The sequence below is a fragment of the Nuphar pumila genome, chromosome 2 (assembly GCF_984573655.1).
Source record: "Nuphar pumila chromosome 2, dmNupPumi1.hap1.1, whole genome shotgun sequence".
NCBI lineage: Eukaryota > Viridiplantae > Streptophyta > Magnoliopsida > Nymphaeales > Nymphaeaceae > Nuphar > Nuphar pumila.
Genome location: NC_143250.1, coordinates 101,746,077 through 101,818,165, shown reverse-complemented (window position 1 = coordinate 101,818,165; position 72,089 = coordinate 101,746,077). Strand labels below are relative to the sequence as shown.

Below are 72,089 nucleotides of genomic sequence, written 5' to 3'. Positions count from 1 at the left end.
ATGACCTTCTTGAGGCTTTAAAACAGGCTAGTTTAACAAAATTAAGTTTACAGCCAAACAAGAGGTATTAAAGATATTTCTTGTACAGGAAACATAGGAAAACATTGCACTTCCTTATCAAGCAAAAAACCTGGCCAGATGTATCTAAAAATGTATAGATACCTTTTTGAGAATGCACTCTCAGAGGTGACACTGATCTTATTCTTCTCGCGGGTGATGGTGATAGTGTCCCCAAGAACACCAGTTTTACCCCCAACCTTGATCCTGTCCTGTAGAAACTTCTCAAAGGATGTTATGTCCATGATCTTGTCTTCTACAGGCTTCGAACAGTCGATAGTGAAGGTAGATGCCTTCTTCTTGCCCTTGGGGGCAGCACCTCCACGACTCATATTTTCTTCTCTACCTCTTGTATAAGTTGTGTGTGACCTTCTCTGCAGACGAAGGACCAAGTGCATGTCAAATCAACCTTACAATCATCACAGGCATCTTCATTTCTTTTGTTCTCAGTGGAAATCAATTTAGGGTATGTTTGGGTTGGCTGGGGTTTTGATTCCAGAAAAAGCAGCCCAGTTTATAAATTTGGTGTTTGGATTGGTGCCACATCTGCCTTAACAAATACAAGAACGCCCAAATTCCAGGTTTAAAGCTGCAGGACTAATAGGTCAAGGTTCGAACTTGTGATTTTTGTCGTAAAACACCTACACGCCTATGTGAAAAACAAATTGAATCCAACGCCACTGAACCTATGTGTAGTTATCAAAGCGCACCCTTAATACTGTCGGACAATTGTATGATACTTCCCATAATTTATCTTCGAAAAAAACAACAGATGAACACTTAGATGCGTTCAAAACAGAACTTCACAGTGTGTTTTCCTCATGAATAAAATCAAATTACTCTGCAAAGATTACGCACGTATGAATATTGAATACCATCAACCACTACGATTACCAGTTTCGTGCCACCAAAATAGGGAAAACCATTCACAAAAAAAAGCAGCGAACTTGCCAATCTCCATCAACACTAGGAAAGACGACAATATCAACCACGAGAGAAAACACGTACCAACTAATTGCCATCAACACTCAAGAAAGCCGAAAGCATGGACTACAAGAGCGAACTCATAACAATAACCAATGCATGCAGACGCACAGCGTCATGAATCTATAACACAAGATAATCCCGCAAAAATATGTTCACCGCAGCGAAATTCATCGCGAAACGTAGACATCGAAAACGGCATGCCACAAAAAGGAGAGATTTTTAAGTACGCAAACATGAAACCCAAAATATTCAAATATATAGTGGAAACCCCATGATGCTAGACATAGACGAACATGAAAAAAAACAACAAAAAAACGAAACAATCTGTCGATCGATTACCCAAAACCCTAGTTTCTGATTCAGATCTGCTCGAAGCTACTTGACCGAAACTGATTGACCGAAAAACCCTAGTTTCCGGCTTAGAGCAAGTGAAGATTGAACGGATAAATTGACAAACCCCTTCCTAATCGAAAAAAATTACTCGCAAAAGCTCCGCTAAACATGCACTAAGCCAGCAAAAACTAATCAGAAAATCGATCAAAAGAGAGAAGATTGAGAGATTCTTCACTTACGATTGTGGATCCCAAAATGGCGCGGAGAGACAGAGAGGCGTAGGCAGCGAAGAATAAGAATGGGAGAAGAGGATTGGGGGTTTTGTAGGTGTGGGCAGTGGGAGGAGGGTTTTTACAGCCCTAGGGCTACATTCAAAATGACATTGGAACATGTGAATATTAACGGAAATGTCACACGTCTGTCTAATAGCTTATCTCCCAAAGACACGTGGACACGAGGACGCGTGACAAAGGTTCGATTCGCAAGTTCGAAAATTAATTTGGAAAGCAGGACACGAGGAATGTGTGCGTGTGTAGATGTCTTATTTACTAGATGTACACCATATAAAACTAACCCAATCTGGATCCCCCGCTTGATTGTCCTTCTGAGTAGCTTTTACGATGCCATTTACATATTTAGATCTGCTCCCTATAGATCCTAGGTCCTTCTTAAGTGGACTATGACTTGGACTGGTCCAGTCCAAGCCCATGTGATAGAGCTTCATAGCAACATCAAAGCGATAATGATAGCATTCAAAATAAAATAAAAAAGGCTGAAAACCCCATCAAGCATGTTTATCAATGTTTATCAAACACCTACTCACTACTATATATATATACACCTTCCCCCACTTTCTCCAGTTTCAAAAGAGACTGTCATGCCAATCAATAACCTTGAACACCATTCCTAGAATATTGCAAAAAATGTAAAAGCTTATCAAGACCTCGATACATGAAGCCATACCCTCATGAGCAGTGGCGTAGCTAGGATGGGGGGGGGGCAGATAAAATAAAAAATGGCTACAATTATTAATAAAAATCTATTTCATATGGACAAATCAAACTATTTGCTGCAGTCGGGGCTGGGCTAAAAAATGGATAAAAATCTATTTCATATGGAATCAGGGCTGGGCTAGGACTGGGCTTTTAAAAAAAAAAAAAATTAACTGTTTCGGGAGGCGTAGCTAAGGGAGGCCTCCCCAAACAGTTAATTTTTTTTTTAAAAGCCCAATCCTAGCCCAGCCCTGATTCCATATGAAATAGATTTTTATCCATTTTTTAGCCCAGCCCTGACTGCAGCAAATAGTTTGATTTGTCCATATGAAATAGATTTTTATTAATAATTGTAGCCATTTTTTATTTTATCTCAAAAAAAAAATTTTTCCGGGGGCACTGCCCCCGAACCCCCAACTATCACACAAATTTTTTTCTACACCCTTGTTTGCCCCCCCCCCTCGCATGAATCCTAGCTACGCCCCTGTTTTTTAACCTTATAAAAAACCACTCACATGTTAGAATCGAACACTTCAAGCATTGATCCCTATAAAATCAAGTACATCATGACATCTGTATGGTCAAACTTTAAAAATAAAATGAAAAAGGCTGAAAAGCCCATCAAGCATGTTTATCAAACACTTAATTTTCAAACACCTACTCACTACTATATATATATACACCTTCCCCACTTTCTCCAGTTTCATATAAACTAATGGCTACAATTATTAATAAAAATCTATTTCATATGGACAAATCAAACTATTTGTTGTAGTCAGGGCTGGGCTAGGACTGGATTGGGCTATTGGGCTAGGACTGGACTAGGCTAAAAAAATAGATAAAAATCTATTTCATATGGAATCAGGGTTGGGCTAGGACTGGGCTTTTAAAAAAATATAAAAAAATTTAACTGTTTCGGGAGGCAGGACCGGGCTACAGCCCAATCCTGCCCCCCTCCCCAGCTCTGCCTCTGCTCATGAGATATGCAATGTGTGTTAAAAGCATAGGTAAAATGATTGTTTGCCTAAATGATTGGTTGTAAAGCAAATAAAGTATGTTCGAGCATATTGATTCAGTTTATCTGTATTAGTATTCACTACTAGGCTTTCACGAGTCTGACTCATTTTATGGGTTTTCAGGTGAAGTACGATGTATAGTTATGGAGCGGATGATGTTATTTTAAATTTATGAGATTGAATTAAATTATTTATGTAATTAATAAATTCAATTTAATTCGATGTACGGTTTGATAAATCCGTAACCCGCCCAATCTCTTTAACCGATCTTTTTAGCAAATGATTTCTGCTGTTAATTTTAAAAGTATTCAAAAAAAATTTCTCATAAATTTTTGAGTTAAAACTTTTGGGTGTTATACCACCCACCCAATCTCTCTCTCTCTCTCTCTCTCTCTCTCTCTCTCTCTCTCTCTCTCTCTCTCTCTCTCTATCTATCTATCTATCTATCTATCTATATATATATATATATATATGTGTGTGTGTGTGTGTGTGTGTGTTTAACTAAGAATCCACACCTAGATCATGATGAAAAGAAATGAAGTTTGGAGGCTTGAAAATTTATAAATATTTTGAATTGTTATTTTTCCAACCTTATAAAAACCCACCCACGTGTCAGAATCAAACACTTCAAGCACAGATCCCTATAAAATCAAGTACATACATGACATCTGTATGGTCAAAATTTAAAAATAAAATGAAAAAGGCTGAAAAGCCCATCCAGCATGTTTATCAAACACTTAATGTTCAAACACCTACTCACTACTATATATATACACCTTCCCCACTTTCTCCAGTTTCAAAAGAGACTTTCATGCCAATCAATAACCTTGAACACCATTCCTAGAATATTGCAAAATATGTAAAAGCTTATCAACTATGAAATCAATACGTTATGAGACCTGGATACATGAAACACATCCTCATGAGATTGACTTAGTACCCTTTTTTCCCTAAAAACAACTCGTCAACCAATTTCAATAACACCCTAATGCTTAGCTTGCAACCTTGCCTGCTGGTTGAGCTCTCACTGCTATGCCGACGAGCGTAAGTTCATCACTGGTTTCAGCCTCTTCTTTTGCTCATGCATTTCTGCCAATGGAAAGGAACGCCATTCAAACTCTAGGCTTGTACTCTTTGAGTCAAGGAATGCCATAACGCTATACTTAAAATGCTTTCTTGATTGATTTGATTCCATCTCGAAAGCATTGCTCTCTCTCTCTCATTATATATATATATATATATATATATATATATATATATATATATATATATATATTACGTGTGCACACACACATTTGTGCCCACCCTAATTTGGATTTTTTTCTCTGCCTCTAGTCATGGGCCTTATCATGTGTATCCTGACCATTGATATCAAAGCCAGATTTTGGCATGTGTCCATTCCAATATTGGTAGGGATGCAAATGGATCCTATACGGTCAGATATTTCATGGAAATCTCATATATTATTTCCTGATTCTGATCCTTCAAGTAAGATACGAATGTGCATTTGGATTGAACTCGGATTCACATAAATGAATTGTTCTTGAATTCAAAACAGTATTTCAGGTAAGATCTAATTCAAATCAGGACAAAAATTGGATATATCTGGTTGCATTTTTTATGCATAAGGATGTGTTTTTAGCAGATCCAATAATACCAATATAGTTTGGCATCGTCAGATTTTGTTTTGAATTCGGATCAAGTGCAGCAAATTTGCTTTTAGATTCAGATCAGGCAGGATTTAGCGGGTATCCGAACCATTGCAACCATTGGTGTCTAGGTTTTGAAGGCTCGATGTTTGTATCAACGGTTAGGATTTAGGAATATGATGGAGACTCCTTAGCTGATATTGCTGGCACAAAACTATTAAATACAAATCATCTTTTTATTTTATTATTTATTTGTGTGCTTTTTAGATAAGACCTTATGATTGTGATCTACAAGATTTGTTTAATAGAAAATGAGTTTTAAATAATGTGATTGTGACATGTAAACAAGTTTTTCAATAGGGCGGCATGAAAATGAAAATGGTATGCTAGTGACCTACTGCATCACATTTTTGAGGTAGGACTGTCAATTCCGTGGGCCACGGTATCCTAAACCAACCATGCCAACTTTATGCACCCAACATGTGCAGTTTCCATGCGAGATCAGGGCTTTAAATGCCCAAGATCTAAAACCATGTTCTCTGAATGACACGAAAACTTCATTTTATAGTAAGTAATCAGTTCTCTCCTCCGCACCAGCCACTATTAGGACCACTTAATGAAAAGTATGATATACACCTATCTTGGAGCTGCATGCTATACTTCGAATGAAAGTACAAATGCAAACCAAATTGCCATTTTGGCAGTGGACCGGGGCGAATGCAAGAGACAAGGTCTCCACCCTCGCCTCGTCTCAAAATTTTACTCTCCATCCTCGTCTTCATCCTTACACGGGTTTTAGTTACTTTACTAACAAGGATTTGGGGGGGGGGGGGGGGGGGGGAGACGCGTAAGTCTATCCCCACCTCATGTCCTCCATCCCCTGTCCAAACAGGGTGAGGTGGGGTGGGGTCCTGAAGGTTTTGTGTTGTGTTCAGTGCAAACACACTTTGGTTTTACCAGTATATGTTAATACATTTTTTTTGACAGAAAAAGTTAGGGTCAGACAGATCTCTATCAGTTTTTTTTTTTCGACAGAGAATGTTGGGGTTTGGCAGACCCTACCAGTTATATAACCATACCGTTGGGATTCAAACTTGCAATGTCCCAACAAAAGGTGGCGTGAGCCAGACAAGCGAAGGCCCTTGTTGGTATCTTGGATGCAACCCATTTGCATCCTTACAAGAAGTTCACCTAGCTTTGGCCTATGGTACCCCAACTTTTATTCCCTATCTAAAACCCCATACCCTCCCCAGTCTGGTACTCTAACCCTAAACTCTTCCTCCATATCTAAGACGAGCAAGACGGTTTTGGATCAGGTAACATTGAAAATCATAATTCAGGATGTGTTTGGAAGGAGGCATTTGGTGGGATTAGAAGGTTAGGGAAAATACAAATATTGTAATTCATGGGAAGTGATTTGGAAACTAGATATAGATTTCCATGATTGTTTGGAGGTGCTAGTAATTCCCTTAAGGATTCGGGTTTACAACTCCACTCAATTACTTATCTTTTGTTTGAAGAACATTTTACATGAAATGTGGATTACAGTTGGATTGAATCTCATGCACACAAAAAATAGGTTTAATTTTACATATGCTAAGTTTTACCCATTGTTGTGAAAAGCGTTGAGACGTAGCGAGGCGCTCCACCAAAAACCGAGGTGAGGTGTAAGCCTCGAGGCGCAAAGCGTAAGCCACAAAAAGTTTTTTTTTAAACTTTAAAAAAATTATAAAAAAATATCTAAAAATATAAATAAATAAAGAAATGCTTTATTGATGAAATAACAACCAATAAAAAATAAAAAATCTCAAATAAGTACTAAAAAATATGAGATTAACATATAAAAGTAACTAAAAACTGATTATATAACTGAAAAATATATGAGATTAACCAAAAAAAGTTAAAATATATGAGATTATTCTAAAAAAATATTAGATTAACATATAAAAGTAACTAAAAAAATGATTACATAACTAGAAAATATAAGAGATTAACCAATAAAATAAAAAATATACTAAGAAACCATTTACATAACTGAAAAATATATGAGATTAACCAACAAAAGTTAAAATATACTAAAAAACTGATTACATAACTGAAATAACTGGAACATATATGAGATTAACCTACAAAACTTAAAATATATGAGATTATTCTAAAAAATATGAGATTAACATATAAAAGTAACTAAAAACTGATGAAATAACTGAAAAATATATGAGGTTTGATGAGTTGTACAGCCTGATTAAGAGTTTTTGCTCTGACGGGGTCCGGGAGCTCCCCCAAAAGATTTTTTTTTCTTGGGCTTAAGTTTGAGACCTGGTTTCATATGGATCAGACCTGACTTGTTTAGGTTTAGGGTTGTCGCCCTTGCCTTGTATAAATTTTTTCTTTTCTTTCTCTCTTGTAACTGTCGAAAAAGAGCAATAAAGTTTTTTCTCTGGGCGGCCGTATTTTTTTACTCTCTCTCTTGAATTTGAGGGAAGGTTTTTCCACGTAAATCTGTGTCCTTGTTGCGTTTGGTTTGATCATTTTTGTTTATTGTTTTCTTCGGTTGTTTCTTCCTCGCGGTTTTTATAACAAGATTAACCAACAAAAGTTAAAATATACTAAGAAACTTATTACATAACTGAAATAACTGAAAAATATATGAGATTAACCTACAAAAGTTAAAATATATGAGATTATTCTTAAAAAATATGAGATTAACATATAAAAGTAACTAAAAAATTGATTACATAACTGGAAAATATATGAGATTAATCAACAAAAGTTAAAATATATTAAGAAACTAATTACATGACTGAAATAACTGAAAAATATACGAGATTAACCAACAAAAATTAAAATATAGTAATATACTAAGAAACTAATTACATAACTGAAAAATATATGAGATTAACCTACAAGAATATTTTTGATTATGTCTCAGAAGTCTTGTTGTAAAAAAAAAAAAATTTGCGCCTTGAGGTCCAAAGGGCCGCGCTTCAAGGAGAGGCGCGCCTTTTGCATCTCAAGGCGAGTTTTTGATAACACTGGTTCCATGTATTCCTTCTCTCAAACACTCTTCCGCCAAAATATTATTGAACTGCCATAACTGTCTCCAACACCCTCCCATTTCCACAGGCAACAACCTCCCAAACGCAGCCTGTTTTGCACTGTGCACCAAATCCCCCAAAAATCTTTGGAATGAAGAATTTGGCACCCAGTCCTTGATCCACCAGGATGGGCGATGGAATCACCAATTTTCATTATCACCTGATCCTATCTCATGTAAAATGCCACAGGAGGATAGGGATGCTTATGAAAAAAAAAAATTGGCTCCTTAATAGATGAGAGCATTTCCCTTTAGGGAAAAGATTAATGTGTATTAAATAGGTACCGGTGGGAAAGAGAAAAAAGTGCATCATTACAAGAGATGGGAGCTTCTGACATGTTCAGCGTCCACATGAATCGCTAAGAGAGAGAGAGAGAGAGAGAGAGAGAGAGAGAGAGGCACTGAAACTAACAATCAAGAATAGAAAGAAGATTGCTTCACTGTCTTCCCCTCCATCCCACTGCTTTTATGAGCATGGACACCCTCACTTTCTTCATCTAAAAGAAAAAAAAAACTAAAGGAAAATACAGGGATGATGGTAACACTAATGGGCCTTTTCCCTAATTTATTTATGATTTATTTGTCTATTATTTGAGAGTTTTTTTTTTTTCTCAAACAAAACTGGGGCTTCATACAGGAGACCCCTAAGGGTAGGGATGCACAACGAGCCGAACTAGTTCGGGCTCGACCCATTTAAGCTCAGCTCAAGCTTGACCTGTTTAAGCTCGGCTCGAACTCGAGCCGTTTAAGCTCAGCTTGAGCTCGTTCCAAAAATAAAAGAGCTGAGCTTAAACAAACGTGTAGGCTCGGTACACATAAACGAGTCGAGCTGGAACAGGTAGTCCAGCTCTGTTAGACTCGATAAACTTGATTAAGCTAGGTTTACATAATTATATAAATTAGATTTTATATATGTATACTATGTTTTTATATATAATTTTACAAAGAGGTGTTAGCTTAGTGGGTAAGTCTTTAGACATTTTTTAAAGTGGCCTGGGTTCAAATCCCACCACCTATTATTCTTTCAAAAGTGCTTTTGACACAAATATTTAAAAAAAAACTCTGAAGTTTTTATAAATGGCTTCGGCTCAAGCCTGAGCTGAGCCATCCCAAGCTCGGCTTGAACCCAGCTTGTGTGCATCTCTACCTAGGTCAAGTGCAATTACATTGAGTGTATCGCGGCACCTAACAGTCCATCTGTTGTTAGGCCTCAATGCTGCTTCTCAAAGATGTGAGGGCTGTCATATGCAGGGGCACGCTCAAAGCTTGGCTCTCATGTGCCCGCACGCTGAAAGCGTGGAATGTGATTGCCCCTGATCCAACCTCTCTGATCAGTGTAACTACCTTTTCCAAACACCAGTATAAATTGATTATAAAGTTTTAAAATTAAAAAAAATGTTTGAAGAAAAGCCATCTGAGATCCCCACTGTCCTTGTTTTAATCCCACAGTCTCTTGTACAATTCGTGGGGCCCATCAAAAAGTTTTTGATGAGGTCATCATTGGCAGTCATACTGGTGACCATTGACCACCATAGTGAACGGCGAGGATGTGAGATCATTTTGTCAAAGTGATTTTACAGATCGCCTGATCTACTCTCCTGTGACTATATTTAAACATTAAAAGGTTGAGCAATGAAATGGGGTTGGGGTCCCAAAACTTGGCAAAGCCTATCTTTGGGATGCATTGTCATCTGTGGAGCCCAACCATAGATGAAGGGCAGTTAGGTGCAGCAGCACACTCATAAGTGTGCAATGTGCATCTGATGTGCCCTCCGCTGATAAAGTTCTAAAATCACTAAATACTCTGCAGGTGGGTAGTGTCTTTGTCGTCCGAAGTAGTAGTCAACACTCGTGAATCAAATACTTTTTATATTTATATTTTAATCAGTAATGCCTTGATTAAGGTTTATGATGACTATTTTCTTCCAAAGATAAAAATTGTCACGGGGCTGGGTATTTTGGGCGTATGTCCATGGTAACACGAGTGGACACGCTGCATGGACTCTGACATGTATAATTCTTATTTTCATATCTTTAATATTTTTTAATTTTTAATATCATTTCAATAAAAATGCTTTCTTTACTGACACAATCTAAACAACTTTTATTGATTGAAAACAATTAAAAATTTCTTGTCCTCGTGTCCTATTGTGCAGAAAAATCTTGAACTTGCGAGTCAAACCCATGTCACATGTCTTTATGTCCATGTATATTTGTGACATAGGGTAATAAAAAAAATAAAGATTTTGATTACAATCTAATTCATGTTTTTTTTTTTTTTGGAAAGGCAAGCTGGGGTTAGGCAGACCCCTACCAGATATTTCTTAAACCCCATGTGGCAGAGGGATTAGAACATGGGCCTTCAGCTTGGCACAGGACCCCACATACCACATGGCATACCACTTCAGTGTTATCTAATTCATGTTTTTGAGTATAATTAAGAGTTCTTAATCAATCTGCTGATATCAGAGGAAGTGAAACCGCATCCTGTTGTGATTAACATACTGACCACAGTTGGAGGAACTGATACCCAAATGCAAAATCGTTCCCATTAAAGATGTCATCGATTCAGCCTTCAAAGATGCAGTTAAAAGAGATGAGGTATTATTATTATTATCATTTGTTATCTTTAGTTTGAGGTGATTATTGTTGTTGTTACTGTTATTGCACTTGACCATTGGGTAGAAAATCGATACTAAACTGACCCGAACCATTTAATTTTCAAATAAATTAGAGAAATCGTTTAAATTTTTTTTAATAATTTCAAATTTTTAAATATTTTAATATTATTTTAATAATTTTCTGAAACATGTTATTCTCTGGTTAAAAGTTAGCCATTCAAATCAATTCAGCTCCGAATCAATATTGCCTGACTCAATGGTTTGGAAGACGATTCATAGCCCAAGACTATTCTTATAACATTGTTTTGATAATAATAATAATAATAACTACTTGCAAGTCAAACTGATCTTTGAAAAAGATTTTGAAAATAACTCACATTCGTTTTAAAATACAGGAAAATTTTGATAAATGAGACTCACCTGTTGGTACGAAGTTCAACCGTTCCTGGTGCCATAACCAGGGGTAATCGAACCAATGATCAATCATGTGCTTTGCTTTGCTCAACTTGTCTAAATCGATATTTTATTCCTAAATGCACAAGAAATCAGACATGTGCTATGAATTTTAGAAAATACAAATTTTGAAAATGTGATGTCTGCTTCTAAGATTGGAAAACACTTGGAAAATGGACACTATGAAAATCATGAATCACACTTGGAAAACATTTCTAAAGAAAAGGAAAATTGATTTTTGGAGAAATCCTGATGTTTTGAAGAAAACCAATTTTGAGAAAAGAGTTAAAGAAAGTGGATTTCTCTGATTTTGACCCTTGAAATTGAGAAGTATTGAAACTTGAAAATTTGATTTTTGAACTTAGAAGAATATTTGAAAAATCTTTGAAAAACAAAGGGATCTTGAGAAAATTGGTTTTTGAGGAAAATCTAACAACTTTGAGAAAAAAATGACTTCTTTGAATTCTGAACTTTGAAAAGTTATTGAAAATTGGAAAATCGATTTTGGGACTTAGAAAATCATTTAAAAGATCCTTCGAAAATTGTTTTTTATGAAAAGGAAACCTTAAGGTTTTGAGAAAAATCAATTTTTGAAGAAATTTCAGGATAACTTTGAGAAATCGATTTTCTTGAAATTGGATTCTTGATTTGATCAAAAGTAGGGCGTGTAACCTTATAAAATCATTTTCATGATGCATTCTAACCTAGATGATGCATGAATGCTATCTTGTGGAAATATTCTTTTTTGAAGAAATTTTGAGAAAATTATTTGAAAAAGAGAATTTAGGTGCCTTATAGAACTTCAATGAAGTAAATTCGCCTTTATCTGTGACTATGGCCACAGATATGGATTGAATATGACCCATTTGATTCTAAAAGAAGAAAAATGTTTAGAAAACTTTAAAATATGCAATAGTTTTTTAAGATAGCCTAAGAATGTAGGTCGATTGTGGCTTAGAAGAAGATGATAAATTTGGGTTTCGTTCGTATTCTGACTATGGATATAAATATAAAATCCATCGAGTTTATCAACTTCTTAGAAGCTAGTGCATATGGTATTCGTGTAGACCATGGTGAATTTGAATATGCATGAATCATCATCCATCACACATTAACATTATTAAAAAATAAACTATATGCAATGCAACCCTATTCTAAGTAGGAAAAGTAAATTCTTATTCCAAAATTCTAATTATAATTTACATAAAAAGGGAAAATAAAATAAAATAAAATATACTCTTGAATGTCCCTGCAAAACTAGAAAACTTGTTAGTGAAAATATGTTAGCTTTTCTGGAATTATCCAATAATATCTAAAAATTACTGGATTTATCCGGATATAAGCCTTTTTTCATATTTTCCTGAGATAAACATAATAAAAGATGATATAAAATTAAAAAAATAATAAAATTAAATAATTTTAAAATTCAGAATTTGGAGAAAAATGACAAAGTACCCTTAAAAACAAGACTATGACCAAGAAATCAGGGTTTTCAGAAAAGATTTTGGTAAAACTTTGGATTTAGGGCTCAAATGGATTCAAATAAACACCAAATCGAGTGTGAAGCACCCTAGCATGAATATAAACATGATCAAACATTAAAAACATGAAACTTTTTATAAAAAAATTAAAATATCACAAAAATAGTGATTTTTGCCAGTGTTTTACTCAAACCAAGACTTCGTGGGCACCCTATTTTTATGATTTAATCAAATAATATATCAAATAAAATAAAAAATCTATAAAAATTAACATGAATAATTATTATAACCCTAAAACTAAACTGCATTCAAAATATATATTTTTGACATTATTTTAGCATAAAAATTGAATAAAACTCTAAAATACGCGATTTTGCCCCCGGGCACGTACCTGTCACAGTGTCAGACTCAAATTGGGTATTAATTTACCATGAAAATTCATAAAATTTTATAGAGAGATACTAGACAAAAAACATAGATTTTCTTTTTTAAAGATTAGAAAAATCATCTCTAGTTAGGGAGATATCGCTCCAGCAATATACGATTGATTCCGGCTAATAAATAACAAGTTGAAATAAATACATCCATTTTCGAGTATAAGAAAATATATCAAACTGTGTTCAAAAATTATAAATTTTTAGCAGATGATAGTATATACACATAAAATTTTTTTCCTTTTAAGGATCATTGATCAGATCTCCAGTTAGGGAGATACAATCTGCACAAGTCGATCTAAGGTTTGAATAAGGTATAACAAGCTTAAAAAAACCGATTATACTTTCTGACAGAGAAAAAAGAGCAGAAAGATACATAAAAATATGAAACATTTACAGTAAATACTAGACATCAATACACAACCACTGCAACTTACGGATCATCGATCGGATCTTTGACGAAGGAGATATTGCCTCAGCAAGTTGTTCCTGAATCCTCATAGCGATTTCACGGTTTAAAAAAATAAGTTTCAGTTCTCTATTTTTTTGACATGGTTCCAGAATCCAAAACAATCCAATTTTTTTGTGGAAAGTCACTGACAAACTCGTGAACCAACCCTAAAAAAATTGTATTTTTTGACAACAACTTAAACATGAAATAACATGATTTCTGCGTGCCTGAGATTTAAATACATAGATTATCGATAAAGCATTAAAAACCCTAATCTAAATATGAAAAATAATAGGAAATCATGCAAATAATATCACGAAATTAGATTTGATGCTTGAATGATCAAAATAAATCTTAATATGATAAGAGAATAAAAAAAATAAGGAATACACGGTTGAGTTTGATTTAGCCTTCTAAAAGAGAGATTCAACCCATTTAACGGGCGAATCTCATCTTTTAATGGGCTTAAATAAAAAATGGTATTTCCAACGATTTGAACGGATTGGAATCATGAAAAACACCCTCAAACAGCGTTAGATTGCTTTATTGAATCAATTTTACAGTTTTTGGATGAAAGTCAAGCTTGAATCCAACACACAAGGGGCGATAATGGTGAAAACAATAGAAAAAAGCAAAAAAAAAATGAATAAAATTAATGAAATAAAGTGAAAGAAATTTACCTTGGGGGATGCAGCTTCAATGGAGGAAGGAGAGGGTGATAAGAGGAGAGAGAGGCAACAAGAAAGGGAGAGAGAAAGCATAGGGGTCGACCCCCCCCCTCCCCCTTTTGCTCTTTTTTATAGCTTTTTGAAAACACTAATTTAGAAAGAATTTTAGGTTAATTAAAACTTTCCTAAAATGACCACATGGGGGGCGATTTTGGTGAAGACTCTTAACCTAAACTAACTCTAGCTAACTATCCTAATTAACCTAATGAAGTTCGAGATGACTTAGGAGACCCCAAATGTGGCGCCACTTGGCTTTTTCAAAACCCTAATTTTTAAAACTTTAAAATCAAGGTTAAAATATAAAGTAAAAATGTAACTTTTAAAATCAAGTTTGGACTCTTTTAGACTCCTAACCTAACTAGAATACTGACTAACCCTAAGCTAACCCCAACTTCTTCAAATGTGGCACCACCCAAAGTGGGCCCCACTTGATTTTTCAAAAACGATTTTAAAATTTGAAAATATAGGTTTTCAAAAATGGGTTTAGAATGAGGTTGATTTTGAAATTGGAGATTTTGAGTCCATCAGAGTTCTAAATGGACCAGGACTCTTTCAGAGGTGGCACCAACTGAGTGGGCTCTACATCAGGGTTTTGAAAAAGTTAAAATAAAGACTGAAATGGTTTCAAAACAGAGTTAAATCATTGAATGAAAATCAGAGGTTTTGAAAATAGACTCGTAAGCAAACTGAAACTCTAGACTAGAGTCCTAAACCAACAAAAAGTCTAAAATTTAAGTTTTTGAAAGCCAAATGAAGAGGTTTTTTAAAAGATTTTCTCAAAATAAGTGAAAATAAGTCAGAAAAAGCAGTCAGGGTTAGAGTTCTAATTCAACCGAAACTCTGAAATAGAGTTCTGAATCAACTAGAACTCTGCGAAATAGACTAATTTTTGAAAAACAATTTAAGAGAATGAAAATGGAAGTAGAAACAAAAATTCAGAATAGAGTCCTGACTGGATTAGGACTCTGGGACGGAGTCCTGATCGGACTAAAACTCTAGATTTTTTGACATTTTAAAAAGATAAATAAAGAAAATTTAAACGATTTTCTCAAAATTTGATAAAATGAGCTGAAAAACGAAGTTAGAGTCAGAGTCCTGATCAAACTGAGACTCTTGAAATAGAGTCCTAAGTTGTCTGAAACTCTACAAATTTTTTTTTTTGAAAAACAGGCAAAACGGTTTTAAAAACAGGTAAAAATGGGGGTTAAAACAGAAGTCAGAACAGAGTCCTGATCCGATCACGACTCTGAAAAAGAGTCCTAATTCGATTAGGACTCTAGAAATTTTGATTTTTCTGAAAACAAATAAGAAGATTTTAAGAGCTTTTCATGAAAACAAGTAAAAACAAGATGAAAACTGAAATCGAAACTAGAGTGTTGATCCAACTGAAACTCTGGGACAAAGTCCTAATTTGACTAAAACTCTCAGAACTTTGAACAAACAAGGAGGTTTTAGAAGCTTTTCCCTAAAAACAGATGAAAACAAGGTGAAAACTAAAATCAGAATTAGAGTCCTGATCCAACTGGGACTCTGGGACAAAGTCCTAATTCGACTAAAACTCTTAAAATTTAAGGTTTTCTAGAAAACAAATGAGAGGATTTTAGAAAACAGGTAAAAAATAGGATAGAAATTGAAGTCAGATTCAGAGTCCTGATCCAACTAGGACTCTGGGGAAGAGTTTTAATTCAACTAGAACTCTGAGAATTTTTGGTTTTCTGAGAAGCAAATGATGATATTTTAAAAAAGGACTTTTGAAGACAAGTGAAAATGAAATAAGAAAATGAAATTAGGATAGAGTCCTTATTCGATTAGGACTCTGGAGCAGAGTCCTAGTCCAACTAGAACTTTAAAATTTTAGCCAAAATGAAAGGTTTTGAAAAGTTTTCTCAAAAAAGGATAAAAATAGAAGTGAAAAGTAGAGTCCTGATCCAACTGAAACTCTGGAAAAGAGTCATAATCTGGCTGAAACTCTGAGACTTTGGCCAAAATGACAGAAATAGACAAGGGATAAGCCTACCTCTGACTTAAAACTAAAATAAAATTTTGAAAAAGGTTTAAAAGGTAAAAAGATAGAGTCCTGATCCGACTATGAATCTAAAAAATTGAGAAATTTGAAGAATGAAGGAATCCAAAAGTGACACCACCTAGATGGGTTTCGTTTGAGAACTGAGATCAGTTAAAAAATGATTTTGAAATGAATCTAAATTATTTTGTAAAGAAAATATTTTAAAATAAAAGAGTATAAAATCCTGGGGGTTAACAAATGACAAAATGTCGATTTAAAACCTAGATATTTGGGATTAATTTTGAAAGAAAAGTTTTAAAATCGAATTTGAATTGAATATTTTGAAAAACGGGAGTATTGGATCTCAAGAATGAGGTGCAATGCAATGAAATTACATGCAATGACATACAATGATGTGAGATGATATGCAATGAGATGCAAAAGGCAAATGCTGGATGAGGGATTTGAAATCCTGGACCCTTGACAGAGATACAGATTTAAATATTTATTTTCGCAAGGTAAGATTTGATGATTGAAATCAAGCCAAAATAGATATTAAATCTTGATTGCAAGATGAAGTATTGAATTTTATTGTAAAATTTGGGCTATGAACAACCTTAGCTCAGATATTCGACCAATTGATTCCCTAAAGGCCGCAGAGAATGGGTCCCAGTGGCAGGAGGAAAGGGTTTATGAGTAAAGGTTGAAAATTGGGGGTGTTTACAGTTAGGTGGATCCCACCAATTATACAACTCGTACCATTGGGTTTTGAACTTGCAACATCCCAAAACAAGGTGACGTGCACTAACTGCTTCTACCAAACAAGCAAAGCCTCCCATTGGTAGAAAAACCATAAATTTTGGTTGCCGTGGGATTGCCTCTTTGAAAATAGTCATTAACATATTATTACCATTTTACCAAAAAGGCGTATATAGTGGCTAGAAACATTTAGCACTCTGGGGAATCGAGACAAATATCACACCGAAATTGAACGAACACCGACAATCTCCTCTCGTGAAAAATAAATACAAAGTCAATGATATTCAATTTCTTTATTGTGACTTGTGAGCTACTTGACACTCAACAATTTGGGGTGCCAACGGGTCAGGGTTACTCAGACCAAATCCTATAGAGTCAGGGTATGGTGACAAATAAAAGACTCGAGTCTGGACCCGAATGTTCGATTAATATATGGACCCGGGTGTAGTTTGTGAAATTTTATATCAGACCTAGGCCCAACCCGAATTCTGATTAAGACCAGTAATCTTTTAATGTAAAAAAAAAAAATATTATTTTATCGGCTATGGTCTGGGTTTGGGTATGGTTTATCTTATAGTGGACCCGATACCATACCCAAAAATTTGGTCAAAGTCTTGTTCCACTATGGTTCGAACCAAATCCGACCCATTGACACTCCTAATCTTCCTTTTATATATATACAAAAATGTGTAGGTGCATGATCACTTTTGAACATGACCAGAACAAACTCGCACGGAGCATCCGTCACACACGTGACAGATGCTCCGTGCGATGTTCTGCCAAATAACATGTTTAGCGGTGACCTTTATTGCTACTAGAGGCCACTGCTGAGACTTTTAGTGGTGACTTTTGTCACAACATGAAAACACTTCCGCTCAGTGTGGATTGCACAACGAAAGTTCGTTTTGGTCACGTTCGAAAGTGAGCATGCACCTATACACCACTCTCTCTCTCTCTCTCTCTCTCTCTATATATATATATATATATATATATATAGAGAGAGAGAGAGAGAGAGAGAGAGAGAGAGAGAGTAATGAAAGAGTTTTTCAATATTTTTTGTTGTATCTTTAAATTTTGACTGTATAGATGTGATCTATGTACTTGATTTTATAGGGATCAACTCTTGAAGTGTTTGATTCTCACACATGGGTGAGTTTTATAAGGTTTGAAAAATCAAAGGTCCAAAATCTTTGTAAATTTTAGAGGCTCCAAATATCATTTTTTCATCAAAAACACATGATTCGTGGATTTTTGGTAAATTGACCATGCCTAACACATTTAGGGGACTCCAAAAAAACATGAAAGACAGAAAAAGCCATTTAGCACGTATCAATTTTGCACCTACCCATTTCTCTTTATGATTAATGGGTAGGTGTGAAATGATAGGTGCTAAATGATATGTACTAAATGAGTTTTTCAGGGTTTTTTCATTTTATTTTTAAATTTTGATTGTCCATGTACTTAATTTTATAGAGATAAGCTATTAAAGTGTTTGATTCCGATGGATAGATGGCTTTTTATAAGATTTAAAAATTCAAGGATCCAGAATCTTTGTAAATTTTTGAGGCTCCAAATATCATTTTTTTTATTGAAAACACATTATCCATGTGTGGATTCCTTTTAAATCTACCATGCCCAACACATTTATGGGGTCGAAAGTGTGAAAAAAAAACACCAAAAGGGTAGAAAAACCTATTTAGCACTTATCATTTAGCATGTGTCAATTTCTCACCTAACCCTTTTCTCTATGAGTAATGGGTAGGTGCAAAATGATAGGTGCTAAATGAGTTTTTTAGGATTGTTTTATTTTATTTTAAATTCAGACCATACAGATGTGATCTATGTACTTGATTTTATAAGGATCAGCTCTTGAAGTTTTAGACTTTGACACTTGGGTGGGGTTTTATAAGGTTCGAAAAATCAACGGTCTAGAGTTTTTGTAAATTTTTGATGCTCCAAATATCATTTTTTTTTATCAAAAACACATGATTTAGGTATGGATTCCTGGTAAATTGACCATTCCTAACACATTTATGGGGTCAAAACTACAAAGAAAAAATCACTTAGCATGTATCAATTTTGCACCTACCCATTTCTCTCTCAGAGTAATGGGTAGGTGCTAAATGAGTTTTTCATGGTCTTTTTATTTTATTTTTAAATTTTGACTGTACAGATCTGATCTATGTACTTGATTTTATAGGTGTCAACTATTGAAGTGTTTGATTCTGACACATGGGTGGGTTTTTATAAGGTTAAAAAATCAACGGTCCAAAATCTTTGTAATTTTTTTAGGCTTCAAATATTAGCTTTTTCATCGTGATCCGGGTGTGGATTCCTCGTAAAGTGCAGATGTGATCTATATACTTGATTATAGGGATCAATTATTGAAGTGTTTGATTCTGACACGTGTGTGTGGGTTTTTATAAGGTTCAAATATTCAACTATCCTAAATCTTTGTAAAATTTTTAGGCTCCAAATATCATTTTTTTTCATTGAAAACACATGAACCAGGTATCAATTGGGTTAGAACTTCGAAAAAGAAGGGCAAAAAAACCCATTTGGCATGTATCATTTAGCACATATCAATTCTGCACCTACCCATCTCTCTATATATATTATATATATTGAGTAATACATATGTGCTAAATGAAACATGCTATTGGATTGCTGGTTTTGTTTTTCAAAATTTTGACTGAACAAATGTTATCAGAATATCTTTTTATAAGGATTAAAAAATCAATGGCTCAAAAATTTTCATATAATTTTTAGGCTATAAATACTACTTTTCATCCAAAATACATGGTCAATTCCATTTCTAGTAAATTAATTTGTATGATCAGAATTTAAAAAAAACACCAAAAATCCCATAAAATGATTGATTTAGCACTGTACCATATTTGACATCCATGTATTAACCCCCCCCCCCCCACACCCACACACACACACACTATATATATATATATATATATATATATATATATATATATATATATATATATATATGAAAACCTACAAAATGGGTATGGTGTTAAATGAATCATGTAAATAGATTTTGTATTTTTTTTTAATTCTAACCCTAGAAATTGACACAAATCATGCATTTTGGATGAAAAAAATAACATTTGGAGTCTCAAAAAATTATGAAAATTATTAGTCATTGACTTTTGAAGCCTTATAAAAACCTATCAATACATGAGAATCAAATGATCCAAGAAGTAATTTCTTTAAAAAGAAGGATATAAATCACATTTGTAAAGTCAGAATTTTGAAAAACACTGGAAATCCACTAACATGTTTCATTTAGCACGGCGCCCTTTCATTTTCACTAAAATATATGAACCGGAGTATGAACTAAGATTTTCATGATTTTTTTATTTTTTTAAATTTTACTGTATGGATGTGTTGTTGAAGGCATGAAACTGTTGAGTATAAATCCTTTTTCATGTCTTTTTAGATTTCTTTTTGTAGATGGGACCTTATGGATGTGATTTACTCTCTAGAAAATGAGTTTTGAATTATGTATGACATGGAAGCAAACTTTTTAAACATATTTGTCCCTATTTTTCGTTCTGCCCTGTTCAGTCCCATAGTTTTGAAGTCTTTTATGATAGATCTGAACTGTTAAATGTGTTTAGCATGCTCGATTTAATGGGAATTGATTCTTGGATCATGTTTTTTCGACAAAAAATATGATTTTATGAATCAAGAAAAAACTGGTACCTTCATAGCCATTGATTTTGGATCACCAGAAAAACCTGTATAGATTTAGTGATTCAAAAAAAGCTTACCACTAAATAAAACCTATAGATCACATCTATGGGTTAGATGTGACAAAAAAAACCCAAAAAGGATTTTTTTTTTGACTGGGCAGAACCAAAGGTGGGCAGGAGGAGCACATTACTCTTTAAATACATAATTTACAACTAACAAATAATAATTTCAGATTAAAATAACACGATTCAAGGTTCGATACTTAGCAAACAGACCTATATACAAAAAAGACTTCATTAAGATTCCTTCGTACTAACATGAATCGTAAAGAAAGAAACTTGACCAAGTACGTCAACTCCAACGCTTTTATAGGCAGACATGAGGGAGTTCACGAACTTGGTCACGTTTCACGTGACTCCCAGAAGAATCCTGATGGTCGGAGTTCATGATCTTGGTGACATCTCATATGATTGTGGAGTCCGGATGAGCTGTCAGTAGTACTTGGTTAGAGATGACCTAGCATAAATGGTTGACATTATCACTGATTATGTTATTTGGAGCATGTCACCAATTAGGCAAAATGTGATATTTTTTTTTAATATTTACATAGAGAAACTGCCCCTAAAATCAGAGACCTAGCCACGCTGACTGGCGAGCAGGTTGTATGTTCCCCCCTGCAAACACGGGGCCGCATGTTCAGGGTCCCGCACTCATTTGGGAGTTAATTATGTACAGAGGAATATCTTGGGATCCGCAATATTCCTTCGTACACACCCAAACTGACGAATGAGTGCCAACGTGGCACTCATTCGGACCCGAACACGCGGCCCCGTGTTCCAGGGGGAACATACACCACCCTCTCCGCTGACTCTGCCTGCATTACTTACGATCACTGCCTTGGCAGCGTAAAACTCGGTGGGCTTACCCCCATGCCCCCAAGTGATACCTGCTAGAACTAAGCAAAAGCTTTGCATAAGAGTAATGGTGGACGCAATCCAGACCCATGCTACTCGTGGCCGGCCTGAATCCTATTGGGTTCAGGTTGGCTCTAGGTGTGTCGAGCTGGGTTCTTTAAGCCCAAGTGGTAAGCGGCCAGGTTGTTCCAGGCTTCGTTAAAATTTTATTTTGGCCCTACACAAGCCTGGCCAGTTTACCAGTCGGGCTTAGTTGGGCCCGATTCTTATCTGGATCGGGCTGCATGCCTGCACATGGCAGCCCAAAACCTGGCCCATTGAGGGTCAGGTACCTGGTTCGTTGCCACCTTACTAAAAGCAGATTCTTTATCTTAAGATCTTTCCCTTAATTGTTATGATAAAGTTTAGGGGGTGCCAATGGGTCTGATTTGGTCCTGACCCGACCTGTACCAAACCCTTTAGTGTTAGGGTTTGGTGATAAAAAAAAGGTCCGATGAAAAACTTGGTCAGGCCTAAGGGATCCGATTAATATATGGAGCCCAGTATGGTTTGTAAAATTTCATACCAGATCTGGCCCGACCCGATTTCCGATTAAGACCTTTAATTTTTCAATATAAAAAAGGTAAAAATAATTATTTTACTGGGTATGAACCGGGTCATGGTTCATGTAATATTGATACGAACCGGGTATGGTTTTTCTTATAGCTGACCCGATAAGACCCGAGTCCAGACCTGGTATCAACACCTCAAAGACAGATACAGGTTTGGACTCACCTGGGTCCTAACCAGATCCCACCTGTTGACACCCCTACTAAAAATGTGGGTATGACCTTTGCCCTTCTTTGTGTTACATGGGGAGGCTGACACAGTGACGGACCCATGGGGTGCGCATAGCTCTCTATGAGACCGCGAGCAGCACAGACAAGACCTTGAAATTGTACCCAGACGTTGACATGGTCTTCTCCGACATCATCGCTTGGCTAGACTCACGCACCATCCTGTACCCGATGCTTGGCACCGCTGCCAATAGTATAGTGAGTCAGGCCAGCAACTGGGCTGGTCAAGGAAGGTTCAAATAATTCATGTGGACACGGGTCTGGTCAAACGTACAGGCATGCTAGCTTCCTCTGTGGATTGAAGGCTCGTGCCGTGTATCATCATCGTCTACCGGACATGTAAGGGCATAGTAGGCCACACTGGGCAATAATCTGGAGCCAAACCTATGATGTGTTTTGGAACTTGGTGAGTCCAATCCATTATGTAGCTGCTTCATTGTTTGGATTGCTTGTTGTGTATATCATTGGTGTAGTTTGTGAATGGAAATGGTGTTTCTAGTGGGGCTTGACATTGATCAGTAACCGTTGGCTCTGTTATTTATAGGGGTGTCAATGGGTCGGGTTTACCTGCACCCGACCCGAACTAAACCCTATAGGATCTGGGTATGGTGATAAATAATAAGACCCGATTAAGACCTGAGTCCAGACCTGAAGGTCCGATCAATACATGGACCGGGGTGTAGTTTGTAAAATTTTATACCAGACCCAGACCCGACTGACCCGACCGACCCGACCTGACCCGAGTTCCGATTAAGAAACTTAATTTTTCAATGTAAAAATGATAACAACATGGTTTTACCAGGTATGGTCCGGGTCTGGTTCATGAAGTTCTTATTTTCGGGTATGGTTTTTCTTATAGTGGACCCGATTGAACCCAGGTTTGGACAGGATACCATACCCAAAAATTGGGTCCATGTCTGGTTCCACCTGGGTCCAAACCGAACCCGACCGGTTGATACCCCTACTTATTTGGTCTAGTTTGTAAATATTCACTAAAAGCAAATATAAGACAATAAAAAATAGTCTATGACTTTGCTTTTGGCTCCATCATATCCATAAATGAACATTGTTATTGAAAGTAACGTTAAAAACACTTAAATATATATTCTTTGGTTTCAATTTAAATATATCCATAAATGAACATTTTTTTTTCTATTTAAATATATTTTTTCCTTGTTATCAACAAAATAAACAAATAATTCTTTATTCCAACCAGAAGCACTAGCTTGAACAAGCAAACTAGAAGATTGAGAGTGGAAGAAGAATTTCCTCTCACTCTTCGTATGAATTTGCTTTCTCTATCTAAATGAGTTAAATATTGTGGGAAAGACACCTTAAAGATGCAATGCTTTCAACATCTGTGTTTCTAAAACATCACGTTTTTAAAGCAAAATAGTGACACATGAATATATTACATTAAAATCTCGATATTTTATAAATACCGGCGATATTAATTACTATAATCTCTACAAAGATCGTCGAACTTGAATTCTTGGTAGCATTTTCCTTGTTCCAATGCAGATATGCCCATATGATATACCAATCTGCCACGTGTACCTTATAAAACGTTTCTTCTCTCTATAAATAGTTTTTTTTTTCTTTTCTTCCATCTGCCGGAAGTACAATAAGCTGACCTGTGCCTTGACCGCAGCGTCCATTGGTATAAGACTTAGGGTGTGTTTGATTGCGTGCACCATGCGGAATGTGCACCACGCCAAACGCTGGATGCAGCCGCCCCCCCCCCCCCCCCCCTAACAGGGGGAACCGAACTGTGGTCACACACTTAAAAAAAAAATAAAAAAAAATGGGGGCGACTATACCCCAACTCCCCCCTCATTCCCCCCCCTCTCTCTCACCCACCCTTGTGCGAGACGGCGACACCCCCCTATGCACTCTCTCTCTCTCTCCATTTTCTTTTCTTATTTCTTCCCCTTCTTTTTCGTTCCTCTCTCTCTCTCATTAAGGTTTGAATTAGGGATTTTCGAATTATGGTTTGAATTAAATATAAAAAATAAGATTTTTTTATTAGAACTTTAAATCAAATTTCTTTAATTAAGGCTTCTTATGTTTAATTCGCCGAGTTTCTTTATTAGAGTTTAATATAATTTTATGATTTATTTGATTTTATTGTTTATTTTTCTTGTAGCTTAGGGTTTTTGGATTATTTGTAGTTTATGATTTATTTTCTTATAGTTTAGGGTTTATTTATGTTTTATTTTCTTGCAGTTTATTTATTTTCAAATAAAAAAATATAATTTCTTATTTAAGTCAAAACAAACATTACACAAAATATGTGTTATGTGTGTTTTGTTCTACCATTCTGTCCAGTCTTAGACAAACAATCACATACACCCTTATAAAGTCCTTCTTGCCCACCAAAGAGTACGTACACTCATATTCGACATTAGCAACAGACATGCACCGCGGCTTTCCAACTTGCTGTGTCCCCTTTTTTTTATTTGTTATTTAAAGAAATAGCATCTGGGGTCGAAGACTTGGCCGCATTGGCTTAACCTGTCATACCTACTAGTAAACGTACCGACTAGTAAACGTCAATAAGGGCACGATATTCTAATGCAGGCTCTGGCCTGCCCTTAACTTGGGGTTCTTGTGTTCCAATGACAATCTCTCAAGAGGGCGTTTGATACGCTGAACAAACTCTGCACCGACAAGCCGGACAGCAGTGTTGGGGGTCCGACTCTTGAGTCCCCTGCCCACCTTAGAACGTGGGCTGCAGGATATGTTATGCCCTGTATGGGGACCGCGGTGTCCTCGCACAGCATTTGTCCCACCAGTCAAACGCAAACGCCCTTTCTTGGGAAGCAATCACCCAGCTCAACAATCAACAAATTAAAAAGTACAGGATGCACAAAATTCCAAACATCATGGACATGCAACCACATCAAAGAATATTCGATTAACTTATTTCAAATCCGGGATACTCTGTCAAGTCGGATTCAGGGATTCTGTTGCTTTATCACTACCAGGGAACGTAAGGCTGGGTGGTCATGTCTCCAGCGCTGAGTTTTAACTTGCAGGGAGGTGAGCGCATTAAGTGATTCGGTTCTTGGTGAGATTTTTCTTTTGTCGTAAAAAAAAACTTATATTTAAGGCACTTTTATAATAGTTTTGTACTACCATAGCTACTATTGTAGATTTACATAAATCTAAGCTTCAAAATCAAAATCTAACCATTGAATCATGTTTAACATATTCTGTTTATTATTTTCATGCGTTAAAATTGATTGAACTATCATGTTTTATACCATTTTTAAACCACCCCTATTTTCATGAATTAGGAGCCATTGATTTTCACTGTCTCAAAAATAAAATTTTATGGTGTATTGAACATGCTAAAACATTCTAATATATTAAATAAATCATGCTAAACACATAAGTACAGTCAGATTCACCTTTTGGTGGCTAGATCTATGCGAACAAGGCCTATCGAAAAAAGAGTGCATAGCTGTCGTATGGTATCATGGTACAATAGCAGCAATTGTGTTCCACACAATTGGGGCATGTGATCAGTGGAAAGACCGACCCCAGATTGGCGTCATCAATTATGAGGTATTTTTTGTAAAACACTGGGATTAGTTCTCGATAAACCAATAGGGGTCCGCCAAACCCCGGCTTGACTATGGAAAAAATAAAAGAAAATAATAAATATTGTCAGAATCTGTTTCTGAACTGAATCAATTTACAGAAAGATTGAGAGAATCGGCTGATTCAGGCTCGAATCAAATCAGTCTGAACAGGCCAATTTAATTTTTAAAATTAAATAAATCATGAAACAAATATTATTACAAAAAGATGAAAAAAGGGCTGATTCAAACACGCTCGAATCAGGACAATTCAGCCTGATTCTGCTGATTCAGGATTGAGACTTTTAAGTTACGATTCACACTGAAGTGAATCAATGTGGAGCTGATTCAATTGGAATCAGCCAATTCAAGAGAATTCGGTTCAATTCTGATAACATTGCTCTGCAGTAAAACAAGAGCACTAACAGCTCACAGAATTAAGGAACCATCTCCAAAACTATGCAGGCCCAAACCACTCTCACCCCATGAGTTCTCTACTACAAAATATCCAAACATTAAATAATGCTCTCTCTCTCTCTCTCTCTCTCTCACACACACACACACACACACACACACACACACACATATTGACCATTAACAGAAACCCCAACTTTGTAGTGCATGCAACCAGATCTTACTGTGAAAGGAGCATATGACTGAAATCCGTAGTTTCCATTAAATGAAACTAGAAGGAATACTTTCAAAAGAAAACTGATGAAAACTATGGATGAAGGTTTTACAGGATAGCCTGCACTGAAGCTTTTATGACAATCAAGCAATTTTGAAAATAATAACTATAATTGCTTGTGGTACAGGATATATCTCGCTAGCTGCGTGCTTGTTTAGTCTTTGTGTGAATGGGCATCCAACTGGCTGAATTGCTTAGCATATCTGTCTGCCTTCGCTCCACTCTGGTGATCATAATACTCAACAACCGCAGCCCCTGACAATGCAGCCAGTGTCAAAAACTGTGCATGAAGCCTGAAAAAGACCACAGGAAAAGCTATAAGGTTGTAGCTGGTTGAAGGTTATAATACATATACCTTCGCCAGTTAAACGGAAACCATGTTATTGGAAAAAAAAATTCTTCATACGAGCAAAGGATCGTCAATTTCAGATCAAGGTATTTTAGCTCAAGGGATCAACCATGGTTACCATGGAACTTGGTTTTCATATCATGGCACACACATTTTCAAGAACATCAGATTTATATATTACTCAATTGTGATTCCTATAATAACAACACCATGGTTGAACTAGTTTAATTAGATTGAAGAACAAAAGTTAAATGGAAACATGTTTTTTATAATTGTTTAAAATGCTTATTAAACTCAAAAGGTATTTTAGATTATTGGCTTAAAACAAGTCAAGGTACAAATATTGAAGGCTTTCTCCTCATTATAAGAACATGTATGCTATTACTTACTCTCTTGTATATAATTTATAAGTGTGCTATGCTAGTTTTCATCTATTATTTGTGGTTTACAAGTTATTATAATATCAAGAAATAATGATTTTTGCTTGGATATGTTGAAACCAGATATTGTTTTGAGGTTTGATCTATGTATAATAAACTAATTTTGTATTAGGTCCAATAAGTATTGTAGTAACACATAATTTATATTTTTAAAAACAAAACATTTAGCTAATAAATCTTAGATGAATTAGTAGTGATCTTAAAAAACTTCTTAAATGCTTCCTTCTTATAAACCCCTTTTTTCTTGCCCTTGTTTTCCACATTGCTTCTTAATTCCACTTTTCTCTTTGGCAACCCTGAGATCAACATGGAACCATCGACTTTTGGGAGTAAGTTTCAAGTACAACAAGTGCAATTACTCAATCAGTAGGGGAATTTGATGGCACAAGCTATGGCCTCATATATCACGACTTACATCCATCGGTAAAAGAGACATCACTCAAGTACCAAACTATGTGGAGATATTGCGCATTCTCCTGCGGTTGGGTAAATATGAAATCCATTTCACTCCATCCCACCCAAAGTTGGGTAGCTTGGAAAGGAAAGGTGTTGGATAGAATCACAAGAAGGTCACTATGGAGTGAAATTCAGAAGGAACATCCATTGGAGCGATGGAGGCAGAACATATGCTGCAAATTTCATGTACCAAGGGTAGCTTGGAGACTATACTTTTGTGTCAAACTAGCTTCTAACCCAGGACCGATTGGAAGAAATCGGCCTGCCTATCATTAATTTGAAAATCTTGAAAACTACTTTAATTTGAAAATTTATTGCTAATAGATGTTATGTAAGCAGGCAGAAGAGATAAACCATGACTTGCTGACATGTCCAGCAGGAGGCCAAGTGTGGCAGTTTGTGCTAACTAAATTTGCACAAAATCAGATCCCTTAGTGATCCCCAGTTCAAGAGCTAAATTGGTAGTTTGGATTTGCACTCCAATGGTCTTGGAAAGAAGTGTTGGATTTTTCATGATGGTACCCGATTATTCTATTTGGAAGTTTGAAAAGCAAGTTTGGTTTGCCTGCAAGGAAAACCTACTGAATTTATATTGGGACAAAAAGACCAAAGTGCTGGCGAGATGCTGGGTGAATTACATTGTTATTCCCACTCCATAGAAGCCCACCTGTAACAAGTGGTGAATATTCAGATTGTTTCAATTTCCCTGTAATCAAGTACCTGAATTGTCTACGCCCTACACAGACCAACAGGCAAATATCTAATGTCTGGGGAGTGCCTTTCGAATCTCTCATGCCAGAAACAGGAGTATTGGAGGATATCTTATCATATTCAGATCATAAAATTCTGCCATCATTGGGTATGATGGATAAGACCTTTTGCCGAAGGAAGATGCCAACTTGATAGAAGGTTTGCAAGACTGCAGTCTGTGCTACATAGATGTTACTTCCTTGTAATCCCGTTCTTTCTGTATGTTCGTCACCAGACTGTATTTTTCATGTTGGGGTGAATATCCCTTGGAAAGATAAGCCTCCTGAATGGCTTGTAACCGCTACTGAATGTAGTTCTTTAATTCAGCAATGAAAAGGAAGAGGGCCTTGATCCCCCAGTCTGCTCATAGAAAGAAAAAGGGCTGAGCACAATTACTAGAGGACTAGGCCAGACGATTTCTATTAATCAAAGAGGGAGATGTGCTCAAAATCTTATCATTCCTTTGGGCACCTTATTGTTTGACAAAATTCACAACAAACTTAAAGCATACAGATTAATAATCTTTCCACATAGCCAGCAGTTTCGAAATTCAACTCAAGATGCAGTTTATAAGATGAGCTGCACATGCTAGAATCTTGATTTCCTAAAACCATCACAAATCAACAATACTTGCCAAAGTATACAAGAACCAAACAAGGTCACTCAATACATAATGTTTTAAAAAGGTTAAACCAACAAAAAATGTCACTGAAATGAGCCAATCACCAGCTTCGTCTCACAACAATTTTCTTGTCAATAATTGCATCCTGATCCTAACACCCCACTTCACAAAGATGGTCTAATAAAATTCCATTTTTGTCCTTCAACAGAAGGATTCACAAAAACGAAGGTCATTTACTTTTCCATGGCTACCAAAAAAAACTCATATATCACCACCCGTCTAAATAAAAAATAATATAAAACATTAAAACTCTAAATTGACTCAACCAATATCTAAGAAATCGTTAAGAAATTAAAAAGAAAAAGATAATCTCAACATTCTACAAAGACTACCCAAATCGAACCAGCAAACCCATGAGTGTCAGGATGTAGTTTGTCCGAATCAATCCCAGATGATTAATAGGGAAAAAAAATCCCAAGAAATTGAGAAAAAGATAAACAGATACATTTCAAACACTTCTCCAGCCAATCCATTGCTAAGATGAAATACAGAAAAAAAAATTCACAATACGATATCGCAAATAACCAAAAGGAAACAAAAGAAATAGAAGAAAGAATCAATCAGGGGAAAATCCGTACCTAGCGTGGATGATCTTAACGCTTGTCTTCATATTGGGCCGAGACCAATTGTATGCGATCGAACCCGCTAGTCCGCTCAACCAAAGCGTCCCTACCACCCAAAGAAATAGCGAAAAAATAACAAAAAAAAATCCCCAAAAAAGTAAAAAAAAGAAAGAAAAGAGTATGAAAAGAAACAAGATGAATAACATAACACCATTCAGTGGAAAAATGAAAAAAAAAGAACAAGTGCGAAAACGAATCAATACCAACGGCTCGAAGCTTGTGCTCGACGACCCATTTCCTCAGAGACTCGAGAGAGCTCGTGCCTTCCTCCGCCATCGTTGCACCCCGCGAGGAATTTCTTGGTTAGCACGGTGCCGGTTGGCTGCTTAACGCTTCTTATTATTACAAAGAGGGAGAAGAGGCGTAAAACGCCTTGTCATTATTTCCCAACTTGGAAACTTGCCCTTCTGCCGCAACTTGCAAGCAGTAGTTGTTTTACTTAATTGAAAACAATGATCGTTTGATTCGTAGACTTGCGTGGACAGGACAGGGCGTGTTGTCGAATACAGTCCATGAGTCCTATTTTTTTTCATGTGTTTGGAGTTATCCCGTCCTATGTTGTATGTTGTTCTCTGGGTGGTGGGGGATGATGTGTTGTTGATGGATTTAAAAATCGTTGAATGATTTTTTAAAGTTTTTTTTAAAATCTTATGTTTCGTGGTTGATTCTTGAAAAATAATCCGTTTTGTGTATTTTGATCCGATCAGTTAGAAAGATAAATTTGCTACTCTCAAATCATAAACTCATAAATCTTAAAAATTTGTGAGGATGTTATATCCATATGAAAGTAGTTTCAGATTAAATCTTAAACTCGGATGAGTTGTGGATTGAGAGATATGTCATCGGCAAGTCAACTAAAAATTATATTATGACAATGAGTCTACAAAGACATAATATTTTATAAAAATCATGTCCCAAAATACTCAAGATTTGTAACCAAAATTTTAAGATGTGTTAGTCTAGATATGGAAGAACACAGTTAAAATTTGAAAGGTCAAATCCTCAAGCTTTAAAAATAAAAATTCACAAAAGATAATACAAAATCTGTAATTTGATGGAACACATTTTATCAAATAATAGAAACAATATGTGTTTTGAGATTTTCAGCTCTATACTGAAATCAAATTAAATTTTAAATTTTTATGAGTTTGATTCTGCCATATCAAGTCACCCATAGTAAAAATCCCAGCATCTAATTCTTTCTTGACGATTTATAATTGATGTTTTTTTTTAAGACAGAATTGGACAAGTTTATTCTATGATAAAAAATAAGTTTGTGTTACAGAAAATTTATTCTTTATTTTGTAATGAGTTAATGTTTGGATTTTTCCTTGCTTACATGTAACATATGTAAGTGCCTTTAGTTAAAATCTCATAACCTAAATCATTCTATACAATTTATGATAGTTTTTTTAACGTAAGGTAAATTTTTGCATTAACAATCTTGAGAGTGAACTGTTTTTTGTTTGAATGCATGTGATTGTTTCAGAAGTGAAACAAATGGATTTTATTATGTGTTGCAGAGTAATGTGTGGGCCTATTGAGGCCGTTTAAATTATGTCATGATGCATATGATGAATGTCATATATTTACATATATTGCCACATGATAGGTACACTATTGTGTCCGAGCAGATAGATCACCCAATGGGATGATGCATGAGATGATATGCATGTTTGAGCATGATGGATCTCATATGACATCAATGCATGCTATGAATATTGCGGATCCAAAACCGTTCTATATGGAAAGAACATGTGAAAATTTAAGATGTAAAAAATACCCAAACAATATGTTAATTTTACTCCTTGGTTGCCTTGTAAAAAGGTGGGATCCTTGAATGACTATTATAGGGGTCAGGGCGGTACTGAACTTTGCAGTATGTTTTTTTTTAAGAGCACGATATTGGGACTTGTTGTCCTCAACTATAGTAATACGAGACTCTTTTCCATCTTGAAACTTAAAAATGATATGGTTTTAGTCTTCAACTGTTAAGCCTTATTGATATACCAAGAAATAGTCTCCTAAGGTGTTGTATCCCAATGTTGCTCATAAGAGCAAGTGCATACTAAGTTAATAAAATAGGATTTTGTGTGTGAGAAATATACCCCTGGGAATTGCCTTGTACTTCAGTTTTTTCCTTTGAACAGTACCCACAATGGGGTTAGGAGAAAACTTAAATTGATTGCAAGTAACATGCTCGTACATTCAAAAGTATGTCAATAACAAAGATAAAAGCTACCTCATGCATTATGCATTGATTTATGTATCTTATGTGATTGTAATCATATTTGAACTATTTTATGTACCTTCACATTTTCTAAGGGTGATGTTTGATAGATTTATGATTTATGCTGTATTGTTAGATTATGTAAAATTTTGTACAAGAACCGTGGTTCTTACCTGTTGTTTTATATTTTTTGGGTAGTGAGACTCATACATAGTTGAGTGGCATGATGACATGACTGGTGTTGGAGAGGGAGAATCTATGGATTATGGGGTGTGTATTTTTTAAGCTAATGAGTTGAATGAAAAAATTGTGAACTTAATTTGAAGTTTATTAAATTTTTATTATGAGTTTGAACTATTTCGCTTCAATATTGGTTTGAAATGAATGGTTTGTTTGATGGTGGAACATGGGTTCTGAATTTGTGATGTGCCTTCAATCCTTGGGATGTATTTATGTTTTTATATAAAGACTTCTTTAAAAAAAATTAAAATGATTTTTAAGGTCATTTCACTCTTACTTTAATCAAAACTCCTAAATAATTAAGACTAATTAATTAACTAAATCAATTAAGAACTCTTAAAAGCAATTAACAAAGACTTAATTAACTTTCAGAAGGGAGATGCCCCCTAGAACTCTTCAGCATGACGTGCCCCCTTAGGTAGACCCCACTCCTTAATTGGCTTGCCTCCAGGCTTGACATGTATCTGGCTCGTACTGCTCTTAACTGGGACTCTGGATCTTTGACTTGTCATCCATTAACAATGACATGTCAGCTGCCACATTACTCTCATGGTCTCACCTAGGCCTAAACGACCCTCAATGACTGCAAGGAAATGTAGTTGAATCCTAGAGCTTGAATTTGCATTGTCTTTCAAAATTTTGTCCATAACAGACCACCATGCTACCACCACTTTGCCTCCAAAATGGGAGACATCATGATCCAACTGATTGACCGCTCTACCAGGATCAAACACAAGGTTTTGATCTATCTCGTACACTATGATAATTTTGTGATTGACAATTCATTGTTTCGTAACTGCTGCCCAAGGTATGAATTATAGAAGGAAGGGGGTGGTGTTGTCCATAAGACACTCCCTAAGCATGTTTTCGATGAGCGTCCTTCAATTTGTGCTCTCCTATCTTGAAATGCTACTAAATTCTTTACGCAGTCAACCATGTTTGGTTGTTGATCGTGCTGAGCCTGGGGTGACTCGGTTTGAGTGCCCTACGACCCCGAGAGTGCATCCATCCTTGTGGGTTGGAGTCGCTAGTCCACTGTTGCACACAAGGGTATTGCTCTATTGTAGTGTCTAATGTTTCCTGTTGATTGAGAGCTCCAATTTAATGTTGCGCACGGGGGCACTTTCTTGTGCAGACACTGTTGTCACTGTGACTATCACATGTTGGTTGAGTTGTTGTGGCATTAGTGATGGATACATTGGTGGAGGAATCATGGCAAATGGTAATTTTGCTGGTGGGGTATTTAACTCCATAGATCTGTTGTGCAAGGGTTGGGACCTCTAAAGGCCTCTGCCGTAGGTGGTCGGTGATTGTACCGTGCTTACAGGGGTTGTTTACGGGTAGGGTGTCTACTCTTTTTTTGTACTTGTATTGAGCATGAACTCACTCTCATTCTTGAAAGCTTCTCAAAGTTCTATACTCTGGTCATACTGTGGACTCATTTCCTTCCGCAAGGATGCACACTCATACTATAGTTCTTTTAGTCCCATCAAAATCTAATTGTGAGTCTCATGGTCCATGGTTGGTGATCAGATCTTTGCTCTAATAGGAGATGATCTTGCTCTGATACCACTTGTTGTATTTCAAGTGAGCCTAGGTTAGGTTTGGGGGCTTAGGTGGGCTCGGATAGAGCTAAACTGTGAAAATAAGGCAAAACGACTAAATGAGATAGGTGGGGTTTGGACTCGATCAATGTTTTATAGTTTCAATCCAGATCTGAAAGGTTGTAATCCAATGATTCTAGAAACACTTAGGGATGTGTGTAAGGGTTTGAGATATGACCCAAACACAAGAGAAGGTTGCTAGTAATTATAGGTTATCGATTTAGTGATTTTGGGTGTTTCAGGCACCCGACATGGCATAACAAACACCCCATTGGATTGGTTGAATCAGAATTAGGAACCTTGAGTGTGTATCCTTCAGGATGAGAAAAGAGAAACAAAAGATTAAGAAATGAAACACCAACATTACTATAGTCTGTACACGACTATATGGTTTAATATGAATTATCTATTTACTTTTAAAATTATGCACAATAGGATAATTGTCATGAATATTGACTGTAAGCATAATTGATTGTGAATATGCAAATTGGGCTTATATAGAAATGATGTGTTGCATGTTTTAGTTGTTTGTCTGAAGATGTACCAATGCTTATCTCTTGTGTTTGAGTTATATTTATATTTTTCTTTGTTAGTATATCCTACCGAGGCTATAGATTAATGCCCCCATACTTTAACATTTTCAGATAATGCATGAGTTGGTGTAATGGCGGGTTACTCAACAACATTAGACGAATCATCATCGTTCTCTTTTTCGAGGCATCCGACTTCATTTTTAATATTTTTTATATTAAGTTAGATTTTTGTTAAGAAATGGAAACTCTGAATTTATTCGAGTATTGGCTTAAATTAATTACTTTAATTAAGTTCTTTAAACCCAATGGTGTGTGTAGTTGTGTTATTGTAACCCGCCCAAAGTTTGAATCGGTTTCAAGTCTGCTATTCCGCAGTCTTTGCAATTAGAAAAAAAAATCTTAAAAAATTCTGATAAAATCTTAGGATGGTACACATAATGACCATAACTTGGTGTTTACTTCAAATTATATACATGTTTGATCTTTATATGAAAGTTTTTGTGATGGATATGACAATATACATTATATTGCCATAAGACATTTTTATCATGTTATATAAATGTTTAAAGATACATGTGTTGAACAAGGTAGATTATGTTTCATTGTGCATGTCTTTTGTCATTAAAAATTTGGGAAGTGACATATTTTTTTACTATGTTAGTCATTAGAGCATGATAATTGTTAAATATGACCATGAAGTCATACTCTCACTGATATACATGTAAAAATATGTTATGTGTATAGTCCTATGTCAAATAGCGTCAACATGGTGTGATTGAATAAGTAGATGTTGATGTAATGAATCCAAAATAAAGACTAGAATCTATGTTTGTTTCTAAAATTTAATGAAACATATATTAAAAAAAAACATGATTCATTGATTTAAGAGTTATATCAAGTTAAGACTTAAACGATTCATTTTCTTGTTGTTTAAGACCAAACATGATTATCTTGATTTTTTCTTCTGTGAATCTTGATTATCCCATCTAGATTTAAATATGATATGATCTACAATGTATGAGTTCAAATTAGACTAAACATTAAGGCTTTAAAATAAAATCACATAAATGTGTGTTGAGCTGATAGTCTTATTTTATTTGACACATTATGAATATAAAATGCCTTGGTTTTATGCTTGAAAGTGCATAACATGATTGAATTCTAAAATGCTCTCACGAATCATATCAACTATCATAAAAGTAGTCATAACATGATTTTCACTTAGAATGCTTCTAAAATGAGCTAATTGATTGAGAACATGATTGCATGATTTTAATATATTTGAATATCGTACAACATGCACTCAATTGGTTAGATAAAAACACTGTATTTTGATATATAGATCCAAGGTTGACATGTATATGTAGTGAATCACTTTATAAAATTAGAGCACGACTCTGAAATATGCATATCTAAAAAGAAATATTTTAAAATTTTCATGATATACATAGAAAGTGAGTAAAATTATGATTATATGCTCCCTGAATGAATAAGTTGAATGAGAATATGATTGAATATTTCTGACATATTTTGAATGCTTAATGCATGACTTTTATTTATGGTTTTGGATAACAAAACATAATAATTGGATCTGAATACATAGATCCAAAGTTGATATGATTACATAGTGATTAGGGTGTGATTCACTTTAAGAAGTAAGAGTAAATAACTTTGATTGTATGTTTAATAAATAACATACTTACGCTTTTCATAATGCATATGAAAAGTGAGAGCATTTGACATATTTTAAGAATTGATTAAATAAGCTTGATTTGATATATTTAAAGCTTATGGATGTAAATTGCATGCAATATGATTGAATTTTTTAATTTGAATCCAAATAAGGGTCCACTATTATTGATTTAAGCATGAATATGCTTGAAAATTACTATCAATATAGTGTTGACATGAATATCTTGCATCAATGGGTTGATGAACAATTTAACAATGAATCAACTCTTGGAGTTGAATTAATTAGCAGTATGACAAAAAACCTACTATTAGTGAATAATATGAGCAATTGGCATTGAACTAATTGTTAGATAATCAACCCATGGATGATCATAAAATGACCACACATTCCTCCTAAGATAGAGATGTTGGGAGGGTTCGTGGTCATGATGGCCTTACCTAAAACTAATGTGGTTAGTGAAGGCTGGCCACATTTACTTGCCATGTAATGAAATATTTTTAATGCACAAGATGCAAGAAAAATGTGACATTGCAATACAAAAAGTGAGTCTAAATTATGACTTACACATGTATGTAAAAATTTATCATGGACACTTGTTTGAATGCATGAATGAATGTTTTGTTTTTATGCTTTAGATGCTTTATGCATGAAATGCAACATGATCATGTTAATGTTTGTAATAATATTTATGACTATTTAGATATGAATATATTGATCCAAAATGATCAGGTTGCATGTAATGATGATGTACATGAATAATGAAAATATTGTCCATGGTAAAATCTTAAAAAATGGGAGCATTAATCATGTTTGGCAAATCAATTTTTATGAATCTATAAATGTTAAATTTTTTTTTAATCTATTAGATGTTAAACTTGTATGAATCTATGGGATGATAAAAATTCATAATACTCCACTAGTGTGCATGAGAATTTTGTGCAAGATTATTAGGACAAGATGATGTCCTATGATATGGTCATAGAAGAGTAATAAGAACTTCATGACTATCTAATATAGTGAAACCCTCATTATGATATATGTGCAAAATAATTCACAATGGTAATACTTATTTGATTGATTTGAAACTATAGATCGCATAGTTAAGGATGCAGTGAAAGTAAAAACTAAAATATATTTTGCATATATTTTTGCACAATAAGGGTTATTATTGATTTTTTTTGACATGATTTGAAATCCATATAGTTATATGAAATGAGTGCATGAAAGGATCATGATGAAAAATCAACTGAATTTGTGAATATCTTCATAATAGAGATATATCATGAAAAGAAAGTACAACTAGTGTATGTAAAACCTCATGATGTTATGACTAAACTCTTACTATATGTGAAAAAGAATAGTGATTCATATGATGATAAAAAAACCATATGTCTATGTGAAAAAATAACTGATAGCATTTGAGAAAAACATCATACTTAGATATTGATATAACCCTTGAAATTGTGCAAGGTCACTTAGTACATGTTTTACGATATATAATACATAATGTATCAATTGTGATATAAGATGTTAGTTTGTTCTTATGGCCAAGTAGAAGATGTTGGATCTAAGTGTTAGATCTAAATTATAGATTCATGTTTTGAATCCAAACTAATGGCCATTGGTTCTCACAAGAATGCAATGAACTACTATAATAAGTGGGCCCATGGAATGCAGTTATGGGTGGTGATTATTGGGTAGTGGGACGTGGTTAGAAGGCAACACCAGGAGCAAATTTGTTGTGTGCAATGTTCACAGTCCTCCTGATGCAAGCCATTTACATCCCAAAAAATCAGTTTGCCAATCTTGTGCCATCACACTATTCTTTGTTGATGACGAGTTACTGTTTAGTAGTGATTCAGTTGCTTCGATCCAATAAATTGGTGTCATCTTGAAGGATTTCCAATAACGGTATAAAAATCAATGATTTTAAATTTATATTGATCCCCTTCAACATTTCAATGAGTAAGGCGGAGGAGCTTAGCAGGATTTTGGGATGACAGGTGGGAAGCCTGCCTATTAAACATCTTGGGTTTCCACTTTTTATGAGCAAGCTGTAATCGTGCCTTTGTCAGAATCTTATCCAAAGGGTTACTCAACGACTTATTGGAATTCTCGCTTCTTGTTATATACAGGTAGGCTTTGCATCATTAGGTATATTCTTAGAAGCATTCATGTATATTAGATGTGTTTCAGGATTCCTAGGCATGATTTTGAGTTTAGAGAGCAGCTTCTCAAAATTTCTCTGAGTACAATGAATATCAACCATACCTTCTAAAATGGAGCAAGCTATGCAAACCAATTTCGAAAGGTGGAGTGAGAGTTAGAAGGTTGGAGGACATCAATAGGGCCAACTTAGTTTTTCTAGGTTTGCTTGTGCTGACAAGAGATTCAACTTGGCAGATATTTGTGCAAGCCAAATATGTTAGTAGATGCAGTTTAAAGTACCCCCATCCTTGGTTGAAGAGTTTGTGGAGTTTGAGAGAGATATTGTGGGCATGGAAATCAATGATGGATAGCTGCTCTTGGAGGCTTGAGAATGGTAAAAAAAGTCAGATTTTGGTGTGAACCTTGGAATCAAGAAATTCTGATTCACTAGGTAAGTATAGATAACTACGACATTGTTGTGAGGCATCTTAATTGGACTGTTGAGCGTGTAGTGTAGTGTTATCAGACAAACCAACAACTCTCTAGAATTCTTAATGGATGAGTGGATTTGTACCAGATTTGTCTGTCCTCTGAATCTAACTACCTATTATGGAAGGGTGTTCTGGGAGCTATGTGTTAGATATTTCATGTGGGCCTACATACGTAATTGATCACACATTATAAACTATCAAAGGTAAAGGCCCATACAAAGTGATCTTATATGATTGGGCCATATGACATCTTGTAAAGTATGGTTATAATAATGTGTAGATATGTTGTGTCAATTTCTGATTTTATGATGAGCTAAAATAGGGTGGTTACAATTAGGTTATGGTCCTCAAAACCATATATAGTGGTTGTTCTCTTTTTGCTTTTCTATCAAGAAAGAAAATTGTCCCTCTCTTATTAGGTTTAGAGAAGAAGGAAAAGCCACCTATAGAGGTTTTAGAAGATCTAACCCATCAAGATCTACCGATGCAACATTGAATTCAGGTATGCTTTCACTTTATGTTTTATTTGTTTATTTCTAATCTTTTCAATGATTTAGCATGAACAAATTTAGGGATCAAGAAATATAATTTCCCTAATCAGGAATCCAGTAATTGGTATCAGAGCCTCTTGTTCTTATTAAATCATTGAAATATTTTTTTTGTTTGGTCATCGGAATCCCATCGAATTCGGTTTTCTCCTTTGATCGCCGACATTAGGGGTCATTAATATATATATATATATATATTTTGCCACAACCAGCGGTGTAGTTTGGGGTTTTGCTGAGACCGGCAATCAATCACGGGGGTGGCACGCTCCTTCGATGGCCGCAGGCCACTAGACGATGTCGGGCGGCTTGCCGAACGTCGTCCAGTCTTTAGCGCAGGCACCGTCAGGTGTCTGCATAGGAAACGAGGAGGAAGGGAGGACCGAACGGTCCTCCCCAGTCTCTCATCAGTTTTAGTGAGGGTCGGATGCCTCCTCTTTTGTGTTCGGCATTAGGGCGCAGGTGGAGGATGGGCGAACGACCCTTCTTGCACTGTTTGGTTGCACCCTGACGGAGGTAGGGTTGATCCGACCCTCCCCCAATGCTTTCGGTCGATCAGGGGGGGAAGGGGGGTGTTGTCGGATGGAGGAGGGGTCGATCGGCCCTTCCTCTGTTGGATTTGGTTGATCGAAGGGGGTTACCAGACGAAGGAGGGACCGATCAGCCCTTCCACTTTGGATTTGGGGGGGGGGGGTGCCGGTTGGCTCTCGGCTAGTCACCCTCGTTGGATGTCGACCAACATCCAGCGATGGTGGTCTAGGGCCTTCGATTCGCCCCAGCCACCGTTGGGTGACCAAGGTGTGACGACCGACCTAGTTCGGTCCCCATTTGGTTTGCGGGGACCAACCCGGATCGGGTGTGGTCGGACCCGCATCGGGTCAGGTCTGACCTGACCCGCAGGTCGGGTCGGGTTCGACCCGATCCGATGGGCCAGACCCCTTTGCATGTGCTATGGACTCATAAAAAATAATTAAGAGTTTTTATTTTATTTTATTGGGTCCAAGTCATTAAGTATGCATTTCGAGTCCCTTTAGAGGGTTGACTTCAGATATATTTTTTACCCTATTTGGATTATGGATTTATTTTTTTTATTCATTTGCATGTAACCACATATTATATTTGAACTATGATATTCTTTTCGGAATAAGAGTCTAATATTCTAAAATGAGTTGATTGAAATAACATGTTACCAAAGTAATCTCTCTTGTGAAGATTGACTTGTTTAGAATATTAAGATGTTTGTATATTTGAGATTCATGCGAATAGTGATTGGTCCAAATAAAGATTACTATTTGCCCGAGCTTAAATATACTTTCAGTAATAAATATGGAATGATTATCAAGCTTTTTATGTGAACAATGAGTCGGTCCAAAGAAAGACTTGTTTGATAGGATTAATTGTCTATGTTTGATTACTTTAATAAGAGTACCACTTACAAGTTAACATTTTTGTCTAAAGACTAAATGTTAATGTTGTATTGGGTATCTTGTTATGGGGTTCACCACAATTTAAATATGTTAATTAATATCAACGTATGTGAATATGTATATTAATTATGAGCTTGTTGTGGTTTATTTTTTTCTTGATTCAGTAAATTCTTCTGTTTCTATAATATCTGCAAATATCAATTCAATCTCTGTTTTGAATGACTCAATCTTCAAAAACTCGAAAGCGAACATTATGATTGTTCTCGGGTGTATGAATTTTTATCTTGCACTTCGAGATAATCAACCCACAGCTCTCACAGATAAAAGATCCACTGATGATAAAAGAAACTATGAGAAGTGAGATCGATCCAATCGCATGAGTCTTATGTCCATGAAACATGCAATTCCAAAAACCTTCCAGGGCACTATGTTTGAAGATGTTAATGATAAGAAGTTTCTTGAGGAAATTAAAAAATATTTTGCTAAAAACAAAAAGGCTGAGACAAGCACTCTCTTTTTTAGTCTTGTTTCAATAAGGTATAAAGGTAAAGAGAACATAAAGGAGTATATTATGAAAATGTCTCATCGTGCTTCAAAACTAAATGCTACTAAGGTTAGAGTTGTCTGAGAACTTACTCGTACATTTAGTTCTGATATCTCTTCCTATACAATATAGTCAATTTACGGTCAGTTATAATTGTCAAAATGATAAATTAACTCTAAATGAGCTTATTTCACATTGTGTGCAAGAAGAGGAAATGATGAAACAAGAAAAGACATAAAGTGCTCACTTGGCAGTTACCTCTAAAGACAAATTTAAACAAAAGAAAAAGGATAAGGAAGCTGCAGTGGACTCTCCATCGCAGAAAAAAATAGAAGAAACATTAGGATCTAAAGTTCAATTATTTCTTTTGCAAAAGCGAGGATCACATGAAGAAAGATTTTACCAAATATCATGCTTGACGTGAAAAGAAAGGTACCCTCCTTACTTTGATTTGTTCTGAGATTAATTTAACTTCTGTACCCAAGCACACTTGATGGATGGATTTTTGTGCTACCACTCACATAAGTGTGTCTATATAGGGTTTCCTAAGTTGCTGCGCCAATTGATGCTGAAAGATTCATCCATGTAGGCGATGACAAATCAGTTCAAGTTGAGGCAATACAGACTTTTAGGTTATTATTAAAGACTGGTTGATATTTAGATTTGAAAGAGACATACATTATACCGTCATTTAGATAGAATTTGATTTTTATTTCTGTATTAGACAAATTTGGTTATTCTTATTTATTTGGAAATAATCAGTTTAAGTTGTTTCTTAATTCAAATCTTATTGGGATGGGTTATTTATCTATGGTTGATAACCTATATTTACTTAATACTGTTGCTTCATATCATGAAACCTTGCATTCAAGTTCATGTGACACAAAAAAAATAATTAGCCAATGAGAATTCTTCTTTATTATGGCACAAGCGCTTAGGTCACATTTCTAAACAAATAATTGAAAGTCTTGTGACAAGTGAAATTTTTAATTTTCTTGATTTCACTGACTTTCTTGTTTGTATTGAGTGCATAAAAGAAAAATAAACAAACATACAAAAAATAGGTGTCAACAGAAGCACAAACATCTTAGAACTTATTCATACAAATATTTGTGTCATTTCCTACAACTTCTTGGAATAGTCAATAATATTTTATTATGTTCATAGACGACTATTCACATTATGGGTACCTATATTTGATTCATGAAAAGTCTTAGTCACTAGATATATTCAAATCATTTAAGGTTGAAGTTGAAACTCAACTTGGCAAAATAATTAAAGTCATCAGATCGGACCGTGGTGGTGAATACTATGGTAGATATGATAGATCAGGTGAACAACATCCAGGGTCATTTGCTAAATTTCTAGAGAAATACGGTATCGTCCTATAGTACACCATGCCAGGCACTTTTAGCATGATTGGTGTTGCCGAGAGACGAAACAGGACCTTAAAGGATATGGTAAAGAGTATGATTTGTCATTCTACTTTATCATAATCCCTCTGGAGAGAGGCACTAAAGACTGCAACTTATGTTCTGAACAGAATACCAACTAAATCAGTAACCAAAATCTCATATGAGATGTGGATAGATAAAAGGCTTAGTATAAAGTATTTTCCTATTTGAGGATGTCCAGCTGAGGCAAGGCCATATAGGCCACATGAAAAGAAACTGGACTCAAGAACGATTAGTTGCTATTTTGTTAGATATTTTGAAAGATCTAGAGGTTATAAATTTTATGACCTTGTGAATAAGTCATTTTTTGAGACGGAAAACACATGTTTCTTTGAGGATATTGAGTTTGGGGGAGGTGATAAGGTTAAAGACATTGATTTTGAAGAAAAATTTATTTTTCTTCCTACAGTTGTTGTTGACAATGATCATATTTTAATTTCTAACATTGTTCAAACAAATTCAGAACAAGGCAATGTTCAAGATCTTCCTATCCAAAATCAAGTTTTTACTCTTGGAGTACAAAATCAACAACTTCAAGAAACACCTCAAAAAATATCTTAAGTAACTCAAGAACAAGTGTCATTAAGAAAATCCACTAGAGAAAGAAGAAAGGCAATTCCAGATGATTATATTATTTTTCTCTAAGAACATGAGAGTGATACTGGCTTAAAGGAAGATGATCCAATCATCTTCTTCCAAGCTATACAAAGTTCTAACTCTCAAAAGTTGATAGATGACATGCATGAAGAGTTTAAATTCATAAAAGATAATGACGTATGAGATTTTGTCTCATTACTTAAAGGTGTGAAACCTATTGGTTGCAAATAGATATTTAAAACCAGGAGAGATTCAAAGGGTGATGTGAAAAGATATAAGACACGTCTTGTTGCAAAAGAGTTTACTCAAAGGGTAGGCATTGACTATATAAAGACTTTCTCTCTAGTTTTCATGAAAGACTCTTTCAAAATAATGATGGCACTTGTGGCTCATTTTGATTTGTAGCTACATCAGATGGATGTAAAGACTGCATTCCTTAATGGTGACATTGATGAAACAATATATATGGTGCGACGAGAATATTTTGTCTCAGGCGATGCAAAGAAAATGATTTGTAAATTAAAGAAATCCATCTATAGACTTAAGCAGGCTTCCTGTCAATGGTATCATAAATTTCATTAAGTTGTCCTCTCATTTGGTTTTGAGATGAATGTATATACCATAAATTTAGTGGGGGTAAATACATTTTATTGATTTTATATGTCAATGACATACTACTTGCCAGTAATGATATACGCTTGTTGCATGAAACCAAGAAATGTCTGACAAAAAAATTTAAAATAAAAGATCTTGGTGACACTACTTTTATATTAAGAATTCAGATACATCGAGATCGTTCTCGAGGTACTATTGGAATATCGCAAAAGAGTTATATCGAAAGGATTCTTGACAGTTTTGGCATGAAGGATTGTAAACCAGGTGACACACTCGTTGCTAAGGGAGACAAGTTTAGTCTCGCTCAGTGCCCTAAACACCAGTTTAAAGTTAAAGATATGAAAAAGATTCTCTATGCATATGTTCTAGGGAGTCTTATGTATACTCAAGTGTGTACACATTTGAATATAGCTTACATTGTTGGAATGTTAGGTAGATATCTCAGTAACCGAGATATGGATCGTTGAAAAATAGTCAAACGGGTTATGTAGTACTTACAGATAACAAAAGAGTACATGCTCACATATAGAAAGTTGAATAAGTTAGAGATCATTGGGTATTCTGATTCTAACTTTGCTAGATGCCAAGACAGTCGCAGATCCACATCAGATTATGTTTATCTATTGGTCAGAGGAGTTAGCTCTTGAAAGAGTGATAAGCATACACTCATTGCATCTTCCACTATGGCGGCAGAGTTTGTAGCCTGTTATAAGGCATCCAATCATGAAATATGGTTACACAATTTTATCACTGGGCTGCGAATTTTAGATAATATTGAAAGACCATTAAAATTATTTTGTGACAATAATTCAGAGTACTATATTCCAACAACAACATGAGCTCGTCAAAGTCAAAACATATAGACATCAAGTTCCTTGTTGTTAAAGAAAGAGTGCAGAATGATCAGATATCTACTGAATATATTGGAACAAACTCCATAATTGTGGATCCGCTTACCAAAGGTTTACCACCCAAGGTCTTTCACAAACATACTGCTCAAATGGGTGTTATATCATTTAATGATATGTTGGTTTAGTGGGAGTTTATATTTAAATGTTCTGAGATAAAATAAAGTTTTATTTTATTACTTTAGTATAAGACTCAAGTTTCAATTTTATTCTTTACTCATTATTGTGATCTCACTAAAGAATAATGCAAGATCAGTTGAAAATAGGCATGTTCAGATCATATTACATGTAATTTCCATGCTTCATATCTATACTTGATCTATGTCGTTGGTTATGTCAATATACGTGATCATTGATGGGTCTAATTACGATGATTGTAATGAAGATAGATTTGGTTCTATGTTGACATGATCGATAAACCAGATTGTTGGAGATATCATATGGTAAGATAGTGTTTTTGAGCTCATAAGGATTTTGTCTAATGCATGATTGTATGGTAACATATATGGCCTAAGTGAGAGATTGTTAGATATTTTATATGAGCCTACATATGTAATTGGTCACACATTATAAACTGTCTAAGGTGAAGGCCCATATAAAGTGATCTTATACGGTTGGGCAATATGATATTTTATAAGCACAGATTCAGTTTTGCGACGAATTATATTCCATCACTAATTTGTGGCTAAAATAGCGATGGCATTAGCGACAAAATATAATCTATCATAAAATATTGAAAAGTCATTGCTAAATATTAGTGACGGATATTATCCGTCGCTATTCCATCATAAAATTTTAAAAAAAATTAAAAAAAAATTAAAAAAAAGAGCCCTGAGGGGTGCACCTCATACGCCTTAAGACGCGCCTCAAGCCGAAGCATACACGCCTTAAATTTTTTAGTCAAATGAGGTTCAAAGTTCTCATTTGACAAAAAAATAGGGTTTTTTTACGCACTTTTAACTAAGATGCTAGGAAAAAATTGGGTCTGATCCATAAGACACTGGGTCTCAAACATAAGCCCAAAAAAAAAATTCTTTCGGGGGGCGCTTCCCCCCACGACCCCCCTTACTGCAAGGGCAAAAACTCTAAATCAAGCTCCACAACTCATCAGTTGAACCTATGTTAAAATGAGTGGGTCTTCATGAGAGATTCCAGCTCTGCTCAGATCCTAAGTTGCAACAAGTATGAGACCTCTATTTGTCTCAAATCTGAGAAGAGATCCAAACTACAACATTAAAAGAGAAAATGCATACTAAAAAGTTTTTTGTCACTTTTTTTCTTTTAGTTTCTTAATGATTCTTTTCTCGTAGTGTTTTCTTGGGGTAATCAAATGTACACAAGGTTCATAGATATCAAAATCAGTAAAGATGGTTCATCATTGTATACAATATATTTGTTAAGAGCCTGACAAATGAGATCTTTCATAACACTTGAAAAATCAACAATGAAAGAAGAGAGAGAGAAAAACAAAACCTCTCTGTAAGACAGGTAACACAAACATCAAATTAATACCAATATAAACCTGATGAATATGATGCTCAAATATCCAAATAGAAATAACAAGTGAAACATTGCGGGGGTGGGAGGAATATACCTGAAACATTGCCATAACCTATGGAACACTCATTATGAGCTGCTGATTATATGGAGAAAGCAAATACATTAACATAAGGGAAGGATGACGTACCGTTCCAGCTGCAACAACTTCACCATGGAGCCACTCCCCCATATCCAAAACCTGTTTCTATAGCCTGCAAATGCATTAGGAAAAGTATTGAACGTTTTGACTAGTAAGTGAGAGTATATTAAATTAGGCGGCACTGTAGACCTAATAGAACTAGCAATTGAGAGTTGGATGAAAACCACCAAAAGATCAAAATCTCCAACAACAATCATAAATCTCCAATCCCCCAATAGGAAAAGTATAGAGATCATAGAGTTGAGTGGTGGTGTTAACACATTACTAAGAAAAAAGAGGTGTCTGTCAGAGGAAGATGAAGATGGTCTGTAAGGGAAGGCACATAAACTACCTACCTCATGCAAAAGCAGCTGCATCTCATTCATCCATTTGTTGTTTCATTATATTCAACTATCTTGTTATGTTGAGTAAACAAATTTTAATCTGCCTGCACTCACATAGAAATAATTTGCTTATCTCTACCAGCAAGGAAAACTTTATATAATGCAAGTTAATTCTTGACCCTACAAAAGACGAGTCTAGTTAAATCTAATTCTTGCATAAAATAGTACCATGGCTTAATGTGCATTCTACAGCAAGCACATCAATTATAATTTGCTTCCACAGGCATTTATGTTTTTTGGCTACTGATTGTATTTGCTTTTGCTATTGAAAGGCATTTCCATCCTTTGACCCTTTATTCTAATCTTAGCGTATGTGGCTGCATTGTATGCTCACATATTTAAGCATTGAGACAGATATAACTCTTCACTTGTACACTTTCTTCAATTTCAAAGGACCACTACTTTAGAGATACACAAGTGCAATCTGATTTTCTTTTGAGACATCATTTTTACCAGAGAAAAGTTTGGCATTCATCCATAAACAACTTTATTCTTAATAAGTCATGATACAGACATCTCTAAAGGCGTCTTTCCACTCTTGACATCCACAACAACTTCTCTTCGCGCACGTAAGGCAGGGTGGTTGTGGACCCCATCCGGGGTTTACCTTGCAGGTGTGAAGGGGACCGAGCCCATTAAGTGACTCGGTTCTCGGCAAGGGTTCTTTGTCATAAAAAAAACTACTTCTCTTCACGACAAATATCATGGCGCTGACATATGCGGCATTAATAGTAGAGACAAAAAAGAAGCTTTTGATTTAGTTTCTACATTTCAACAGAGTACTTTAGATTGATTTTCAAGGACACAAATCCATAAACTGTGCAATGTTTGTTCATCATCCCCTTCCTTCTTCTCTTTACCAAGGAAAAGTTCCAAACAAAAAAAAAAAGATAGGATGATCCTAAAACTTTACCTTCACAAAACTATCAAATATCAACAATCACAAAAAAACAAAAGCACAGGTGAAATGATTAATGGATGTGCACTACTGCAACATGTACAGAAAACCAGTGAAACTGAAGTATGAGCAAGATTAATGAAACTTAACATATTCTGCCATCAATACATGTAAGAATACAAGAACAATTACAAAGTTCAGTCAAACTGGACATAACTTCATAGATGTGACTAGCAAGGCATAGAAACTTACATGCCCAAATGTGTGGCCTAGGTTTAATATTGCACGCATGCCACTTTCCTTCTCATCTGCTGACACAACCTCAGCCTTGTTTTGGCATGAGCGCATGATGGCACATGACAAAGCATTTGGATCCCTGTAAAATTTTAATAATTCAGTGTGAGGAACATGGTATAATAGATCAACCAATTGACATACGCAAAATGATAGATGCAGTTGCTTTGCCATTGTGGAACTATGCAAGGAAAAAGAAGATGTGTTAGTTATTCTTTTCTAACTTATCAAGAGTATTCATCATCCAAGATTGTGTTTGCAAATATGCTTTATGAGTAGAAAGAGATGTTATAGACACACCTTGACTTGATTTCAGAAAAATAAATGCAAATAGTACCGAGGATAGAGCTTGGAAACACTACCTTGCTAGTAAAGCCTGCATATTCTTCTCTTGCCACTCAAAAAAGGGGGCATCTCTAATTAGACCATACTTGATAACTTCACCAATCCCATATGTGAGCTCTCTATCCGGCAAAGTATTCAATGTGTTTGTATCTATTAACACACATTGTGGTTGGTAAAAGGCACCAATCAAGTTTTTCCCAAGTGGATGATTTATTCCAGTTTTACCACCAACAGAAGAATCCACTTGCACAGAGAAGCTTGAGAATATATTAAGAAAATTTGAAGCTTGAGAATACATTGACATAAAATTTTGAATTAGCAAATTAGGCATAAGAAGCGGATAGCAAACCTAAGCCATAAGTGTTGTTGGGATATGAATGAAGTTAACACCACGGAGGAAAGATGCAACAGCAAAACCACACATATCACCAATCACACCACCCCCAAGTGCAATGAAGGTACAACAACGGTCCAAACGAGACTCAATGGCCTTGTCGAAAATCTTCATAAGAGTTTCCTACACAACAATGAGGATAAACATTTATCAAGATTCAGCAAAGAAAGGACCATCTGTTTAAACTTCAAGATCTATGGCTTAATTTTCATCACCAACCATGTCTTTATACTTCTCGCCATCCGGTAGAACTACATATTCAACCAAAATCTTCAAGTTTCCATGAGTTAAAGCATCCACAACTTTGTCAAGGTACAAAGGTGCAACTCTCGTATTGGTCACAACAAGAACCCTTTTTCCTTTAACATGCCTGCAAGCAATCAACTCCATTTATTTGCATTTCTTACCACATCTTGCTCAAACTAAACATTGCCCAAGTACAAATATTTTGACACAAATAACGTATCCACTGGATTGAAAAACTCAACAAAAGTTCAGAAAGCAAAATCCTCACTGCTATTGTGGTTATACAAAAACTAAGCCAAGAACCAATCATAACAACCACATCCACTAAAGCATACAATTCAAATTAGAAAACCCAACAAAAATCCACATACGTAAGAATTCAGTCTAACGACTTTAGTAGTTCACTGGTAACACTGCTTCCATATAAGAAATGCATGTTTTGGATAACTTTCGAAGCATGCAACTCAATTTTTCCAAATTAACGTCATTACAAGAAACGCGTTTCTGGGGAAACATGTTCTCCCTCTAAAAAGGAGTTGAGAAGCATGTATTATGAAAAAAAAAATATCTTGTTTTTGGGGTAAAACCGTATACACTTTTCTACAACTTTTAGCAGTTCGGTGGCTATTAACACCATGTTTTTGCTCACAGAACAATCTAATCATAACGATTCCGAACTCGAAAAGAAAAAAAGGAAAAAAAAAATGAGAATTTGTATCTCCATCTACCTCTAAAGAAACTCAGGCTCGCGAAGAAGGTCAGAGCCGATGTAGATGGGGTAGCTCCGGTTCCCCAGATTGATGTCCACAATCATCTCAAGCGTGGGGCTCAAAATCGGCTTTGCGGGCTAGCTCCATCATCGGGGCGGAGTTTGCGAAAACCCTCGCTTCTTTGTTGGAATTCCATCGAATTCTAAGCGAAGGAAGATCGGAGGGCTTGGAAGAAGAGAACCGATGGACGAAGGAAGGTGATCGAAGCGAGGGACGACAACAAAGATGAGAGAGAGGGTTCGGTTTGGAGGAAGAAACGAAGCTAGGGTTCACAATCGTCGCCATGGAGCTAGGGTTCCGGGAGGAGAGGCGAAGATCTTTGGGGTTCTTCTTCTTCTCTCTCTGCAACTCCCGCCACACCGTCTTTTCTGTCGACTCGCCATTGCCATTGACACTCTGAGGGGCAAACATCCTCCCGAGGCCATCCTCTTCCCCGTCGGGCCGATTTGGGAGTAATCAGAGAGAGGGAGGGAGAATTTTATGCCCTAGGTGGGCAATTTAAAATCGAAAAGTAGCGACAAATTAGCGATGAAAATTTTCTATCGCAAAGTCTGTTGCTAATTAGCAACGAAAAAATCCTGTCGCTAAGTACGCCGAGTTTTGCGATAGAATTTTTTTGTCGCTACTTAGCAACGGATTTTTTCTGTTGTAAAATCCGTCGTTAATTCCAATTTTAGGGATGATTAGTTTTCTCTAGCTAATCTGTCGCTAATTTATGACAGAAATAATCCATCGCAAATTTTCGTCACTAATTAACGTTTTTCTTGTAGTGAATGATTTAGCATGAACAAATTTAAGGTTCAAGAAATATGATTTTCCTAATCAGGAATCTAACACTCTTGTGTCCAAAAAGATTTTCTGAGAAGATATCAGGAGTAAGGGTCAGGTGGAGGGTTGGAGGAAATAGATTTGGGGAAACTATATGGATGGTTTTCCTCGCTCATGAAAACTGTCTCCTAATGCAGGATAGGCTACAACACTTTGGTGATTAGTTAGTTAATCATTGTCTTTTATTCCTGTAGAATGCAGAGAATATTCAACATTTGTTTTTCTCTTGGCCATTGCTTCCAATATATGGGGATACTTGTGCTCTATTTTTGGCGTGAAAAGATTCTCAAGTAGGAGTCTATTGGAGAATTCCAATGGTGGTTTAACTGCAAGTCCAAGAAATATTGGCTTACAGTATGTTGGTGCCAAGTTTTTCACATCGTCTTATGTAAACTCTAGACGCTCGGGAACAAGGCATACCATGAAGGGACTTGCCCGACTATTGGGCAACTTAGGCTGGTCATCTGGACTGCTTGCTGAGACTTTTTTTTCAAGCTTGACAGGGTATAGGATCATGTTCGTATGGCAAAGGTATGGAGCTGTGGTGGGATTCATACCTACTGAGGGTCTTATAGGGTTGACTCAGGGTCTATTATTTCAATCAGCTACCTTCAACGCTAGGAGGGAAGTGAAAATAGCCTATACCCTACGTAATCGAAAAAGTGGGGGGAGCGGTCCTGGTTACAGGGGTTGCCTTACACGGATTGGGAGTTGCTGATAGTGAAAATTAGTTTTCTGGGAGGAACTCTTGCCTCTGTAGTGGTGTAGTCACAACTGCTTACAATTTGCAGGTGTCCAATGGCAGGTGGATTGCATGGATGAACAACAGTGTAATGGAAGGATGTGCCTAAACCCAAGGCCCCAACATTCCTCATAAAAAACAACAACTTGGATTCCTATTAACTCAAACATGTAGATCACATTTGTAGCGCCAGATGTGCAAAAAATGTCAAAAAAATAAAAAATATTACAGGCCCTTTGCCAAGGGGTTCTTTATCCATCAAAAGTAGCAAACATTGCACCTTACAAATTTTAAATAATTATTTATTTTGTAAACGAGCTGGACTTGTCTCAATAGGTTTAAGGTCCAAATTCTATTATCTTCAACTTTGAAAAAATATATTTTTAATAAATGACAACTCATCGTATAGCTCAGGCTTTTCATAAGATAAAGTTCAGTTCAACTCGACACAAGAAACAAGCTGAAGTTGAACAGCCTCTGTTCGGTTCGTTCAACTGGTTTATCAGCCTTGGTGCTATCATGAGGAAGGTTCCAAGGCGCGGTTAAGCAAAATGGATCACATCCTCTAACATACGATGGGTTCATCTTATGTTGATCCTTCTTGTTCAACTGAAGTATATGGACGGCTAGGATCAATCCACATCTCAGTGAAAATGTAGATCAATCTTAGCCTTTGAATGGATGGTTAGAATAAAATGTAAGATGAAACCCATTCTATGTCAAGTGATGGGATGGGGTTAAGTGCCTGGGTATGTGTAGGGGTGTCAACGGGTCGGGTTTACCAAACCCTATAGAGTCCAGGTATAGTAATAAATAAAAAGACCCGATTAAGACCTGGGTTCAGACCTGAAGGTCCGATTAATATATGGAGACAAGTGTAGTTTGTGAAATTTCATACCAATCCCTGGCTCCACCCGAGTTCTGATTAGGACCTGTAAATTTTCAATGTAAAAATGATAAAAAATTATTATTTTATCGGGTATGATTTGGGTCTGGTTCATGTAGTTTTTATCGGGTCTAGGTATGTTTCTATTATAATAGATCCGATTAGACCTGGGTCCAGACCCGATACCATACTCAAAAATGGAAGTCAGGTCTGCTTTCACTGGGTCCGAACCAAACCCGATCCGTTGACTGTCTTACGTATGCGACACATGCTGTCACATGATCCCATTTAATGTGGGGTTAGCTGTGGGCCCATGCAAATGCTGTCATGTGATTGGCTCGTGGGACGTAGCCGGTCCTTTGATCTCAAGTCATCACCTCTGAAACCCCAAGCTCTGACTCTCAAAACACCATGTCTTCGTGCAGATCCGGCTGATTGGTTTCACCCTCTTCTCTGCTTCTCTCCTTCACCAGAACTCCCTCTGATGGATTGCTACACGTTCTGGTCTTCACATTCATCACCCAGCAATGCTCATCTCCTCCCACCCTTGCCTTCTTCTCTTGGACAAGTGCACCACCATGCTCCAGGTGAAGCAAGCCCACGCGCAGCTCATCACCCTCGGTCTTGCCCGGCACGCCTTTGCAGTCGGCCGCGTGGTCGCCTTCTCCGCGCTCTCCGGTTTTCCCGGCGGCCTGGATTACGCGTACTCCGTGTTCAACGATTGCAGGCTGCCCAATTCGTTCATGTGGAACAACTTGATCAGAGCTCACGTTCGGGTGAATGATCACGGTGGTGCTCTTACTCTTTTCAATTGGGTGGGTAGGCACGGATTTCGGCCTGATCACCATACTTTTCCTAGTGCCATTCAGGCCTGCGGCTCTGAATCTATGATTCGGACCGGAATGGCATTGCAGGGATGCGTTGTTTCCACTGGGTTTCAATGTGATCGTTATGTAGTGAATGCGCTTGTGGGTATGTATGGCGTTTGCGGGGTTCTGGATGCTGCACGCCAAGTGTTTGATGAAATGCCTGATCGAGATTTGCCACTTTGGAACATCATGATCCGGACTTACGTGAGTTCGGGTTCCGTGGGTCTAGCACGGAAGGTGTTCGATGATATGCCTCAGAGAAATGTGATCTCTTGGAGCTGTATGATTGATGGGTATGTTCAGCATGGATGGTGCAAGGAAGCGTTGGGTTTGTTCCATGAGATGCAGATTATGGAAGAGGTGAAACCCAATGAGGTCACTTTGTCTAGCGTACTCTCTGCGTGTGGGCGACTTGGTGCGCTTGAGCATGGTAAATGGGTTCATGCCTACATCGGTAAATGTGGTATGGGGATCGATGTTGTACTGGGGACTGCACTCATAGATATGTATGCCAAATGTGGAAGCATCGAGACAGCGGAGAGTGTGTTTCATGGTTTGGAACGCAAGGATGTTATGGCATGGAGTGCCATGATCTCAGGCTTGGCTATGCATGGCCATGATAAAAAATGCCTACAACTATTTTCTCAGATGCAGAGAGAGGGAGTTAGTCCTAATGCTATTACTTTTGTTGGTGTTTTATGTGCATGTGGTCATGTGGGGCTTGTAGACAAAGGTAGACACTACTTTGATAGGATGAGTAAGGAGTTTGGTATATCCCCTTTGATTCAGCATTATGGGTGTCTTGTTGATCTCTATGGCAGAGCTGGACTCGTAGAGAAGGCATATGATGTGATAAAAATCATGCCCATGGAGCCTGATGTCCTCATATGGGGAGCTCTTCTTAGTGGTTGTAGAATCATTGGTAATATTGAAATGGCTGAATTGGCACTGAAAAAAGTTATTGATCTAGACCCTTCAAATAGTGGTGCATATGTGCTTCTATCAAATATTTATGCCAAATCGGGTAGATGGGATGATGTCAAACATGTAAGGAGATCTATGGAAGAGAAGGGAATAAATAAGATGCCTGGATGTAGCTTAGTTGAGTTGGATGGTGTTGTTCATGAATTCTTTGCAGGGGATGAATCACATCCTATGAGTAGAGAGATATATTCAATGCTAGAAGAGATCATGAAAAGGTTAAGAATGGTTGATTATGTGGAGAATACTGGGGACGTGGTGCTGAACTTGGATGAGGAAGGAAAGGAGCAAGCTCTGCATGTTCACAGTGAGAAGTTGGCTGTTGCCTTTTGCTTTATCAGCACTCCCCCTAGGACAGTGATTCGAATAGTGAAGAACCTCCGGATCTGCACTGACTGCCATCTAGCTTTTAAGCTTATCTCTAGAGAGTTTGATAGGGAAATTGTTGTTAGGGATTGCAATCGTTTCCACCACTTCAAAGATGGATCTTGCTCTTGTAGAGATTATTGGTGATTGTGGCCTTGCTTCTTCGTATAGATCTTGCTGCCGTCTGAGTACTACTTAGCTTTTAAGCTTACCTCAGGAGTTTGAATGGGAAATCATTGTTAGAGATTGGGACTACTTCCACCATTTTGAAGATTGCTTCCGTTCTTGTAAAGGTTACTGATAATTATGCCTCACTCTTTGGTGTACATGTTGCTAAGAATTTACTTGCACCCAAGGGCTGAGGTTGGCTGTAATATATGCTTTACTTAGAATTGAGTGATTAGATTTGTTATGCATTAATTGTGTCATTGAAACAGATGCAAGCATCCCAAAATTGTAGATGTTACTTATTGCTTATGCTTGACAAAAGATGTGCTTAGTTACAGGCACTCTGTTCTCAGGTCTCAATTTTGCAAAGCCATACGTTAGTTCGACGTTGCACTCTTTGATTCTTCATGTAACTGTTGCCAAGCATTTGCTTGTCTCAATGTCTGCAACCGTCCATTCATGTGTATTAGGCATGATGAGAAGTTTATGCATGTGGGCTTGAATATCTGTAGCATGAGGCCTTCCTATTATACATGTATATTGGGCTCCTTTGATTGCACACCTCTGCACTTTCCTCTGCCTGTAATTCAATTCTGCATGCCTGCAGATGATAGGATTATTCATTTCCTGATATTTATCATGGTCATTAGACAGGCTAACTCCATGGAGACAGTGATGATGATTCAGTAGGGAATATTATCTACAACGAAAAATGATAAGAATTTAGGGCAGTTAGGATCCTCTAAGGCATGTCAGATCTAATCTGCGTGGGTGTGGCTGGCTTTCAGATGATTTGGAGAAGTAAAAGACTAAGGTGCGATGCCCTTAAGTGCCATGTATAGAGAGAATGGTTATTTATAAGCATTTCTCTAGAAGTGAGAGCGTACTATGTTCAATATTTTACAGTAATAATGCAATTTAACTTCTCCCACTAGATAGACAGACATGTATGTTTGTGTGTGTGTGTGTGTGTGTGTGTGCACGCTCGCACATGAATACAACTGCTTCTACTGCATGCATGAGGTAAGTATTTTGCACCAACAGAGTCCAGTCCTTTCATGTAATTCGGTGACAGTATTACGTGAACCACTTCTGCAAGGAGGAAAGGGCTGCTAAGAGCCATTAAGGCCGTGCCCACCTGTTGAGGCCAGTGTATTAATAAGAGCTAGAGCATTGCTTGTGATGCGTGCTGCATTTCCTACTGTGGTGTTAAGTCCATCTAGCACTGTCCCATGGTAACCACTGAAGCCATCCAAGCAAGTATCTTCACTAGTAAGCGCTGCACTCATCCAAGTCTGCATATTGCTTACCTGAAACTCAAACGTGCTGATCTCCAGCTTGCGGATCTCGAACAAGGACTTGTGATGATTATCCAGAGCATCACCAAAGCACTCAATGCAATCCGCAAGGGCCACACTTGCTCTCCCCTTGAGTCCTAGTTGCTTTAGGCCCAGTATATACAGAGAGACATTCTTGGCTTCTGCCAAACTAACGGAGATTGCAGCACGTGCGAGGTCACTTGTGTTTCGCTTTACAGTGATTGGCCAAGCAGACAAGGTCCTGAAGCACAAGTCAGGGTATTGTGTTACACTGCATGCATTTCTTAGGTAGTCATCTCCATCTTCTCTTGCTATGCATCCCAAGAACAGTAAAAAAAGAAGGATTACCACTGTGGTGGATCTCAATGACATTGTGTTTGTGAGTAAAAGCGAGAAACCAAATTACCAAAAAACATTTAGTGGGAAGGGAGAGTAATAAGACAACTTTATATGCATTTCAGTGAGGGGGGAAGGCATGTGAATGCATTAAAGAGTGGTAGAAGGGAAGATGGCAAGCCAGCCATATATTTCTTGTTGGTTTGGACTATGCTACTTGTGAATTGGCTCTGCATCTCGTGAAGGAACAGCAGGGCAGCTTGCATATGGGGGATCTTCCATAATGTTTCTCATGATACAGGCATTCAGTGCCTCTGATGGGGTGGCCACCTGACAGCTGACCATCTGAATCCTTCTGGCAATGCCGCTGAGATGGCATTATCTGGAGAGCAGACTGGGTGAAACAGTGTTTTACAATGTTAGGGCATGCTTGCTACACTCTGTGAGTCTTGGATTTTCTCAATATCTTGTGATTGCAAATCACAAGCACACCATTTTCTTAAGTTTGTTGAAACATAAAAAGGTGCAAGCTTCGATTAGGGGTGTCAACAGGTCGGATCTCAACCGAAATGGGTGGTTTCAGACCTGGATCTGATTAAGAGGTGCTGGTATTGGATTCGTTCGATTGGACCTACCATAGGTAAATCATACCCGGCTCCGATTAAGATTAGATAAACCTTGATCTGGCCCATACCTGGTAAAATAATATATTTTTATATTGAAAATATTATAGTTCTTAATTGAAACTCCGGTTGGATCTGGATCTGGTATGAAATTTCATAAACCATACTTGATCCATATATTAGTCAGTTCTTGTAAATCCCATCTGAATTCTTAGTCGGTCCCCCTTCTTTCGTAGCAAACCTGGATCTTATTGGACTCAGCACGGTCAGGATGGGGTCATACTTGACCCGTTGTCACTCCTAACTGTGATTGTGAGCACCCTTAACTGCGATTGTGATTCTCACTTGAGAATCCCCATTCCTTGAATCCTGTGATTCTTGGTCACAAGATTGACCTTACGACCAAAATTCATAACTTGCAAGTTCTCAGCTGTGATTGTTCATCCCCCACCTCTGACCAAAACGAACTTGTTCTTAGTTTAAAGCGCCAACACAAGACTTGACACATGGTCTGTTTGGCCCGCGAACCGCTAGTGGGTCCCACTACACAGTACAAGAGGTGATTTTGATTTCACATAAAACGTTTTACTTGATTCACCTTCCCGTGATGTGTCTCCCATTTTCTTTATTGGTCTTCCTTGGATATTCTTGTTTGAAGTAGGGCCATAATTCTAGGTATTGTTTAGAAAGTGAAAGCAATTTATTTCATATGAAAACAAATAGTTCTTCAGACAACTCTACTTTAAATTAAACATAATATTCATTTTCTTAGGTAATGGAAAAAATAGATCTTTTTTTCTTGGGATAGTTCAAGGGACCCCCCCTCCTCAATCACCTACTGCATATTAGCTGAACCCCCATTGGTAAAACCCTTGAGGTCCCCTCTACCCACCAGGAAGTACACCCAACTTCGACAGCAGGTTTCAAACTTGTGACATCTCATCAATTTGGTGACATTCACAAGTCACTCCTACCAGATGAGTAGAGCTGGGTTACTGAAAATGCCTTAAGTGAATGGGAAACACATTTCTCGAGAAATTGTTTCTGAAATGCTTGGGAAATGCCGAAAAATTATGGGAAGCATGTTTCTCATATTTGAGAAACTCATTTCTCATGCATTTCCCACATATTTTCCATGTGTTTCCCTTTCGTGAGTTATATGTTTCTCTTGTTTTGTTTCATTGATTTATTATGTTATTAAGGCCTTTTTTTCCTTAAACGTCTTCCATGTGTTTCTTACAAGTTTCTCAATTATTTTTTAGTTTGCTTTTGATGCAAGAGTAGAGCAAGATTCCATCGGGTTTATGGAGTCCATTTTGATTCTTTATGGTCTTTTGTAATTATCTAGTTTGGATTTTAGTTTAGGATTGTCTTTTGGATCTTATTTGACATCAGATCTATCTCAGATTCGTAGTAGGATTAGGGTTTCCAAGGTTTCTCTTTGATTGCTATAAATATTCATTGTAAATATAAGAAGAAAGAGAGCTTGATGATGAATTATGAAAAAACTTTAGTATTTTTTCTTGCAATTTCTATTATTTTTCACTAAGTCTTACTTTCATAGATAATTAAACTTTTAGCTAGGGTATCGACTTTGCAGGGCTTAAGAGTGATCCTCCTGTTCACTGCATCAACTCCGCAGTTTGTTTTTCATTTCTCATTTCACATTAGCATCAAATACCTTGTTTCTTGTATTTATTTCTCAAGATGTTTCCTGTCTTTGTTTTTCTTTTTGACAACCTTGGTATGAGCCAACCAATTTAAGATTCGACTTAAAATCATATCTAATTTAAATAAAGCTTGTAGTTAGTTAAATTTAATGTTTATGGTATAAAACACGCCATTGAATCATGTTATGTTTCATATAGTGCAAAACAAACATAAGAAGCTAATTCATTGGATTGATAACTTGCAGGCTAAATTTATGTTTTGGATCACCATTATAGGGGCTCCCACGGCCAGTGAGGTGGTTGTGAGGGTGTTGATTATGGCTTGAATGAGTTTTTATTGAATTAGAACTCAACTTGCTATATAAAAAAGTTTTTTTTGGACTCTTATTTAGAATCCCATATAAGAAAATAGGAACCACGTTAGATTCTTTGATGGATAAGGACTTAACTTTGAGAATTGTAAATAAAGGATATGCCCTCTTTTAAAATTGTAGAGAAGTACTTGGCTTGAGGAAAAGAGAAAAAAAAGAGTATCTCTTTTTTGTGCTCTCACTAGGGGATATAAGAGAAGAATATGGTGCTCTCACTAGGGGATATAAGAGAAGAATATGGTGGTTTTGTTCTTTTAGGTGGTTCTTCAGTATTTAAGACTTTTTTTTTGAATTTTGAGAGAAGTAAGAGAGAGAATGTGATAGTTTTTTGATAAGATGATATTTTGGGTTGCGCGCATCGATCCTCTTGGTGGGTCAAATGACAGATGCATTTGTTCTTGTGTGTGACTTTATTTATTCTATCTTGTATATGTAAATGATTATCTTATAAAAGCTCTCGGTATTCTCTTCGTAGATGTAGGCAGTTTTGTCGAACCATGTAAAAGCTTCTTGTCCTATGATTATTTGTTTCTTTGTTGGTTTTACTGTGATTGTCTATGTTCCTTAATCACAATAATATCTGGTTTGACCTAATATGATCATGTGCATGCGTAACGCCCCCAAAATTTCAACTTGTAAATTTTGAAAATATTTAGAGAAAACCTTTCAAATTTCAGGGTTTGGTTTTAAAGACTTCAACGAAAGCAATTTCTTTTTAGAAAAGAAAACAAGTTGACAATTTTAAGCATGTTAACTTACAAACCAACCTTATCCACAAAGAATAGCCAGGACGTCAGTAGAAAGAAGGTGATCTCGAGCCATTTTGCATTGCACTATTGGTCGTCTGTAAAGTTCTACTTGCCACCTGCCCATGAAGTGAGTAAGTTTCACAACAAACTGGTAGGTGCACAAATAGACAACGTAGAATAAATAAAGTATGACATCACAAGATAAATAAATTTTTTTTTATTTAAAGTAGTAGTAGCATTTGTAATTGTGAGCAATTAAATCTACACAACATATGCAAAGAATATCTAAACAGAAGAAAATAGACAACACAAGATGTAAGCAACATTATGTGCAGTTAACTAGCACGGGTAACTAGTTATTACAAGTAAAGAACTACATAAGTAGTTTAACTAACAAGTATAATGCCACAACAACATGAACAATTTAACTAGCAATGAGAACAAGTTAATTTATGTTTCGATATTAGCTGGCCTTGCGGTTAGCAGAAGGCACGAATCGTAGAAACAATTGAGACTAGTTCAGGGGTCTATTATGTCATGTATTTATAATACCCCGAATAGGTAGTTGAGTCCGCTACTAAGGGAACGGTCGGTGATTGAGAGAGAATTCTCCAAAGGCCACTTGTTCCAATGGATGCATCCAACTTCTGTAGAAGTGCCTGAAAGTTATCTTTTGTAGCCCATTTTTCCTAACTCCGATGACTGAGAAAGTCGAGTCTTTTGCTCGTAACTACTATTAATGGCATGTCTATCAAAGTTTTTGTATATTCCCGTCCTCTCTTTTGATAAAAGTCAGCGGTTCAAATGTGTACGTCAGGTGTTAGTTAACTGAAGACCCATTCTGCATACTTTGGTCTTTCAACCAACTCGAGCATCTTGCCTGTAAAGGTGAATCATCATCATTTATGTGATCTCAACATTGTGTTATTTACACACATTAAGGTTGACACAACCTCATCATCCCAAGTATTATAATACCAGTATGACGTACTTATCTAAAAGTATGAATGTACTTTTTTAAAAGTATGACTACGATGACAAGAACATTCAATATGTTGCAATTCATTTGGTTCAATCTTGACATGCATAGCTCTTTAAACATTTGGCCTGTGGAGGCAAACACCATTATCTTTATTTATTTCAACAGATTGCTTATTACCCAGCTCGAGGTGATCAATGACCTCTCATACTACTCATTATAGTAAACATATTGTACCTATCAAAAAAGGTCTGGTGATGACAATAGGTCATGGGTTTCTCGAAGGATAACCCCATACAATGTTTCGTATGACTTAAAAGCAGTAATATACTTGGCATGATCAATCACTACGAAACAAAAAATCTCAAACAAGTCTTGGGATCACCGTGGATTCAATCATTATTTCCGAGTAACTGACTTAGGGTACAATTAGTTGCATCTAGCAACACACAAATGTAACACAAGGTAGAACTAATACTAGCAAATCTAAGCATATGCAGTACGCTGACAACAAGAAGCAAGTAAAGAAAATTAATGACAGGAACTAACTATAAAACTAAATAAGCATGCAAAATATGTTGGCTACAGGAAGTATATAATTTCAGGGATATAAGGACAAGCAAGGAACAATAAATCATGAGTCATATAAGTATCATATGTCATTATCTAAATTTTTTAAATCTTTATTTAATTCATCCAAAGTCCTCATGTGATATTTCCTTACTGCAGAAGGTTGCGATGTTGCGTGCACCTACGAGTGTAGGTGATGCAAAGCTTGGGTTGTGGAGCATGAGTGAGATCTGTCGTGCGAACTGCAAAAAATTAAAATTGTTTTAAAATACAGGAAGCGTTGACCGAGTTGGGGTTGACCCCATACAGTGGAAGTAGGGGCAGCAAGAGTGAGTCCTACCCGACTAACCCGAAGGTTAAGCTGACCCCAACCCAAAAAATGATGTAACATAGGGTTTTGAACTTGTAACGTCCTGACACATGGTAACGTGTACTAGCTGCACTAACCAGACAAGCGGACCCCCCATTGGTTTCACCAAAAAAAGAATCAGGCAAAGGCATCGCCCCTGCCTGTCGACTGGAAAAGAGAGGTGGCAGGGGCGTGCCTCTGCTTGCAAAAATCAAAGAGGTGGCAGAGGCGAGCCACTGTCTGTCGACAACAAAAAATGAAATAGAGAGGGGGGGGGGGGGGGGGGGGCGGAAGAGAGCGCGATAGGGGGCCATTGGCCTCCTGCCGGCTCTCCGATAGCCAAAGAGAGAGAGGAGGAGGCCACAACAAGGACCACTGGCCTCCTGTCGACCTCCCAATAGACTGAAAGAGAGGGGGAGAGCGTGACATGGGGCCATCAACCTTCTGTCAACTTTTCGGCAAGCATAAAGAGAAAGGGAGGGTGTAGCAAGGGGTCGTCGGCCTTCTGACTAATGCAGAAAGAGAGGGAGAGGCCACGACAGGGGCCAGCAACCTCCTGCCAGCCTCTCAACAGACCAAGAGAGACAAGGAGAGCACGGTAGGGGGTCGTCGACCACCTACCTGCTCTCCGGCAACCAAAGAAAGAGAGGGAGAGGCCATGACAGGGGGGCACCAACCTCCTGCTAGCCTCTCAATAGACCGAAAGAGAGGGGGAGAGCATGACAGGGGCCACTAGCCTCCTTTCGGCTCTCTGGCAATCAAAAAGAGGGAGGGAGGGCACGACAGTGGGCCATCGGCCTCTCGGTGAACCTAGAGAAAGAAAAAACAGAAAAAGACGAAGAAGGGGTGTACCTATGGGGGTTGACGCTGTCGCGCGCAGAGAGCAAGAGGAGGAGAATCACAAGAGGGGGAGAGATGGAGGAGAAGAGAGGCACCTTTGATGGGAGCCCTCCTTCCCCTCATATTCTTTTAAAGGGGGTTGAGGAGGATCCCAACAGGAAAACCCCGAAGAGTTTCTTGTTTCGTTGCATGGAAAGGGAAATGCAGAGGCGGGGGGGGGGGGAGAAGAGGGTTTAAAAGAAACCCTCGCCTCTCCGTGTTTTAACCCTAACGGACCTGGGTTGGGTCCAGATCCGACCTGGGTCCATGTTTTTTTAATTTCATGGGTTTTACAACATGGGTCTTAAAAATAACAAGTGGTATCAAAGCTATTGGTCATAAGAAAGATCAAATATGACTTCAAAGGTGATGAATATTAAATTTGAGGCATAAAAATTTAAGTTGATTCAACAAGGACTTTATAAGGTAAAAAAAAAAACTTTATTGCATGTGGAGCAGAAAGTTGAGAAGAAATAAATAGGTGATAGCTCTTCATTAAGATCTTTTGAGGTTCAATCATATGATAGCTTATTGCCTACTCAAGCTTGTGAGCAATGTGCACGGGATGATGATATGATAGTGTATATTTTGTTGGTTGAATACACAGGTTTATGCATGAGAAATATGACTTCTGCATGTGAAAAAGGCAAAGTGGTGAAGATTGCAGAGTTCAGAGTTGGCCTGAACTTGGTCCCTTTTATGAGCTAGATTACTTGGGCCCTAAAGAGTTGCTTGGAGAACATTCAAGCCTAGGTGAAGAATGTTGATTGTGGCTTGAATGAGTTTCTATTGAACTAGAAATCACATTACCATATAAAGAAATCTGTTTTGGACTCTTGTTTAGAATCTCATATGATATGATAAATAAGAACCATATGAGGTTCTTTAATAGATAAAGCCTCTACATTTGAGAATTATAAATAGAGGGTGTGATGTCTTTTTTAAAAAGGAGAGAGACATTTATTGGCTTGAGAGATAAAGAGAAAAGATTGAAAGATGGTGATTTTGCTATCTTGGTAGGCTATTTGATGCTTGAGGCTTCTCTTAGATTTTGAGAGAAGTGTGAGAGAGAATGTGACAACTTCTTCTTGGTGAGAGATAAAGTTTTAAGTTGCACATTGATCCTCTTGGTGGGTCAAACGATAGATGCAGTTGTTCCCGTTTATGATTTTATTTATTCTCTCTCGTATCAATGATTGATTCTATTAATAAAAACTCTTGGCACTCTCCCTATGAACGTAGGCGGTTTTGTCGAACCACGTAAAATCCTCTTATCTTATGGTTATTTGCTTCTTTGTTGGTTTCATTGTGATTGCATGTATTCCCTAACCATATAAATATCAGATTCAATCTAGTGTGATTATAGACACAGGCTATTAAAATCATAATAGATGTAACACCCTCAATTTATAACTCAATTTATTTTTGATGTAAGGCCTTATCTATGATATTGCTCCAACTAAACTAAGCTCTAGGGAGTTTGCTTATGTGCAAGCACTAGCATTTAATAACTCTCTATAACCAAGTTTGAGAAATAGACATTTAATGACAATAACCATTTATTAAGAAAATAGAAAGAGTGAAAAAAACGTGAAATAAAAATGCTACAAATATCATATCAAATGAGCAAGTAATCCAATGAATTTCATAAATTTAAAAATCATTATTCACATTAAATTAAATTAAAATATTCATAATAAGTCAGGTTCAAAACCAATAAGTCAATCCCAGAGTCCAGCGCCAAAACCCTCGTAGCATCCCAAAACAAGATCCAACTGCAGTCTAATCATCCATATTAAAAAAAAATATCCAATCAAACTTCATCACCTAAAATATTAAAATTATATAGGGTGAGAACAACATCTCCAAGTATTGAAAAATCTACACAAACTGTGTAGAAACAAAAATATCATCAAGTAATTCTAGATACTTAATAACTTAACTACAATATACATAAATCAAAACTATACATGATTTAACAATAAACACATGTACATCTAAAAAATACCATTCACATAACATTTAACAATTTATATATTTATGCATGAACAATTAATCAATACATGAACTACTAATCAATACATGAACAATTAATCAATGCATGAACTTACCAGAATAATTAAATCATTTATTTAATGCATGAGTAGCTTCTTATCTTTATTATTATCTTTTCTTACTTAGTTAATGCATGCAATGCTTTTAACTACATGCACAATACAATATTGTTTCTCTATCACAAACCATTTTGTAGGTACTACACAAACCAAACCAGATCAGATGCAACAACCTAGAGTATATTTTTAACCAATTTGTAACTAATTAATCCAACCTTACACAATATCACCAGTTTCGGGTTATGAGGCGATCCAACGTTAAGAGAGTCCCTAACCCACTAACCTTATATATCAGAATTTCCTTTAACTGAAGTTCATACATACCACCCTATAGTGCTAGCCTAGTCCCCTCTCTTTGTAGCTAGGAAATCAACTTTTCATGGTATAACAAATCCTACAGACCCCAGAGTATCGCTTACACTCTTTTTGTAAGCCTCAATAGAGTTAAGATATATTTTAGTTCATTTAATTAATTCTCTTGTCATGCATAAATAAATATAATTCAACCACATAAATGGTTCATAACCACCAATTTAGATATAAACATTGTTACCTTTTCGGCATATGCATGCAATAATTCAAGCATGGTATCAACATGTAAGTCACTTCGTGTATGCATGTCATTCATTCAATCGTGCATTCAATGCACATAAGCATATCATCATGCTTCACACATTTCTTATTATGCTGTATATAAACATAACATTATATTGCACACCATAATATTATACAAACATATCATTATATCATGTAAACATATCAGAATACTATGCAGTCCATTTTAGTATTGTAAAAGAAAATTATAGCATAAGAATCAAATTATGTTCACAAGTGATGACACAATCATACAATATCATTAGTCCCACACATTATACACTAACAGGTCATGTGTCTATCTGGTTTAGCTCTGGAACCAAATCATATCAAATTGGTTTACTTTCGGAACCATGACATGCATGCAAGCATAAGTTTCTAATTTGGGACTTATGGACAGAATTTCTCACTCAGTAGAAATTTTGACATAACCTGTATAAAATAAATTTAGCTCTAGAAATTTTTATTATAGGTGCACACACAAGTTAGTTGTCTACATGCGAAAACCTAGACCTAAACTCATTTCGAATCAAGGAATAATAATTCTAGAACTACTGACTATTTTCTACTCTCAAAGCAATCATGTTCCATTCAGTCATCATAATAATTAGTCAACCATGCATTACAGAAAATGAAATAAATTTTGATATTTTTAGTGAGAGTAGCTTGGTATATCTGACACAAGTTCAAAAAAGCCCTAAGTTAAAACCTGTTTCTAATAGAGAATTAAAATTCATGCAATACAAGTTATTTTTGTTCTTTGAAGAATTGTTTTTCAGATATTACATGTTATAAAACAATATTGCATGATTTTTAATTTCTAAATCATAAAGAATCAGTCTACAAGTTTTTTATCGTGTTCTTTAATAAACAAACTAACATAAATAAAAATATTAGCCATAAAACCGAAATATATTGGGAGGTATGATTTTTACAAAAATGTACATCCTACATAATTTTTCTGTCAGGATAGAAATTTTGTGTCAACTTGAAGAGGCCGCATCTCCCAACCATGAACTCATTTGAGCCCAATTTTTTTTTTGGGATTGCTTCCATATGTCTAAAATATTCCTCCAATTTTTTAAAATTTATGGGTTTACCGTTTTAGAGAACCAAATTTTTCTTTAAGGCTAGTCGAAATAAAAATACAGAACAACATCAATTTTCAAGAAAACACATAAAAAACTTTATGTATTTAATTAAAAACACCAAGATCATGCATTCAACAAATTTTATTCATTAATCACACATCATGTTTATGCATATACATATTTAAATATGTTGTAGAAATAAAAACATTATACATATCATGAATCAAATATAAGATCCAATGTTTTTACATAAAAAAACATGTTTTCCTAAACAATGATTTTCAAGAAAGATTTCGAGTTCAATAAAACCTCCAATGAGATTTGTAATCCATCTAAACCCTATTCAATCAAGGCATAAACATTTTCAGCATGCTAAAAAAACAAAAGAATACCGAATTCAGAGTTTGGTTAATCCAAAATTCAAACCATATACTTTTTGGTGCTATTTTACGTAGCTTCATAAAAACTAATGCAAAACCCACTCGAAGACTCAATCTATGGTTCTAAACCATGAACTTAAATCACGATATGGATTGATATGAATCAAGATCTAGATTCACATGAATCAATCCTAGATTTGAACCTATTTGCATAGATTTTTCATATTTTTTTTTACAAAAATCCAAGTTCTACAACTTCGCACATTTGAAATGACTCTTGAAAATCACACACAACCAACCTCGTATCCTCCTATATAGGCACCACCAATGTCCAACCCCTCAAACTTCAATAGAAGTCCTTACTCAAGAGGGGCATGTGATAGGAAGAAAGAAGAGATAAGAGGTAAGGGATATGGGTTAGAGAGATGAATAGAGAAAAGGAGCCTAGGGGCATGTGAGAGGGAGTGAAAAGGTCCCCTTTTTATAATGTCATATAGGATTTCCTAATCCCATATAGAAACTCTACAAAATCTTATCTTAATTTAATTTAATTTCAATTTCATATGTATTTGATTTAATTCTAAAGATTCCATCTAAATTAGAATTCCTACATAATTAAGAAACTATGAGATACCTAAGCTAACTAGTCTCATTTATGAAATAGAAAATTATTGACTTATAGATTGACTTTAGAACAATTTTGAAAGTTTTGAGAACCTAATTAAATCTTTTCCAAATTAAGTTTTAACCTCAAGAGGGCCTACGTAGAGGAGGCGTCCCACCCTAGGGATCCATCTTACCAATTTATTTCAAACTAATTCTACTACTTCCAAATTAAATTCACATTAAAATTTAAATTCAATTAAATCCCAAATTCACATTCAATTCAAATTCAAATTAAATTGCAACCTAAATTCAAATATAAATTAAAATTAAATCCAAAATAAAATTCAAATTAAATTACAACTTAAATTCTAATTCAACCCAAATTTTAAGAAATAAAATTTAACTTTAATTATTAAACAATTACAAAAAATTCCAGTATTACAACAGGCATTGGAATTAGTGCACGTGTGTGTCCGTAGCTTTCAAAGGTGAGCCATGTAAGACAAGGTGGTAGTGGTGCTTCATCCGAGGTTTTCTTCGGCAAGGGTTTCTTATCATAAAAAAAAACTTTGCGATTTGTATCTGATTCTTGTACTTAGATGTGGGTTTTTTTAATTTAGTTGGGTTGGGTATGAAAATACCTTAAACTGATATTAACATCTAGCATAACATATCTAGACGAGACCTTCTAATGCCCAATCTTTGTATGTTGATGCAGCGACATATTGGACATAAATGGGCTAGATCCAGTATGCCACTTTTTTATGAATTTTGGTTGTTTTGATCCGATCTGGATCTGACTTTTTTATATATTTAGCTGATCCAGATTCAATCCATTTGCATCCCTAGCTCCAGTGCTTGATCCAAGTTGGGTCAAAGAATATCAGCCAAGGGTTATAGCCCTGTGTCAGACGACTCATATCCAAACTTGCTTCGCTTGGCGAAGTCATATGCCAATTGCAAGTCAAAGCACAAAGTTGAGCTCACTCGGTCAAAGTCAAGGCTCACCCTTTACTCCTCAAATTCAAGTTTGCTCCAAGTCAAAAACTTGTCACAGATCTTGTTATTGCGATTTTCTCAGCAAAGAAAAATGTCATAAATTTTAGAAGTTATCTTTCTCAAAAAAATCTTGAGAAAATATCATAGTATTTTTTAAATTTAAGAATATTTGTATATATTATTTTTTTGAGAAGGTATATATACATATAAAAATACATGAAGAACATTTAAAACATAAAATATATAAAAAATATTGAACTAGTAATGTGATAATATCATGATAAAACATGATATATTTAGAATAGGTGATATTTTGAAAATAGTTTTTTTTGGATTCTATCAGCTTTTGAAAAATCTCACAATAAAAATGGGAGATTCTTAAAAATTAAATTAGCCAATGCCATGAATATTACTTCTCAAGAAAGCCTTGTGATAAATTAAATTGTTTTGTAAAAAATATTGGTATATGAGAACTAGAAATATGTGCATTTTCAACACTTTTCTTTCCAAATCCAACCATGCAGATGTATTTGACATGGTGAATTTGCTACGAATCAACTGTTGGATCTTGTATTTTCAATGAAAAAATAGGATTTTTGGATGATTGAATATTTATGAAGACTATAAGAAGTTGATTTTAAAGCCTTATTTTATGCATCATAATCGAATTATTCAAGAGCTGGTCCTTATAAAACCAAATACTTAGATCACATCCGTGCGGTTTGATTTAAGAAAAAAGAACAAAAAATCCATGAAAATCGTAGTTCACATGGTAATTCCCATATTCTAATGATTATATATATATCAAGAAAATATAAAAATAAAAATTAATTATAATTTTTGTGTCATGATATTTTCGGAATAGGTGACATTTTGAGAATATTTCATTTTTGGAGAATTTTTCGGCCTTTGACAATAAAGATATTTTCTAAATATCACCGATATTTTCGACAATAGTCTCAGATTCAGCGAGCCCAATCGTTTAGACGAGCCGATTCGAATCGTTGTGCTCACCGATTTCTTTCCGTGGCGGTTCACAAACTTTGGAAAATCTTCCCACCAAAATCTCAAACGGTCAAGCCCGCGTCGGAGAGGAAAAGAGAGATCACCGAAAATCCCGATCACGCTCTGCAAATCCGGAACGCATTTCAGGTTCTTGATCGCGATTTTGAAGGAAAACCAACGGGTCGGGATCCCTAAAAAACCCTAGCCCCTACCGATGATGCAGTCGAGGAAAGAGAAGAGTTTCGGAAGATCTAAGTTTTTTTTTTTGTTTTCATATTTTCGATGGTTTCTTCAATCTTTTTGAACGGAAAACTTTATCGATTTCTTGCGAGGACGAAGAAAAAAATCTCGATATCTTGATTTGTTGATTTTGGTTTGTTCTTGAACCTTCTTTTCCATTGTCTTCACCCATGGATTCGTTTACTGAGCAAATGTTATCTATTCCAAAAAGGATTGTCGATAATCGGTGAGAAAAACGGTGATTGTAGGGTTATGTACAGCATTCATTGTCGGGAAATTGCGGAAAAGTGGAGCCTTTGATCTTATCAGGTAAGCATGATAGGTTGGAATTATACCGCGAACTTGATGATCTTCTTTTCATTGCTTTGAATTCCGGTTCCGAACAAACGATCAGTTTATTGCGTGGATCCCCTCTTCGCACATTCTATCTTTTCTTTTCGAGTCCTTTCGATTTGTAGAGTTACTACATGAAATGATTTTGGTTTTGTTTCTTCCCTTGAAGGTTGTTTTGTTGATTCTTCGTTCCAAAGTTACTTGACGAAGGAATTCCGTGTGTTTCAGAACGTTATTTGGAGTGCAAAACCGCCAACAGCTTATTTGGGTGAAGAGCTTCTTGTAATCTGTCTATTGGCTTTCATTATGCTAGAGTATTGATTGTGGTAGTATAGTTTATATACCATTTTGGCTCTTCTTAATAAGAGATTTGTAATATCTATAGGGTCAGATCAACTAAAAATGTTTAAGAAATTTGACAATCTAAAGCTTCTATTAGGTGGGAGTAGGTACTCCGGATGTGTTTTATACCTCATATTTGTTTTTTGAAAATAAGATTATGGTTTTTTAGGTTATGAAATTTCAGCGCATAGTGAGGCATTGATTTTTCATGCCTTGAAAAATCTTTCTTAATCGCAATGATATGATCCAAAACATGCTTTTTTATCTTTGCAGTATGTAATAGTAGATGGACATTGGATTTTGTCATTGCTTTAAGTTTTTTTAGAACCTTCATATGCGCGTATCCATTATCAGCTAATTAGTTTCAACATCTGAGTCTGACACTTCGAACATATTTGATATATGGAAATTTTGAATGGACGTGATTATCTCATATGTAGAGGGAAAATGAAATATTGATACAAAAGAGAAAGTGTATTTGGGATGCTTCAGGATATATTTGTTCTTTTGTATTTGTACAAGAATAGATATAGTTTTTGAAAAGTATCGTGAAGCTGAGGGATTTGTACCTGGGGATCCTTGGCTCAGATGAAGTGACTTTATCATCCAAACATCTAACCTGATCCTTGACAGTACCACTCATTTTATTCCTTATTGGTACACAGAGATGTTCCAAACATTGGTTGCTGCCATTTTCATTGGGTGCCAAGAAGACCCAGTATTCTTGGTCAATTCATCTTGAGATTCTTAATCGCACATTTGGTCATGGCATAAAATATCTTGACAATAACACGTTGGGTTTTCCTTATGGGCAGCATGCGCACAAACAAAAAAAAATACACAACAAAAACTGTATCTGTGTAAAAACAGAAAAAACAAGGGGGTTGGAGTACCTGATGCCGCCATTGTATAACTGTTGTAGGTGGAGGTCGACTGGAGCAGGGGAAAACCAGACTGCTGGTGACTGGAATAGAGGATGCAGTTTCTCCTCAGTCGGACTGCGGCACTCCACAAGCGTAGGCTGCCGGATGCAGTCGGTGAGCAGGACCGATTCCCGCGATCGGATGGAAATACTCCGAATGGAGAGGTAAGACTCTAAACCCTCTCTTTTCCCTGTATGTAAAAACTATTTTTCACTCTGTATCTACCGTAATAAGGGGGTCACCTATGATACCCCTTTATAGGCACAGAGTGAGAACGGTTTGTTCAACCGTCCCCCCTTGATTATGTGCAGGTTTAACGGAAGCAATCGATCCAGATGTGGGATAAATCCACATCGTGGATAACCACCACGTAAATCATAGTGATTAATCCAACATTCTCCCACTTGATCCGACGATAAACCCTTTAACCAGAAAACCTTATGAGAATAACTTGATTACTAGAATGGTCTTTTTATTCGATTCTATAGGTTTTTAGTTGAATCTCTAATCCTTATGAGATTAACAACAAAAATAATGAGAATCATGAACTGAAAGTGATCACTTTATTTATATGCATATGTCAAAAAGAGTTTAACAAGCCCATCCTCATTACATGTTCGAAA

General features: G+C 36.2%; 3 protein-coding genes and 2 pseudogenes across 3 annotated transcripts in view; 1 reads left to right on the top strand and 4 right to left on the bottom strand.

Annotated features, from left to right (window-relative positions):
- Positions 1–1,709, bottom strand: part of LOC149846427 (large ribosomal subunit protein eL22z-like) — a 4,047-nt gene extending 2,338 nt beyond the window's left edge. Inside the window, exons 1-2 of the mRNA XM_089996351.1 lie at positions 1,617–1,709; positions 163–431 (exon numbers count right to left, since the gene is read on the bottom strand). Of these exons, the coding sequence (XP_089852477.1) occupies positions 163–389 (227 nt within the window). The 5' untranslated portion in view covers positions 390–431; positions 1,617–1,709. The remainder of the gene's footprint in view (positions 1–162; positions 432–1,616) is intronic.
- A 24,825-nt stretch (positions 1,710–26,534) lies between these two features.
- Positions 26,535–30,458, bottom strand: LOC149846426 (uncharacterized). Its single transcript, XM_089997988.1, has 3 exons — positions 30,300–30,458; positions 30,052–30,142; positions 26,535–27,089 (listed from the first exon to the last, which is right to left on the bottom strand). The coding sequence occupies exons 1-3, from the start codon at positions 30,370–30,372 to the stop codon at positions 26,951–26,953; spliced, it is 303 nt and encodes a 100-aa protein (XP_089854114.1). The 5' UTR covers positions 30,373–30,458; the 3' UTR covers positions 26,535–26,950.
- Positions 30,459–46,451: 15,993 nt separating this feature from the next.
- LOC149846425 (3-dehydroquinate synthase, chloroplastic-like) lies at positions 46,452–50,198 on the bottom strand (annotated as a pseudogene).
- A 3,314-nt stretch (positions 50,199–53,512) lies between these two features.
- On the top strand, positions 53,513–55,296 carry LOC149846424 (Pentatricopeptide repeat (PPR) superfamily protein). Its single transcript, XM_089991242.1, has one exon. The coding sequence runs from the start codon at positions 53,513–53,515 to the stop codon at positions 54,971–54,973; it is 1,461 nt and encodes a 486-aa protein (XP_089847368.1). The 3' UTR covers positions 54,974–55,296.
- An 810-nt stretch (positions 55,297–56,106) lies between these two features.
- On the bottom strand, positions 56,107–56,685 carry LOC149846423 (21 kDa protein pseudogene; annotated as a pseudogene).
- Between the last annotated feature and the right edge of the window lie 15,404 nt (positions 56,686–72,089).

What these genes read in the sequence shown, in the direction of transcription:
- LOC149846426 (XM_089997988.1), bottom strand. Translation starts at nt 30,372, where the DNA reads ATGGCGGAGGAAGGCACGAGCTCTCTCGAGTCTCTGAGGAAATGGGTC. An exon ending in GCACAAGCTTCGAGCCGTTG is followed by an intron (nt 30,143 to 30,299) that starts GTATTGATTCGT and finishes TTTGGGTGGTAG; the next exon opens with GGACGCTTTGGTTGAGCGGA. An exon ending in GTTAAGATCATCCACGCTAG is followed by an intron (nt 27,090 to 30,051) that starts GTACGGATTTTC and finishes GGTCTTTTTCAG; the next exon opens with GCTTCATGCACAGTTTTTGA.
- LOC149846424 (XM_089991242.1), top strand. Translation starts at nt 53,513, where the DNA reads ATGGCATTGCAGGGATGCGTTGTTTCCACTGGGTTTCAATGTGATCGT.